The 72089-nt window shown below is 38.1% G+C and overlaps 1 protein-coding gene across 1 annotated transcript; it reads left to right on the forward strand.

Moving 5' to 3' along the window:
- Positions 1-27730: 27730 nt before the first annotated feature.
- Positions 27731-39836, forward strand: LOC134802748 (uncharacterized). The gene is made up of 5 exons (XM_063775436.1): positions 27731-27802; positions 29028-29093; positions 30064-30120; positions 31218-31373; positions 39668-39836. The coding sequence occupies exons 1-5, from the start codon at positions 27743-27745 to the stop codon at positions 39818-39820; spliced, it is 492 nt and encodes a 163-aa protein (XP_063631506.1). The 5' UTR covers positions 27731-27742; the 3' UTR covers positions 39821-39836.
- Positions 39837-72089: the final 32253 nt, after the last annotated feature.

Raw genomic sequence — 72089 nt, forward strand, 5'->3', positions numbered from 1 at the left:
TTCTCTTGAGAAAAATTAAAAACTAAATTTCACCCCATAACCCTCCACTCCGTGTAATTTTTTGGGGACATTATACAAATATCCTTTCAAGAACTTCTCGACAAGACCCTATCACGTCCTTCCCCGCAACGGTATTCTGACGAGCATCCCAAGATTTTACATGCCGATCTTCTACACATTGACCTTAAAGTCATAAAAGTTTGCATTTTAACTAATTACAGACTATTCATCCGGCCCGCCTCTGTATTATGGCGAAGACAAAGCGGATCGAAATGTTTTCGTGAGGAAAGTCATGCTGATCTTGCTCGTTATGCTAATGTTCACTACTGCGTTTATGTTGGTAGTAATATTGGTGTAAGTACATACATACTCTCCGTATTTCTTAGCAAACAAACAGAACGTGAAACATTACAGAGAACAAAAATACGTTGACATAGATATTTTACTGTTTTTTTACTTTTTTTTTAATTAGAAAAAGGTAAGCATTTGACCACAATCTCACCAGATGGTAAGTGCCGATGCAGCAGGTAAGGATGGAACATGCTTACCTAAGAGATGTCTATTCATTCTCGATTTAAAAATATCCAAGTTATAGAGGACTGGGAATAGATTTGCATGAAGTGATTTGACTTTTTATTATTGATTATTATAACAAATGTTTGCGTTTGTATATCGCCAAAGGAGAATGTTTGAGGACATTATGTTTCAGTTAAACGATTGTAGTTATAATTCAACAAGAAATTTTGTATCAAACACGTAAGTAATAAAAAGATCCCAAAAACTTTTCGTCAACGTATTTTTTACAGTTCAAATAGGAAGAGGAGGATCTTTTTTTTTTAGTGAAAACTTCTTTAGCGGCGCTGGGCACTTTTTGAGGTGAGGAAAAAATTATAAACTCGAGACAGCGTAAGGCGATCACGTGACCGTTACGTTTAGATGGCCACTCATTTAGATGGCATTTAAATCAATAAAGAAAAACTCAATGACATTACATGAAAAAGGTTCTAATCTTGTACGGGTAGAAATACGAGGATCTCACAGTTACATTCTAACTTTATATCACTCAAATATAATTCAATAAAGCTACGAGTACATCTTGATGAAATCGCTAATAAAAGTGAACTCTAGTACTGGTGAATAAAACTCAAAATATCATGACCAAATATATTTAGATGCGAGGTCTGCAAGGTAACTTTACAATTTCTATTCGAATTTTAAACAATTACCGCTACAAATTTGAATTTCGAATTTTAAACAAGCTCACTGACCAGCAATTTCGGAACTAAAGTTTTTCAATAGAAAGGAGGATGGGTCAATTATACATAGTGCTGCAGACATTTTGGACTAGTCATTGAGTTTTCACTTCTGTCGGCACTCCCGGCGTGCAACCCGTTGTTTTTGTATGTTCCTCGTAGTGGTATATGTACATGTATATATGTATATTTTATTGTTGGTCCCGTAGTCATCAAGCTAGTAGATTCAATAATGGTATCCTTTAAATTATATAAGGGGCACCTATGAGAGTGGGGCCCCACTGGTGCGTTGCGTTCATGGTGGGAAATAGATTCCTATATCTGATCTATTTTATTTATAAGATCTACTAAGCATCTCTTTATTTTCAGGGAGCCGGTGAGACTAATTTTCCGACGACTTGCTTTATTTATAATGATTCCTTGCTTGTAAGTTTTTATTATTCATTTCACTTGTCTAATCTTACTCACTTCTATTAAGTGTAACCGTAACTACATTTCAAAATTCATTCAATTATATAGTCTGTATCTTTAGGTATTTAAATATTTAAAAGTAAACAAACAATTTGTATATTTTCGGGTAGTTATAATTATAACATTTATTGGTTAACCAACCAAATACAAAACCGCCTGGATCAGTCACTGAACGACCTGACTTTAACCTACATTATTTGATCATGTAATGTTTTCATCTACCCTCAACTGGTTTAAGGAGCCATTTGAGGGTAGATTATGTTTACTTTTATTTAAATACCTAAAGATACAGAGTAGGGTGGTCCTTATTTCGTCGATGTTATATTTCTCTACGGGGCACCCGCTTAATGTAAAATCTACCCCTAAATCCCCAATGTAATTATTTTTCAGAATTTTTAAATACATTTTAGGGGTCGCTACCGCACTTTGAAAATTTGGGCCCTCCATACAATTTTTTTTTTCGATTTTTCGTTTTGGGGCGAAGAGTCAGGGTGTATTAATGTGCAACTTAACATAAAATAACGCCAAAGATTTTTTTTAAATTATATATTCTTATTTTAGACTTCTACTTAAAAGTCTTAGAACCCCTAAAATATGAATAAATAATTTAAAAAAAACAGCGGCGTTATTTTATGTTAAGTTGCACATTAATACACCCTGACTCTTCGCCCCACAACGAAAAATCGAAAAAAAATTAGCATTTTGTATAGAGTACTTAGAAGTCTTAGAACCCCTAAAATCTGAATAAATAATTTTAAAAAAATCAGCGGCGTTATTTTATGTTAAGTTGCACATTAATACACAATTTCAAAGTGGGGTAGCGACCCCTAAAATGTATTTAAAAGTTCTGAAAAAAAATTACATTGGTTTTTAGGGGTAGATTTTACATTAAGCGGCGTGCCCCGTAGATAAATACAACATCGACGAAATAAGGACCAATACAGAGTTAGGTCAAGACACGAAAGCTGATTTTCTATGAAAGTGACAGTTCAGTACAAATCTTGCTTCAGCTCTTATGACTAATTTATGTATAATGATCGTATTTACGGGCTATTAATTACATATTCAAATCAATTTTCACCACACCATCTCGTAAAGACTTTCTTTATTCTTCAAAATCCTATCCTATCCTATCCACAAGAGTGGCAAACAGAAATAAATGTCATCATATACTTTTTCGTTGTATACTTATATCATTTGTATCATATTAGCAAGAGGAATTAAACACCATTTTTGTCCCCGCTAACATCAAACATCAAACATCAAACATCAAACATCAACATTTATTAAGCAAATAGGCCACAAGGGCACTTTTACACGTCATCATTGAATTTACATAATTACAAGCAAAAATAATAACATCAACAATTTTATAAAATAAAACTAACAATTCAATCTAACGTATTACAATTACTAAGAGATGTATATGGTCTCTTAATGTCTAATTACATAAAAAATACAGATACAAAACACAAAAAAAAAATCTATAATATTTAGAGGTGTAAATGTCTCTAGGTGTCAGAACTATAAGATTATATAGTTTATCAAGTTATCCTTAAGAGATGTATAGGGTCTCCAAGAGTCAATATCCTGTATAATTAATACATTCATTAAGAGAAAAGAAACATACGAGAGCAGAATGAGGCGTCTCACTGTAATTAATTAATAAAAATAAAGTTACTAAGTATAATAGCTTGTGTTAGCTTAAACAGACCAGTCTCCACAAACAGCACCCGTTCACGAGTATGACGCGTATCTCAGCCATCGCCTCCCTCAACCTTCATTCGGGAAAGTGGCGACCCGATCAACGACGCCACCGTAAGCAAAGACTTTTAAGCGAGCATGACATGTTCAAGCTACCGGCCTATAATAATATTAAAATAGTAATAACATGTAGCTGTAAGACACGGCATTTTGTGCTCGTATGTTACATAAAAAGACAGTATAGCTTCACTTAACGTATACTATGTGTTATGTTTTTATTATTATTTTATTTAGCATCGTGTTAATGGTAATGAGTTGCATCATGCCGACCTCATCGTGTGCACGAAAAAGTCCAACAAACTACATGTGTTTAGTGATTGTTGTAAGTTAATTAATCTATAGTAATTTAAATTGTATTTTTTCTTATTGACTCGTAATGCATTATAAAATGAATATTTTGAAAATATGTGTCCCGCCGAGTTTATTGCCGGTTCCATATTGGGATAGCCTCCTCTAATTGAGGGGGATCTAAATCTTCTCGAAGCTGAGGTGTAGGGTTGGAGCCGGTGTAGCTTTATTTGACGTTCATAAGCGCATTGTAACATGCCTACTTGAATAATAAACTTCTTCTAAAAATCTTTATCTTTACTATAATTTGTAAAGTTGATATTACACGGTGTTTTTTTTAAAGTCCGTTAATTTCAAGGGTGCCTTCCTGAGCTTAAATTAAGTAACTTTCTCAAGGAAACCAGTATTCTAATTAACTCCATTTTGGAGACAATCAATGACTCATTTTTATCTGATCAAGCTCCTACGAGCGAGTACGCTTGCCTTAGGGTCTGGTTATTGATTACTTCCATTTAGTATCCTAGCTAAATTGGTTGTTCAATACTTAAGCAAGTCCAATTTAGCAAGAACCCTAAACAGCATAACAATCCTGTGTGGTGACTGTACAAGAAATTTCGACTTTTCTGGCAAGTGGGCATTATATTTATTTGACTCCCGTAATGGGGTTGGCAACTGTCAAAGGTTTTTTTATGAGATTTGGCTTGAAGGGCTGGCATCCAGGGTATTAAAAAAACAAAAAATTGACACAATTCTAGGGATTGACAGGGCAAGCTATGATGGCGCCATCTGCTAAAAACTTCCACCGGCCAACCCCATTCTGTAATTTTCTTATAGAACAATGAACTTTCAGGTGATATTGGAGTCTTTGGTAACCGGTGCAGTAACCGCAAGATACAGAACTGAGATTGTACTACTGGCGTTTATAGCCACGCTGGCTTGCGTGGCTCTCTGTGTGATATTAGCTTTTACAAAGGTTAGCAATATACCAACGCATAAGTAAACGTACCGCTAAGTGAACTATACTCTGTATCTTTAGGTATTTAAATAAAATTACACAAAATCTAAATGTATGTATGCGAGCAGCCTTAGCATGGCACAGATTAAGGTACCTGCGCTAAAAGAGGCCCATCGTTGTTTTAATGTTTTTATATTTCTTATATTCCATATGAACTTGCAGTTTTATCTATAGTAGAGAATACTTAAAAAAGGAAGAATAAAATGAAAGAGAAATGGAAATGAAATGGTATGAAATTTTGAAAGCAGATAAGCTTCTCTACAAACTGAGGCCAAAGACCACCCGGTCTTTGGCCTCAGTATGTAGAGAAGCTCATTCGGCATACAAGGCGTCAGATTTGCGAAATATCGGAAATTTAAATTATCTTTATATATATTTATTATCATCATATTTCAATGTAATTAAGAGGAGAGGGTGCGACTGCTTCCCCATATAAACGTAGTCCCCATTTTCCTTCGATTTTTGCCACCGAAAACCCCCATATAGCATACATCTGTACTGTGGGGTGGCAATTAATACTTTTTTCTTTCAGTTTGACTTCACAAAATGTATACTGATCGTAACCTGCGTCATGGTGGCTTTAGCCGTTCTGACCATAGCGGTCTTTATCGCTCGCTTCGTGTTTGGATTCTATTCGAAGCCTCTGATGATAGTACTCCTTGTCGCCATTACAATAGCCAATGTTGTGGTAAGATTCGTCTCTATCTCTTCTTCATCTTCCTCGCGTTTACCCTGCATTTTTGCCACGGGCGCCACGGCTCATGGAAGCTGGGTCCGCTTGACAACAGAACTAATCCCAAGAATGGGCGACCTTCCAACCCAAACGGTAAACTAGGCCTTATCAGGATTAGTCCGGTTTCCTCACGATGTTTTCCTTCACCGGAAAGCGAATGGTAAAAATCAAATGATATTTCGTACAGTATAAGTTCCGGAAAACTTATTGGTAGGTACGAGCCGGGGTTTGAACCCGCGACTTTCGGATTGACAGTCGGACGCTCTAGGCCACCAGCGCACACTTCAAGATTTGTTTGTATCTAGAGTACCTAATCTTAACACGTTAACAGTCCCCATACAAAATGTTTTAATCGGTTTGATGTCAGTCCACTTTGAATTAGCCTGTAAATCAATTTCAAGTGTGCATTCCTGAGCTTAAAACAAGTTGATTTCTTAAAGACACGGGCATTCTAAATTAATCCATTTCATAGTCAATAATTTTATTTTATCTGTGCAATAATCATGAAATTTTTACTACGTTTTGGAACCTTTCTGCAACTGTACCATAAGCCGCAAAAGTGCATGGCGACTTTATCAATGAATTCATTCATAATTTCTGCAGCAATGCAATTTCCCAGCTCATTGTACAACACAAACGTTTAAAAATGTTGCCAATAAAATAATGTTGCGTGCCCGCCCTGGTGGTTGCGTACTTACAGAATAGATGTAGTGCATAATTCTTTACCATCGTATTTTCACGGAAACGCATGAACGTGTTATGCTATTTCAGACAGTCTCAGTAAAAAAACTATTGAGGTTGACTGAACACAATTACGGAAGTTTCCGAGAAAATGCTACGGCAAAGGATTATACACTACATTTGTACCTACGGATCGCCAGCGTCATATCAAATCATTGTTTGTTACAGGTGCTTATAATCGAGCTACAGATGGTGCTGGGAGGTAGATCAGTGGAGTTGAGCGAGGCAGACTACGCGCTTGGCGCTTACTTGCTGTACACTTCTATAGTACAACTATTTGTGCTCCTTGTACAACTTCTTGGGATTATTGATTCCTAGTCCTATCATTTTGTTACGGTTTTTTTATGTTTAACCTCCTAAGTCACTGCGTACAATTTTTTGTACATATTCCAAAATCTGTTTTGAAGTTTTATTGTGTAACTATAAGGGTTCCAATTTCAAAAACAAAACAATTGCTTCTGGGTCTCAGGAGGTTAACACGGCCTTGAAGAACGCTCATGATGAATGGTGCATTCGAAATGCAAAAGTGGTGCGTGAGATACGTAATGTGTAATTTGCAGAAAGTTTCAAAAAAGTTGAATAACACCTCGAGTGGCAAAGCAATAATTGAAATATTCGGGGCGTGCTGCGCGCAGCCGCTAGGCGGTAAGTTTTCCATATTGAAGATGGCGCCGCATGCGCTGTTGTCAAAGAGCATCCTATTCGAGGTAGCTTGCCGCCCGAGGGGATAAGTTCTTGGGAATTTCAGGAAAAGTTCAGAGGTTATTAAGGATTTCGGAAGCGGAAAATTTCGGATTATCTAAATTTTTCATTGTAACAATTTTACCGAAAACTTTCCGATGGCACATCAGTAGAGATGCTCATATATCACAAAGGCAACCTTCAAGGTCTTATCAAAACCGTAACAAATTATTGTTTTATATTTTGATTGTTTTATTATTGCATTAGGTGAAGGAAAACAACGTGAGGAAACCGAACTGGCCCAATAACACGAGGGCCACGAAACGCACGCTCAGAGCGCTCGATACTAACACCACAGATGTGCATACTCGTAATCCTTTACCATCCTATTTTCACGGAAACGCACGAACGTGTTATGCTATTTCAGTCAATCTCTGTACAAAAAATACTGAGTTCGACTCAAGAAGCATGACAAATACGAACGTTTCCGAGAAATACGATGGCAGAATACTATGCACTACGAGATATGGCGGTCGGCAGGCGTGCACGCTAGTGACTTGGAGAATGCGTTCCTTTGCCGTGCATAAAGGCCTAGTTTCCTTTCTGGGCCGAAGGCAGTCGTTTTCGTTAAACTAGTGGTTTTGATTTCGTGATTCTTATCTCATTATATTTATCGCTGTTTTAACGGCATTCCACGAGAAATTCGCTTGTTAAGGGGCAACTGGTATGATTCTGGAAGTCTAGAATATCAATCCATTTGTAACCTATTTGCAAGTTAATACATTATTTATTAAGAGAAATGTTGACTTTGTTCCCGTTATTCATGCATGGTATCTACCTAATTTCCATAAAATATACTTTCGTAGTTTATACAAAGCTTTTGATATAAATCATATAGCACAGTTCATAGCTATTGATAATTTAATAAATTTATATTGTATTAAAACTTTAGTTTTATTTTGTAAATTCACTCTTTAAAACGAGGGTAGGAGTAGACCAAGGAGTATTATAATATTTATAATATAAAGGTCGCGGGTTCAAATCCTGGCTCGTACCAATGAGTTTTTCGGAACTTATGTACGAAATATCATTTGATATTTACCACTAGCTTTTCGGTGAAGGAAAACATCGTGAGGAAACCTGCATACATCTGCGAAGAAATTCAAAGGTGTATGTGAAGTCCCCAATCCGCATTGGGCTAGCGTGGGGACTATATAGCCCAAGCCCTCTCGCGCATGAGAGGAGGCCTGTGCCCAGCAGTGGGACGTATATAGGCTGAAAATGATGATGATGATGATAATATAAAGGACAAAGATAACCCTTTCGTGCAACTAATTGTAACCATTTTAGAAACGCCACACAGACGTAGATTTGACCGATTTAGGCGGCCAATATTATATTAGGGTTTATATGATTAAAACATTTATCTACATACAATATATATACAGTGGTACTACTAAACGAAATTAATAACTAGCTTAAATCTAAAACAGGCCCTTGAGGCATTGTACCAAGGATGCTGGCGGCATTTCCTCGCTGTATCGCAATGCTGATACGTTGTGCGAGGTAGCCGCCAGCTCTTCGGTCACCAGTTACGTCAACCAGACGCTTCGCGATTTCTGCGAACAACTTATGCGCGCTGGGACCCCATGGACCTAGAGTTTCAACACCAAATGGTACAAAATGGTACTCTCTACCGAGGCTCTTATATTTGTTACGTTTTAGAATTTCGGCGCTTTCCGCCGCTCCGCCCGCTTTTACAGTAGTCCGTTGGAGGTGGGACGGTGCCAGTGTGTCTACGCAGGTAGCATCCCACACCAACATCCGTCCCAAGCTCCAAGGAACTAAGGACACTCCATCGGGCCTCTTGCCATCATCTCTGATAATGCCAGTCGGCTCAAGAAGAGCAGGCACATTGATGGTGGCAAGAGACCGACGGACTATGTCATTAAGCGACGCATGTCTCGAAAAACGGCCTGCACTTTTTTGACAAGATAATCCGTGGTGTCCCAGTCGGTCCACGTCCGTGCCACAAGAGCATATGTGTGGCGTACACACCGAAACCCCGAGTCGCAAACCAGTCGCCAGTCTAAGGGAGGCCGGATCCAAGAAAGTACCAGTATTGGGCGAAGGATGGGCATGTAGCCAGTAACCGGCTTCCCGGGCTCCGACCGCCAAAAGCCTCGCGCGGTCTGGACCTGTACAGTTGTTTAGGAGAGTATTGTAAGTTAAATCACAGTAAACATTATCCCAACTCCTTTGTGAAGGTTTATATTAGTTCAAAATGGGATAAAACATTATAATACGTGATTTTATATTAAAGACAATTATATTTTATCAATAAAAAAAAAAAAAAAAAAAAAAAAAAAACAGGTAAATTTTGCTCTTGTATTTACTCTAAAATATATTTTCGAGTGAGAACTTTTCTCCCCGTAGCACTAGGTGTACCTACCTGTAAAAATAATATGTTTTTATAATCAATTTAAACGAAAAGGAATTTTCTTGGAAAGCGTCTAAGTCCGGAAGTTGCGGTTAGTTGCGGCTAATTTTGTAAACAACAAAAAGAGGAATAAGCATTCTATTCAAATATATACAATACACTACAGGGACGCACCCTGAAGTACAACAAAAAGACGTTTGAAAAACCAAATCTATGAAAAAAACAACATTTTGTGAAAGGTCATATTTAACTGGCTCAAAATATATGATAAACGTCAAAAATATAATATCAAATGATTTAAATATATAAATTCTTCCCTGAATAACTGGATTCCATCAATAAAACTTTAAAAAAATACCAGAAAAAAAATATATACACTTTGGAAAACATGTAACTTTTAGGAGCGTCGAGAACAGAAACGTGCGCTCTGAGCGATAGTCAAAGTTCGACTGCCTGTTGTGCGGCTCAGGTTTGACGATAAGGAGTGGGGAGGGTACCACAATATACCTGGGTCTATAGGCTACCCCCACGTGATATTTTTTTATCAATAGGTTGATTTTTGCAAAATCGACTTTTGGCCGCCTAAATCCGTCAAATCTACGTCTGTGCGCCATCTGCAATTCTGATGCAGGGAATTGTTGGAGGGTCTACCATCTTGTGGGCTACATCAGAAGCATAAACTTCAGATTTACGTCTCGCCCCAAAAATAGACTACTCCTAGGGTAGAGTCGCACCAAGAAAAGTCTGCAGCGGATTTAATAGATATCATAATAGGCCTGATGACAAATTTTGAAAACCCTTTTAATATCGTCGGTACACTTGTATTAGTTCCGAAAAACACTATATTTCAGTTATACTCATAAGATTTAACATAGATAATTGCATTTTATTATAGCTAGTTTAAACTTCGCGCGAAAACGCCTCGCATGCCATTTGTGACGTCATTATTTAGTTGGTGGTAGGGTGGTAGATATTGTTTACATACTTACAGTTACGAATTTCCCTTGAATCCGAATGATATTGTTAATTCAGCACCATATATTACGATTAGGGGTGATAAATACATTACAAAAATTTATCACAATAACTCATTTTACACAAAAACTCTCACACGGTTGCAGTTTAAGATGAATTATTTAGATACATGTACATTTTGAGTGAAAATCACCGAACGCCGGTTTTACTTTTTAATTTTTCATTTTTTCTAGTTACGACAGCCAACATGGCAATGATAGTTCCATTCAGCCAAATAATTAAAAATGTTTGTTGTTGAAATATCGTATTATTTAGCATTTTATTTAAGTAATAACAAATAGATATCTACTTTATATCGTGTAATAATATTTTTTGGACGTAATAAATGTTTAGTGGCGAAATAACATTTTTTTTGCACCTTTCGAACTCTTTGGTGCCCACGTATAGATTTCGGTCAATGAGGTTGTCTATGTTGCTCTAAGAAATATGTTATGGATTGATGACGTCACTGTTTGGAACGTTTCTGATTGGCGTTTCAGTAAAAATGGCCGATTGGAGAATTTTGCACTTTTATTTTATTGAATATATTAATAATCCTTCAGTTTATACTGAGATTGGGCCATTTTTTAGAATCATATTAACATATATGTTTCGTTGAAACCATTATTTCCATGATTCTTTGTTACTTGCAACAGGCCTATTTCATAGAAGTTTGGCGTTTAAAATGACACTTGCACTGCGTGGGCTATCAAAATCGCTGCAGACTATTCACGGTCTGACTCTAGTTTAGTCGGTTGTTGGCCAGTTTAGCACAATATATTCGACAAAATATGTGTCATTTTTTAATTTTTAGACTAAGAATATAAGGTGGCATGCGTTCTGGCTAAAGTTTGAATTTTTCCCGTACAAACGTGAACCACCATATAGGGAATATTACGCAAATTCTTCGTAGGGGACGCCACCGCCACTAGCACAATTAGAGAGCCTACCGCGAAATACACAAATCGAAATTTCGTTATATCTCTATCACTCTTGCACATTCGAGCGATAGAGAGGAAGATAAGGAATTTTCGCGGTAAGCCCTCTGTAAACTAACCATCCTGATGCATAAATGTCAAAATTTATCGTAACCGAGGCCCAAACATTGTCTTTTCTCTTCATGCGAACAAATAAATAAATAAATAATACAGCCTGACAACAGTTTATTTGACCCTCGCCATTTTGCGGATTTTCAATGGTACTAATTTCTTTTACTGGCAACAAGTACTCTTTGACAACGAACGTTGGATGTCATTGAATGTCACCGATGTAAACAAACGGAAAATATCTACGAATATATTCAAATATAAGCAGTTTTATTACAAAAATGCCAAAAAAATTTACCAAAGATGTGAAAAAATTGTAGTGAATGCAATCAAATACTTACAGCTTAAAAAAGACGAAGGATTACATAGCATTCCAATAAACAATGTTTTGAAGTTGGTTGTTGACATGACCGGTATTGACATTTTATAGTGCGGTTTTATTGAACTGGTTAGTTGTTTGGTTTAAACTTTAATATTTCATTTAAGGTTTATGTAGATCGACGATAAAAATCCTATAATCGAATTGGAGACTGAACGTTTTATAATCGAGGTTGGTGGTCCTGTAAGCGACACAACATCTGATGAAAATCAGACTTCGTCAGAGTCAGAAAACGAAGAATATATTAATATTGAATATTTAGAATCAGATTTTGACGAATAGGTAAATTGAAAGAACCGAATTCTCTGTAAGCAATGTTTTGACATTATACGAGTATCAACATGAAGCCAATGCCCACTACCCCGACTATACATGACGTACGCACATTATTGCCATACGTAAGCTGTTTGCAGCGACACTATCTCAGGGTTAAATAAACTGTTGTCAGGCTAATACAATGTTACAACAAAGTAAATGTAAGCAAATTATAATAAAGTGAGAAGTTAGGTAAATACTGGATAAAGGTGAGTATAAAAGTAAAGATTATTTTAATTTCATTTGTAGATTGTTTTATTTTCTATTTAACGATAAATAAATACATAACAATGCGGCATTGTAATAGGTACACAATTACACACAGCATACTAACATACTTACTATACTCTTTGCTCACAGTACAAAATTAAATCTGTCTATTTCTGTCACATTTTTTTGGCGAAGTAGTGGTATCAAAGGTAATAACCTACTCATGAGGTAATCAGTCCGAAGTTTTTACATGTCATGTCATTACATATAATATTTTTTAAACTCGAAGGGTAGGATGACACCTGTCATTTCAATAAAATTTTGCGAGATTTGGCGTTTTTAGGTTATAAAAACAATATACAGGGTGGAAAGGCACGACGATCCTTTCCGGAAATGGGAGATAGTTTAGCCTAAGCTCTATATTTTCTCCATAGAAACTATGTTAATATGGGCAACCGTTTCTAAATTATGACCTTTTAAACATCCACGCAAAAAACTACTTTGTTCTAACCCTAACAGGTGACAGGGTCAATGAACTTACTTGTAAACAATCAGTATTCGACAGGAAATTATGCTAATTTGTTGCCATCTAACCATTTTTAGGTCTGCTTACAGCACGGTAAGAATCATTGCAGGATTTTCGCTTTCTTAGTGGTTCCAGTTGTTCAATACTTGAATGAAATAGTTATGTTATTCCTTAATATTAATAATACTAACCACAACATTGTTTACAACGATAGTTCAAATGGTGACATTGACAACCACTCAAAAGTACGCAATCAACTTATAAATATCTCTGGTTTCCTTGACTGATAAAAAGGTTTTAGTTTCTTAACACGTTTCACAAAATTATTTTCGAATAAGTAATTGGAAACTATCTAAAATAATTAAAAATAACAAGTAGGTTGTGTTAGTTGCACCAAATGAACTTGCAAAAATTAAATACTAAGAATAAATCAAGAATAAATACTTCTTCAATACCAAACTAACAAACCTTCTTGCGTGGTAGGAAATAGACAAGACGTCTGATGTTTGAAATTAAATTTTCATTGAACTATACTTATTGAATGTCATATTCTTCAAATAAAAATGTTAGATGCTCGTGGCTATTTAAATTTGAGGGGCTGTGTAAAAGATATGGTGTACCAAACCAAACGGAATGTGAAACTGCGGACGAAATGAGACAAAGGCTAATTGGTGCTTTCTGCGGAGGATAAATGACGAAGAGCATACACTATATCGCATGTGCATCGACATACTCGGGTACGGGCTGCGGCGGCGTTGTAATACACGGAGGTACATTTGAACACCGTATGTGAAAAGAAGATAGTATTAAATATTGGAAAAAAGTAATTATCTAAGAAAGTAATAAAATTGTTTGTAATATTTTTGCATGCATTTGATTTATTTGACATTTATGCGTCATTCATACATCATTGCGATACTGTCAACGATCGGAAAAAAGTGTAAAGTCCCGAGCTTTCCCGACGGAGATCCTTAATCTAGCCGTCATGTGCACATGCTATAGGGTTATCACCACAGTTAAAAAGTAGTATTTTTGCAATTTTTATTTTTTACTCAATTAACGATTCTTACCATTACCAATAGTCTCTGTATCACTTAAACGACCTAATACTTCCGGGAAGGATCGTCGTGCCTTTCCACCCTGTATATACAGTGGTACTACTAAACGAAATCATTAACTAGCTTAAATCTAAAATAGGCCCCTGAGGCATTGTACCAAGGATGCTGGCGGCATCGGCATTTCCTCGCTGTATCGCAATGCTGATACGTTGTGCGAGGTAGCCGCCAGCTCTTCGGTCACCAGTTACGTCAACCAGACGCTTCGCGATTTCTGCGAACAACTTATGCGCGCTGGGACCCCATGGACCTAGAGTTTCGACTCCAAATGGTACAAAATGGTACTCTCTACCGAGGCTCTTATAGGTAATAAACTTGTCTATGAATATTGACATTTCTGCTAATTGCTTCATGACTGACTTTACTCTTTGGCTTTTTGTCCATAACATGACGCTCGTGTCATTTTCTAGATGATTTTTATTTTAAGATTTTGATTATTTTACTACGCTTTGTGATTTATTATTGTATACTTTATGTAAGTTCTGTTTGCTTTGTTTCTCCTATTTGTAATGGGTTGCTTGTTTAAGATCAATATCATCATCAATAATCATATCATCCGATAGACGTACACTGTCAGCAGGTGTAGGAGTTCCTCAAGGAGATAAATAAATAATTATTTATAGAAATTGGAGACAATCTTAAGGGCTCATTTACACGGTGTAATAAGTCGCATGCGTCGTTACATTGCGGTAGGTATCTGATCGGGCGGCAGAATTCGACCTCAATATTATCAAACTGCACAACGGGACTTAATCGCGTATTTAAGTTTTAAGATTTACCTCCGACGTTTCGAGGACGGCGTTGTCCCCGTGGTCTCGGAGCAGACTGGCTCAAGTTGACATCAACATCTTCTAGCCGCGCGAGTTTTTCGAACTACCCGCACTTGGTCTTGTTTATCAGTTTGAACGTTTTGCGCACTAGGGATGTCACTCTGTCGACACACAACACTAACGATATTCGATTTATCGACTGTCGATATTCGTTTCCGCTTACATTTACTAATGACTGGATTCCATGTGGATGAGATCTTAAAACCCTCGTCCCGATTAAAATTGCAATGTTTTTTGATTTCAATGGCTTCCCGCACTTTTCTACTGTAGAAATGGCGATCCGTGGAGAGGATTTTAGGGTTATGCAGCTCAATCCAGTGGTTTGGTCCTGACTCCAGCAAATGCTCAGCCACCGCAGACTTGTTGACCTGACGATTTTTGACAGCTGCGATATGTTCCTTAACTCTTTCTGCTATCTCTTTCTGCATTTGCTGGAGTCAGGACCAAACCACTGGATTGAGCTGCATAACCCTAAAATCCTCTCCACGGATCGCCATTTCTACAGTAGAAAAGTGCGGGAAGCCATTGAAATCAAAAAACATTGCAATTTTAATCGGGACGAGGGTTTTAAGATCTCATCCACATGGAATCCAGTCATTAGTAAATGTAAGCGGAAACGAATATCGACAGTCGATAAATCGAATATCGTTAGTGTTGTGTGTCGACAGAGTGACATCCCTAGTGCGCAAAACGTTCAAACTGATAAACAAGACCAAGTGCGGGTAGTTCGAAAAACTCGCGCGGCTAGAAGATGTTGATGTCAACTTGAGCCAGTCTGCTCCGAGACCACGGGGACAACGCCGTCCTCGAAACGTCGGAGGTAAATCTTAAAACTTAAATACGCGATTAAGTCCCGTTGTGCAGTTTGATAATGTTTAATAATCGTGAAAGTTTAAATCAGTGTTCGACCTCAATAGTTCTTAATGTAACTAAAATCGCATATATGAGTTCGCGTGCCGTCTAAATGAGCCTTAATACTCAAAATACCACTTTTCTAATAACGAGCGTAGCGAGTATTAGGGCCACATACACTTTCAATAACCCGGTGTTAACCAGTTAAACCAGGAGCTACTATAGTTACCAGTACAATTTGATACTGGGTTAACGGTGTAACCGGTCAACCCCGGTTTAGTGGGATGTTGCAAGTGTCGCCTAGAGGAGTAATATTAGCACGAGGAGTTAAACAACAACTTTGCTCCCTTGTAAAACAAATAACTATTATTGTCTTGTTCCCTAGATGAGTGACAAAAATCGTATACGTAATGATAATGCTAAGGATGTCGAAGAAGGTAGTTTATCTAGACAAACAAGTCCTCATACTTCCCTTGATATGCATGCTAATGAAGATGAAGAAAAAAATGTACGCGGAAGTGTATTACATAAAGAAAAACATAAGAAGGGAAGAGAAAAAATAAAGACAGGCACTGAATCTAGTAAGTGTTATACTTTTATGCTTGTGTGTAAGGAGTTCTTTTTTGGTACACGGGATAAAGACATTTCTTGAAGGAGTCTTTTTATAATATTTCTATATATTTATTGAATGTAAGATGAAACACAATAGAAAAAGAATCAAAATTATGTGACTCGTAACCTCGGAGTAAATATCTATGGAGCGGCCATTAACAGGCGTTCCCCTCTGCAAAAAGTCCGCGGCCGCCGGTCAAGGAGGTTATATAAAACTAGTTGCCACACGTCATACGCCATTCAGCAAACGTCAGTCTAAGCGGAATGATAGGAGCCGAAAATGCCGAATTGCAGCGTTTTCTCGTTCAAAATGAGATCGAAAACGTCTAGTCTACAAAAAGAACACGTTTCTTATCATATGTAGGTACTATTACATCTAAATATTATCAAATAGTGCATTAACTTTGCAAATAACTAAAAAACATTGTCAATCTGACAGTGATACCAGTGATATGGTATTAGATCTAAGTTAGGGTAATTCTAAAGAAGACTTCCTAAATATTATTTAGGTACGAGTAGAATTTCTAATAGGAAATATTATGCGAAACTCTGCGTAGGGGGCGCGACTACCACAATCCATCACAATCTGGGGGTCCGCCGCGGAACAAGAAATATTAAATTTCGTTATCTAACCTCTCTATCACTATTGCATATTTGAGCGATAAAGAGAAAAGAGAAAATTTACTAGCTAGCTTAGTGCTACACTCTGGCGGCAGAACATTGCAGTAATACGCCCTATTTGCGTTGCTTTTTGTTATATAATTTATGTAACACATTATTTTTATATAACACCTTAGTTTCATATCAACCTAATTTATATAATCAAATAAATAGATCCATAAGAATAAAGAAAAGGGGGACGGGGGATCAAAAAGTAGTCGAAAACATCTCGCGTGATTTGTGCACAACCCCTAAATAACGTAAAATTACCGATAGACTATTTTTTGAAAATTATTTTTTCCTTTAGTTTCTACATATAGCTGGTCAAGCAGATCTTGTCAGTAGAAAAAGGCGGCAAATTTGAAAAATGTAGGCGGGAAGGGATATCGTCCCATAGAAAATTTGAATTTCGCGCCTTTTTTACTGACAAGATTTGCTTGACCAGCTATATATTTTTATTTAACATGTCAAATATTTTATTAATTTAAGGTATTTACGGCTGTCACTTTCCATAAATAGGCACTTTTAATTTATTACTCTGGTATCACCGTACCAATATTAGTGATGGGACACCATAAAAACCAATATCGGTAAAATCGATATAAACATAATGAATAATATACAGATGGTCATGATGCCTAGCGAACACCAGCCATATCGTACAAAACTCAAGGAGCGATATTCCTAGGCAGATTATGATCTGCCTAGTGACCACCAGCCATATCGTGCTAACTTCAAGGTGTGATATTCCTAAGCAGATCATGAAACGCCGGCATGTCATGTTCTGACTAGTGATCACCCGCCATACCGTGCAAACCTCAACATTTAGGCATATCGAATAAGTAGGATGTTCTACATTTTAGCAAATGATAACCATTGAAATGGCTTGACAGCCTACTTATAGTACGTGTTTGGGTAGCGTATGATTTTAGTACCTACCTAGCACCTACGCATTCTGCTCCAAATGCCACATAGAATGCAGCACTAGCAGTGGCAAAAAATGCAAAAGGCAGATTATTAAATGGCGGAGTTTCATGATATGCCTAGGAATATCTCGTTATGGCCATGGTCTAATAAAACATGGTCTTCTATTCCCAGAGTGACACGGGCCTACGTCACAATAACATTGCCACTTTATTTCAACATAACATGTTACATGGGTACATTATAGCTATGGTTAATAAGTTAAAATATTTCTTTATAATTTTATAATTTTCATTTATACTTAATGTATTTTATCTTAAATTTTACAATAACACGTCATTTTTAATTATTCGTTAGCAATATCTTCCGATTCACGAAAGAAATTTCAGACGTTCGGGTAATTCTGTTTACATTACTGGCAACACAGGATAACGCTGTCACATTTGACAATTCGGATCTAGATAACTTCATGCCCTGACCGTCATCCTTGTCGAACGCGTGTTAATTGTTATTTCCTTCTCGCTCAGTGTCAGCAGTCGCAGTGTTTTCCAAACTTTTCACGTCGTAAGCTTGGTAATTAATGTGTAACTGTGAATTAGTTTTTTTAACGTTTGTCTTGTATAGATAAATAAAGTTTAATTTAATACATTATATTTGTTTTATTTTACTATGTTTCTACATGAATAACTTAAAATTAATGCCGTTAAAATAATTTTCACCGTTGGTTAAAATTCTCCCACATTTTAAAGTTTGAGAACCTGTAAACAGCATGATGACGTAGGCCCGTGTCAGTTAGGTCATACGCGAATCTCGGAATAGAGTACCAGGCGGAGTATATTATTATACCATGGTTATGCCCGATTTTACGATCTACCGCCGATATATATACTAATTATCCCCTACTCAATATCCCTTAAATGACATCCTATGGCCGCGTTCCATCTCTGTCATCAGATCTGCATGCTCGACAGTATATTGCATTGCTTTCAGAAGTAAACCAACATGTAAAATATTAACTAATGAACTGATAATAAAATATCATTATATATCAGCTTGCAAGATTCGCCCTAAACAAATTCACAAACTATTAGAACAACATCTAAAAACAATACAAAAATTGAAAGTTAGTAAAATGCTGGTATAAAGACTTGATATTGTAATATTATTATAATTATTAAAGGCGGAAATTAAAATTCATTGTCAATAAAATATCGACAATATTATCGGCGCGTCCCTCGCACTATCTAGGTTTACTTAGAACTGACGTCATCTCGTTCACGGACAGGGTTGTCTGTGTTTGTTCTTGTACTTGTGTGAATATAGTTTTTGCTAGTAGACCGGGAGATAGTGACACATTTTACTGGGTCATTTGTACCAGTATGGCGGTTCGTCAGGGGTCTAAGCATGTAATGAAGGAAAGAAAATGCTATGACCATAGCGCTGGTACCGGCGGCCCAATCGCGTGGGCGTTAGTCGAACGTGTCGGATACATGGTATAATAATATACTCCGCCTGGTACTCCATTCCGAGATTCGCGTATGACCTAACTGACACGCGCCTACGTCATCATGCTGTTTACAGGTTCTCAAACTTTGAAATGTGGGAGAATTTTAACCAACGGTGAAAATTATTTTAACGGCATTAATTTTAAGTTATTCATGTAGAAACATAGTAAAATAAAACAAATCTAATGTATTAAATTAACCTTTATTTATCTATATGTCGTAGTCAGATCGTATAATCCGCCGTATTACATTACGGCTAGCCGTTATCAAAAACAGGGGCGTTTTGAAATGCGGCGGTTCGACGATTAGCCGGATTGTCATTGCGATACGTTCTTCAATAAGGCGGCCAACGTTTAGCCGCATCGTACTACTATTTTAGATTGTAGAGTGACCAGTTCTTTCGGTCGCCTACGTAACCGGAGTTTGACAATGTTTGCAATTTAATTTATTTTTACCATGGTCCCACCGCACTACATGTGTTTATTTTCCAAAACAATTCCTTCGCAACTTAAATAGACGGAGCCCCGCAAGCGGGGCTCCTATTTCTGGGCGGTTTGCCCTTCGGGCATCTGAAGCTACCTAACGAACCTAACCTACTTACCTAATACCTACGCTTTTTTCCCCAAAGTGTAATGTTTTCACGGACGTCTCACTAAATCAATAGGTAGGTAGGTTAGGTTCGTTAGGTAGCTTCAGATGCCCGAAGGGCAAACCGCTCAGAAATAGGAGCCCCGCGAAGCGGGGCTCCGTCTAGTTAAGTTGCGAAAGAAATGTTTTTAGAAAAGAAACAGTCCGACGAACTCCAGATTTGATGGACACCCCAGCGTTTGTCAGGCAGCGCCACGGGTGTTAAAAATGGGAACTAAAAACTGTCAAAGCGGCGGCTAATGACTCGCTGTATTACATTACGGCTAGCCGTGTTGAAGAACGTATGGCGCCGAATACATTCCGGCGGATTCTCATTCAGCCGCATTCAATCCGGCTAATCGTTAAACCGCCGCATTTCAAAACGCCCCTGTTTTTGAAAACGGCTAGCCGTAATGTAATACGGCGGATTATACGATCCGACTGCGACATATACAAGACAAACGTTTCAAAAACTAATTCACAGTTACACATTAATTACCAAGCTTACGACGTGAAAAGTTTGGAAAACACTGCGACTGCTGACACTGAGCGAGAAGGAAATAACAATTAACACGCGTTCGACAAGGATGACGGTCAGGGCATGAAGTTATCTAGATCCAAATTGTCAAATGTCCACAGAGCTATCCTGTGTTGCCAGTAGTATAAACAGAATTACCCGAAAGTCTGAAATTTCTTTCGTGAATCGGAAGATATTGCTAACGAGTAATTAAAAAAGACGTGTTATTGTAAAATTTAAGCTAAAATACATATAAATGAAAATTATAAAATTATAAAGAAATATTTTAACTTATTAACCATAGGTATAATGTACCCATGTAACATGTTATGTTGAAATAAAGTGGCAATGTTATTGTGACGTAATCGCGTGTCACTCTGGGAATGGAAGACCATGTTTTATTAGACCATGGTCGGATAAAATACGAGTGTCGAACGATTTGTTCCACAAATATCCTCGTATTTTCCGATAGTCCATAAAAAAGAAGTAGGCGGTAGCGTAATGCCATACTTCTCCGGTGTGACTTACAGCCCGCCATACTGAGGCGAACACGTTAATTAAAAAAAAACAATTCAACCATTTGTGCCAAGCTAATTTTTGCACAGGTGATCATCGTCGAGCAGCCATTCATGGACATTACCATGCCATACTCTTCGGACGGTTCCAAATGCCCGCCATACCGCCGCAAGGAAGTTAATTTTTTTTTTTGCTAAACGATTTGTACCAGTATTGCATTTAAATTTTTGGAGAGTATTTGATAAAATGTGACCGTTATTATAATTGCCATACTTATAGTAGGGGGAAAAAGTGCTGCCATACTTGAAAAACTTATTTAATCGACACGTTTCAAAAATACGACTATACAATACGTAAAATAATTTTTTACAGCATGGCATCATCATATTCTGTTTGATTGGATACAATTATACCTAAAAAAAAATATTCCGGATTATAACTACGGGGCGGACGACTGTGAGACTTAAGCCAAGACTTAAAAAAAAAAGAAATTTGACGATTTGTACCAGTATGGCATTTGGATTTTTGGAAATTAGATGATGCAATGTGACCATTATTGTATTTGCCATACTTCTAATAGGGGGAAAAAGGGGCACCATACTTGAAAAAGTTGATATTTCGACGGGTTTTCAAAGTACAAGACATAAAATCATTTGTTACAGTATGGCATCTTTGTATCCGGATCGTTTGGGTAAAATTCTACCTAAAAAAAAAATATCCCATACTGTTACCATGGGGCGGAAGATTGTCACACTCAAGCAAGATATGAATTTTAAAAAAATGGAACGAATTGTTACAGTATGGCATTTTAAATTTACGAACGTTGAAAAAAAAAACGTTTGGGAAAATTACACCGTACTTATGGTGAAGTGCCAAGGTGGTGCCACCCTCGAAAAATTTATTTTCTACAGGGTTTTTTTTGTGTTGAAAAATTAGCCTATACCGTAACCAGGGGGCTGGAGCTTCCACACTCGCTCTATGTCGACAACCAATACAATATTGAAACCATTTTTCGAAGTAGCCCATGATGCTGAAGTTCGCAACGTTGGAATGCAAGAAAAATATAGATTTTTATTCACGATTTAGTTCTTTTTTTAATTATCCACATTTTTCGAGTCGATATTTTTTTCTGAGTGCAAAAATCGATCGAGATTTGATGTAATTTAATGGTGAATGGAGGTTTACAGCAAGATGAGCCGAGATCTCTATGATTCGAGAAATCGTTCGAGCGGTGGTAGCCGTACAATATTATTCAACATAATATATAGTTATAAGACAAGATTGCCGCCACCTACGTCTTTGAAATTTTGGATTTATATTCGGTAAAACTTAAACTTTCAGGAAAAATTTGTGCCATACTGGTACAAATCGTCATAAATACGAATAAAATCTTACAATAAAAAAAAAATATTGTGCACATTTGCCACCTCCTACAGGTATGGCATTATGAGATTTCTATTTATGATCACACAGAAAGTGTTGAAAAAAAAATTCAAGATGGTACAAATCGTTTAGCAATAAAAAAAAATTAACTCCCTTGCGGCGGTATGGCGGGCATTTGGAACCATCCGAAAAGTATGGCATGGTGATGTCCATGAATGGCTGCTCGACGATGATCACCTGTGCAAAAATTAGCTTGGCACAAATGGTTGAATTGTTTTTTTTTAATTAACGTGTTCGCCTCAGTATGGCGGGCTATAAGTCACACCGGAGAAGTATGGCATTACGCTACCGCCTACTTCTTTTTTATGGACTATCGGAAAATACGAGGATATTTGTGGAACAAATCGTTCGACACTCGTATTTTATCCGACACGTTCGACTAACGCCCACGCGATTGGGCCGCCGGTACCAGCGCTATGGTCATAGCATTTTCTTTCCTTCATTACATGCTTAAACCCCTGACGAACCGCCATACTGGTACAAATGACCCAGTAAAATGTGTCACTATCTCCCGGTCTATAGTGTTTGATAATTTTGTCGTGTGCGTGTGTAGCGACGCATGCTAAAAATGCATTAGTGTTAACATTATTTGTGTGCGTTACCTCGTCCCCCGCGCCAAAAACGACAGAATTTTTCAGATAGAAATTAGTGCGCGTCTCTACTCCATAGATATTTACTCCGAGCTCGTAACAGACATACCCACCTAAACTTATAGAACAAAATACTAGTACCAAAGAGTCTTTAATAGTGAAAGAGATGTGAAGTCTGAAAAAAATCGTACCCGTTAGATTCATATGTTTAGTAGGCACTAGATTGCTAAACTCGACTTCAGACAACCGGCGGCGACTTCAGGCGGATTTGCCCTAAGGCCAAGTAGGCCCGGGCGGCAAGCTTTTTGGGGTCGGCAAATTGTGACTAAAAATTCGCTGAAGATAACAAGAAATAACTCAAAATGTAGTCAGTATGATGGGTGCTGAGAAAGGGGCGGCTACAGGGCCCTGGGCCGGCGGCAAAGACTGCAAATCCGCCACTGAAGCTAACACAAATGTACTGAGCAGTACAGCACCATTTACATTAGCTGTCATCCTGTGATAAAGACAAGAAAACCGGTCTAGGTAATTTTTATTCGTAATTGTCAACACAGAAAAGTAAGCAGCAGCATCCAGGCACATTTAAGATTATTAAATTTGTTACAGTAAGAAACCGAGAATACGTCGTTTTTGCGTTCGGAAGTGAGCCCGCAGGTGAGTAACCACAGAATCCACCCCCGGGATCCAAATCATCCGCATAATTTTTTAGTACCATTTTATTTAATTTCTACTATTTTATGTCGCACCATATGCCGTTGAACCGACTTTGTGTTGTGTGTCTGTTGTGTTTACGTCAATCGATTCGTCTTTACCATTTCACATGGCTAGGCCTCATATTCATCAAACTTCCAAAAAGGGAGGTCAAAATGCTCAAACTAAAGTAGGATCTTAGAATACTTTTTTTTTTTCAGAGATCTATAGTGAAGGTAAAGACGATAGAAATGATTTCGTCCGGAAAGTCTTCATCATTTTGTTTGTGATGCTGCTCCTCACTTCTGGATTTAATTTACTAGTAATGACGAAGTAAGTATACAGTTATGATGTTATGAGTCCAGGGACTTCCTAGGGGTCCTTAATGACCCAGAATTTAAAAAAATTCGCGGATTAGCATAGTAATATTTTGGTTTTAATTAATATGGATTTCCGCAAAGTAACGTCTCCTGAATCTATTCACTATTTGTCCCAGAAATATAATCTTTAAACTTAACTTAAACCTTGGCTATTCAGTAGTTATCCGGTGACAATCAGTTTTATTGTATTTTAGCCGAGTTGCCCGGTAATTTTATTGCTTAAAGCAATGTTTGAGAGATACCATGGATCTGACTAATGTGGTGTAATATGGTTTCAAGTAATATAATTACCAAGTAACGCGGCTAAAAGACATTAAAACTGACTATCACCGGATAACTACGTATCACCGAATAGCCAAGGTTTGCCCTATCTACTTCTTCATTAGCATTATGTATTGGACCTTAGCATTTCGAACAATGGGACGCTTACCTTACAGTAGTTTGTATTTCCAAAAACAGATTTTGATAGTTTCGTCATTTCCGTTTGTACGTCCGTATGCATATACGTCCGTGTCCATATGTCACAGCCATTTTTTTTCGCAAAGCATAAAGTATGTGTAGGTACGTATGTGAAATCAGAACGTAGATGTACCTACATATTTTGCGAGCGTGAACTTCTACTAGAAGGTAGTTGAATAAGTATTGAGATTTAAACTAATTTATACATATAGTGAAACCTTGAAAAGTCGAACCTCGATAACACTACATCCTTGATAACATAAAATAACTTGCGGTTTCCTTCCCTCGAAAACCTAAAAGCGAAGTTGAGCACAAACGGCGTAGGATCTCTACGGCAGATACGACTTAAGACCTAAGACATAAATAAGACTTAAACTTTATTTAATAAAGTAGTCCCATCGGAAATTCGGCATATTACGACACAAACTTTTTAAAATTTGGGTATTTTGGAACTTAGACGATATGTATACAAGGTATTATTTTTAAAAAGAAAATCATTTGACATTTACGCATTTCGGGACTAAGTTGTTTTGGAATTTAGGACAAATAAAGACAATGACATTGTGATAGGTATTTAGGTATAATGTTAATGAAAAGCAACCAGATCAGTCTGATTCATCACAAATGTAAACAAGAAATCCACCTTACTGAGACGTACAATTTCCTTTACAAAAATTTGTTGGTAGTACCACATTGGCCGAAAGACCATGACACGTTTTTTTTTTTGTTTAGGCACGTTTTTAAAATCCGCGTGGAATAAAGCTTTATACCTACTTACGCATTAAGTTTAATTTTAAATTCTAATTCAATATTTGTTTTCAGCGAGGGCTTAAGAGACTTCTTCAGAGAATATTTCTTATTTATAAGTATTCCTTGCATGTAAGTATTTTTTTTTAATTAATTTTGTTGTGCAAAAAGCGCTGCCGGCTCTATATGTTTTGCTGTCACTGAATTGTCAAACGTCAACTTTTAACAATGAGAGTTATCGGCGATAACTTTACGGCTACCACCAGTTTTGACATTGACAGATTAGCTCGCGTCTACGTAAATTACTTTCTATACATCTCGCTTGCACTAATATGCGAGTACGAGCGAGATGCATAGAAAGTAAGTTACTTAAACGTGAGTTAATATGTCAATATTAAAACTGGTGGTAGTGCTTCTTATCGCAAAATGTATGGATAGATTCACCTTTGTGAAAACGGGCGTTACGGAAAACTCGTAGACGCGCTTTCACTAAAGGGTCATTCCATAATAAACGCTACCAAGGGTTCAAAAATGAAAAATAGTTTAAGAAGTCAACACTAACCTATTTCCATAGAAAACATACCAAACCTTCATGTCAGAAAAAAAAACCGGAAAAAAATCAATTTTTACATGTTTTTCATGTACTTGATCGCAACGTTTAAATGATAGGCGTAAAACTAATTTTATACAGCGATATTGGCAAGACTAATTAAAAAGAAAGTAACTGTAAACTGTTACAAATTTCCCGCAGTTATTTCAGGTAAAATATCGTAATTTTATAATTTGTCTTTAAAAATATTAAAAAGCATGGATTAATCGGTTTTTAGAAGAGTATTCTAGACTGTGGTCTCAAAGTAACACCCGAAACGAAAAAGAGATAAAAGTATGTGTAACTTTTCCCGTAATTAAATATAGCCAAACATGTTTTGCCAAAGAAAGGCTATGATGTGAACCTATGCAAATGTGTAATAGTTGTTGTTTTAGCGTCTGCTTTAGTCGTATGTTTTAAAGTTTGAAGTTGTGTAACACCCGAAACGTGTTGATCGTCCGCCTGTCATTCCCCGGCTTTTCTCCGTGATGGTTAGTGCTAGAAAGCTGCAATTTGGCATGGATACATAAATCAATCATGGCGACAAAGTAGTAACACAAAAACTACAAAAAGATTTTTTTTTTAGGTTTGCTCCTGTACAAAATATTTTTAATTTTTTTGCGACTTTAATCCTGTGATGTGGGGTGTCGTTGGATAGATCTTTCAAAATGAATAGGTGTCACCATCAACCATTTTTTCATTAAGTGAATATTTTCGGTAATATTCGCATCGAAAGAAAAATAATTATGATATCTTCGAGAAACAGTTTTTATTGTTAAGATTAATGTATTTTATAATAATTCAGCATTTATTACTTATGTTTTTAATACAATTTATTAAAAAGACAATAATTTCAATAAAATGAGCCATAATTTCGTATAAATCTGTCTTAATTTCGTACTCGTAACACCCGAAACGAACCATGAGTAACACCCGAAACAGGTAATTTATTTTATTAAAATTAATTGAAAAGTGATACTAAGTGTTACTTCAGTGTTTCAGTAGACTATACTAACTATTATTACTTGACATAAATAAAACTGGAGGTTACTTGACAAAATTCGCTAAATTATGCATTTTGGTACTGATGGTCAGAAGGTATAGGCCAATTCCTGTAACGCCCGAAACAGCTACTTTTTAGTGATTCTCTCGTTATTGCTCTTATACTTTAATTATGTGTGTACAGGAAAAGAAAATATTATCAAAGTAGTAGATGAATCAATAGTTATAACCTCCTAGTTCCTGTTACAATATCGAATAAAACCTTATTTTAAGAGTTCAAGTGTAACACCCGAAACTGTGGAATGACCCTAAACCGGTTTTTGCGGTGTCGTATTATAGTATAGTGCAGCGGTCGGCAACCAGCGGCCCGCGGGCCGCATGCGGCCCGCCAACCTTTCGCTTGCGGCCCGCGAGCCTCCCTGGCTATTTTGTATGTAATACTGACGAACGACAATGTCTGCTAAAGTCACAAATATTACCAAAATGCGGCCCGCGTCATCTTCGTTAACTACTATGTGGCCCTTGGATGCTAGAAGGTTGCCGACCGCTGGACTATAGTGTATTACCATAGTCTAATAAAACATGGTCTTCTCTTCCCAGGGTGACACAAGTCTACGTCACAATAACATTGCCACGTTATATAGCGCTATTGCATATTATTATATAGCGCTGTCGCATGATGACGTAGGCTTGTGTCAGTCACGTGGTCGGAAGAGAGTACCCGGCGAAGTATATTATTATACCATGACCAATATAATTTTTTTTTTCTGTTTTTAACAGCATTGCCTTGGCGGTAATTGGTTGTTGTATGCCAACCTTGGCATGTTGCCGGCGAAGCCCTACCAACTACATATGTTTAACAATAGTTGTAAGTTTCATTTTAATCACAAACCAGTTTGTCAAAAATTTTATTTTTGATATAAGCTTTTATCGCTGCCTGTACTTTTCTTTCAACAGGCAACTAATATTCATTGACCCAATTTTAACAAACCCAAATACAAACTCTGTATTATTAGGTATTCGAAAAAGAGTAACCAAAATCTACCCTCCAATTAATTGCTTCTTAAGCCAGTTGAGGGTAGATGAAAACATTACATGATCAAATAATGTAGGTTAAAGTCAGGTCATACAGTGACAGATCCAGGAGGTTTTGTATTTGGTTGGTTAATCAATAAATGTTATAATAACAACCCGAAAATGTACAAATTATTTGTGTACTTTTATTTAAGTACCTAAAGATACAGAGTATAGGTTGCGTTCTATAATCACAGATTTTCTATGCCCACCTTCTGTGTTCATCATCACCATCATCAGATCAGCTCGATGGTACCATAATGTTGCAAAATCACCCAACTTACATATGTATGTAAAGTTTCAGCTTAATCTTTAAACGAGCAATTCTTGTATATTTATATATTACGGGATCTCGGAAACAGCTCTAACGATTTCAATGAAAATTGCTATACCTATGGGGGCGTTAGGGGGCGAAACATCGATCTAACTAGGTCTTATCTCTGGGAAAATGCGCATTTCCTACTTTATTAAACATTGCAAGTAACCCAAATTAAAGTTTGTTTTAAAATACAGGACGTTTTTGTCTCGACTTACCGGCCAATTTGAATGATATTTGAATCATCTTAGTTATTTAGCCATCGCCAGTCCATGTATTGGCGCGAGCGAGAGAGAAAAAAATCTAAATAACTAATTTAATTATTTTGAATACGATCGATTGAGCTATTAACCCTTTTCCAGGCCGCACCGATCTACCTACAAGGTTTTCCCGAAAAATGCAAATAAATATTCCAATTAATCCAGCTTTGATGAGCCATTTGAAGCCATGTCAAATTTCCCGAAAGTGCAATCTAATTTGAATCTTAAATCATAATGTTAAAGTTGAAATTCTAGTGGCGCGTATGTGGTCGATAAATCGTACTATGCCTGGAAAAGAGTTAATGAGATTTTTCATAGTAAAAGGACGTAAAAGCCGCGCAGATACGCCCTTTAGCTTGTATAGCTTTTCTACATGGTATGAAGTTACGGAACTCTCCATTATGCGTGGCCCGACACGCACTTGGCCGATTTTTATCTTGCAGGTGATATTGTATTCTCTATTTTGCGCCTGCTACACCGCCCGGTACCGCACGCATATCATAGTCATAGTAAGTAACTTCAAAGACTAAAACCCCTTGTTCATAAAACTTTACAAGCCTCAGTTATTAGGTATCAGCAAGAGAGTTGAGGTCAATTATTATTTCATCACACTTGCTCGAAAAATATCTTATTTCATGCAGGTATTGCAGGTGTATTGAAGGACAAAGGCCTATATTTTTTCCGCGACAGTTATGGTTTGTGAAAAAAAAGGGAGTAATGGCTTTTTTTTTTAATTAGGTATGTCACTAATTCATACGAACCATGTAGTACCTATAAATACCTAAAATGCTTTGTTTAATGTAGAGGTACAAAGGAGTTTTACTTTTAAAATAGGTACAGACGTTTATTATTTAATATTTTTGTATATGCTTCTAAATATTTAATTTGATTAATTTAATTGCCGTTTAAAATAATTTTACACATTTTTCATTGTGGCTGAATGTCAATGGGTCTGTGCCTTCGATGCCTACACTGCCAAAAAAAAATCAATATGGCGGACAAATGTTTGAAATGTCACCGTGATTTTTTCTTCGCAAGTGTGATGAAAAATATTGTGTGTAACTCCGGGGGTAAGAATATTGTTAACGTCCCGAACGTATAAAATAAAATAAAAAATAATAGACTCTCGTACAATATTTCACTAGCCCCCCACGTTGCACAATGTACTATTACACACATAGCTACTAGACTTACTAGAGTTGAAGTCACGCACACAACAATAAAATCATGTAATGACAACGAAATTATGAAAGTTAGATTTCTTTTTTTCTTTTCGTATCGACAGTAAGTTGAACTCTAACTGCAAGATGGACCAAAAAGTTTCTTCAAGGTCATTTTTTAGCTTAATATCCTACACTTAAGTTACATTCACTCATTCATTCATTCAATACTGTTTTTGCGATGAATACTATGTGCAATACTCATATACTTATCAATATAAGAATAAGAATAATATTAATGTACTTATTTATAATTCAGGCGCTGATCGTAACGCTCGTGGTAGTAGCGGTCTGCCTGGCACTGGCGTGTACTAATGTAAGCAGTTAATACAACTTTTAAGGGGCCCACTGATTAACAGTCCCCCGGACGGTATCGGCCTGTCAGTTGTTCGGAACTGTTAAAATTTTGTTCTAACTGACAGGCCGGTACCGTCCGGCGGACTGTTAATCAGTGGGCCCCTTTATACTCTAGCAAGTCTAGTCTAGTACCTACTAAAATAAATAGGAAAACACATACTATGCAAACATAAATTTAAGAGCCTCTTAAGGTAATTTTGAGAACACTATTGTATTTGCATTCAAAAGTGTCTGCCGAATTTTGCGGGGAGATGAAGAATTTGCGGAAGAAAGATGAAGAAGAATTTGCGAGGAGATGAACACATGCAAGAGATTACTCACACATGCAATAAAGTTCGGTGTCGACACACGAAGAGACACGCGCACATTTAAATAAAAAAAAATCATTCTCATTTTGACGCACACGAACATATCAGGCATGAAGATGTCTTTATACGATTTTATATACCATTACTGTATGCTCTAAGGATCCACCGGAATAATAAAGTCGCACCAAACAAAGTCTGCAGCGGATTTGATAGCCCACGCAGTGTAAGTGTTATGTATACGTCATAATTTCATAGAAGTTTGACGTTTAAAATGACACTTTCACTGCGTGGGCTATCAAAATCGCTGCAGACTTTTTACGGTCTGACTATAGGGAATATTAGGCAAAGCTCTGCGTAGGTGGCACCTTTGTGGCACATACAGTAAACAAACCACATTGACACTTCTCACGTCACGTCAATCACATGGCCTACCGCGAAACAAGAAAATCGAAATTTCGTTATCTAATCTCTCTATATCTAATCTCTCTATCACTCTTGCATATTCGAGCGATAAAGAGGCAGATAACTAAATTTCGATTTTCGCGTTTACCAGTAGGCCCTTGTTAACAAACCGCCTTGATGCATCAATGTCATAGTTTATTGTCTGTGAAAACTTGTCAAAAAACAGTATAAGGCACAGTATGTATAAGTTAGTCTATGAATTTACTGAGTCGGTAGTGCTGCACTCTGGCGGCAGAACATTGCAGTAATATCCCCTATTAATCTCAAATTTGAACATTTTTTTCAGTTCGACTTCACAAAATGGATACTATATGTAATAGTTATCTCCGTTACATTGTCCATCCTCATCTTAATCGTCGTCGTTATGATGTTGGTCTTCAATATATATTCGAAACCTCTCATGTTGGGACTTACATTTGTTTTGACTTTAGTCAATGTCGTGGTAAGAAGATATTTTGCTAATAAATAATAACAATTATGTTTTTAATAATGGTATATTTTGACGTGAAACGTAGGTAAACGTCTTTAAAAACCCGTAGTAGAGGTGCCGGATCAAAAACCGATGTAACGAAAAAGTGTTATGACGCGGCGGCTTATATCTTCGAAACTATAATACCTATAAACATAGTTTTGATATAGATATATAGAAGAAAGTAGCCATTACTCGGAACAGCACGTGCCGCTGACATAGATGGCGCTGATTCTGCGCCATCTATGCACACGACGTATTCGGAGCAAAAATGACCCCTATTTTCAGTGTTCATTTAGTAATGACTCATCAGCCCATTAACCGATTTCGGTAAAAAATATGTCATTTGATAGATCTTATTTTATTTTAATGAAATATGAGTAAAATAAAGCACGCGGAATTATAATAAGCTGTTAAAAAATAAAAATGTGACAGTTTTTACAGAATTTTTATCACTGCTCTTGTTTGAGGCCACCGTGTGCGAAAAAAAGGGCACAAAACTGACGCAAAATACCTGAAATAGTAAGATAAAGCAAAAACGGTTCTTTACATATCACTTTTACCCTAGTAAAACATGCTAATCTCCTCAAATAATGCATTAGAATCTACGGCGGCGCGAGTTACTTTGATAGAACACATAGAACGTATGACGGCTGCTTGACAATCTCGAGTTCCTATTGCTAATTACTATCTTAGTTGGGTACTTTCTGATGTACCTATGGGTAAAAAACATATTTTAGAAAAGGTCACTTCTGTGGACAATACTATAAAAGGTAACGACTCTGGTACATAATATATATCCCGTTTTTCTCATTTGAGTCTCAAGTATACTGAAAAAAAATATTCCGCCTGTAAAGGTGCAGCGTAAAAAATTGCTTTAGATTCCCTTAAATTTGCGATGGCTACAGGAAAGACACGAACGAGTTTGCTATAAAACGTGTATTTCCCGTACAAAATATCTATTCTCGTAATTTTGGTGTATTTTCAAAAAAATTGTACCTAATGGTTACATTCATTACTCCAAAACGAATTGATCATATAATTAAATAGGTGTGACGATGAAATCATTATTAAAAAATTACCCATCAAATGCTGTATTCAAGTTCATTTAGATACAGTGAATCATTACGACCCCAAATATTTTTTACAGATAAAATTTAAGATATTACTCAAAGTTATTATAATACACCAAGCATTCGCGAGATGCGCGACTTCTAAAGCACGGACACCGTGCTAAAGCACTGACATTGTGGACGCTTCGGGCCTTCGGCCCTACGCGGAGCTCGGCCTTCGGCCTTCGCATTTAGATACTTATACAATTGTTCTGTGATTAAGGACTTAAATCCTGGACGCTTCGGGCCTTCGGCCCTACGCGGAGCTCGGCCTTCGCATTTAGACACGTATCCCATTGTTATGTGTTTAAGCACTAACATCCTGGACGCCTTCGGCCTTCGCATTTAGACACTTGTACTATTGTTCTGTGCTAAAGCACTAACATCCTGGACGCTTCGGGCCTTCGGCCCTTCGCGGAGCTCAGCCTTGGGCCTTCGCAATTAGACACATGTACTATTGCTCTGTGCTAAAGCACTGACAATCTGGACGCTTCGGGCCTTCGGCCCTACGCGGAACTCGGCCTTCGGCCTTCGCATTTAGACACTTGTACTATTGCTCTGTGCTAAAGCACTCACATCCTGGACGTTTCGGGCCTTCGGCCCTACGCGGAGCTCAGCCTTCGGCCTTCGCATTTAGATACTTATACTATTGTTCTGTGATTAAGCACTTAAATCCTGGACGCTTCGGGCATTCGGCCCTACGCGGAGCTCGGCCTTCGGCCTTCGCATTTAGACACTTGTACTATTGTTCTGTGCTAAAGCACTGACATCCTGGACGCTTCGGGCCTTCTGCCCTACGCGGAGCTCGACCTTCGGCCTTCGCTTTTAGATACTTATACTATTGTTCTGTGATTAAGCACTTAAATCCTGGACGCTTCGGGCCTTCGGCCCTACGCGGAGCTCGGCCTTCGGCCTTCGCATTTAGATACTTATACTATTGTTATGTGTTTAAGCACTAACATCCTGGACGCTTCGGGCCTTAGGCCCTACGCGGAGCTCGGCCTTCGGCCTTCGCATTTAGATACTTATACTATTATTATGTGTTTAAGCACTGACATCCTGGACGCTTCGGGCCTTCGGCCCTACGCGGAGCTAGGCCTTCGGCCTTCGCAATTAGACACTTGTACTATTGCTCTGTGCTAAAGCACTAACATTCAGGACGCTTCGGGCCTTCGGCTCTACGCGGAGCTCGGCCTTCGGCCTTCGCATTTAGATACTTATACTATTGTTCTGTGATTAAGCACTTAAATCCTGGACGCTTCGGGCCTTCGGCCCTACGCGGAGCTCGGCCTTCGCATTTAGACACTTATACTATTATTATGTGTTTAAGCACTAACATCCTGGACGCTTCGGGCCTTCGGCCTTCGCATTTAGACACTTGTAATATTGCTCTGTGCTAAAGCACTGACATCCTGGACGCTACGGGCCTACGGCCCTACGCGGAGCTCGGCCTTAGGCCTTCGCATTTAGACACTTGTACTATTGTTCTGTGTTAAAGCACTAACATCCTGGACGCTTCGGGCATTCGGCCCTACGCGGAGCTCGGCCTTCGGCCTTCGCAATTAGACACTTGTACTATTGCTCTGTGCTAAAGCACTGACATTCAGGACGCTTCGGGCCTTCGGCCCTACGCGGAGCTCGGCCTTCGGCCTTCGCATTTAGATACTTATACTATTGTTCTGTGATTAAGCACTTAAATCCTAGACGCTTCCGGCCTTCAGCCCTACGCGGAGCTCGGCCTTCGGCCTTCGCATTTAGAAACTTATACTATTATTATGTGTTTAAGCACTAACATCCTGGACGCTTCGGGCCTTCGGCCCTACGCGGAGCTCGGCCTTCGGCCTTCGCATTTAGATACTTATACTATTGTTCTGTGATTAAGCACTTAAATCCTGGACGCTTCGGGCCTTCGGCCCTACGCGGAGCTAGGCCTTCGGCCTTCGCAATTAGACACTTGTACTATTGCTCTGTGCTAAAGCACTAACATTCAGGACGCTTCGGGCCTTCGGCTCTACGCGGAGCTGGGCCTTCGGCCTTCGCATTTAGATATTTATACTATTATTCATTGTTATGTGTTTAAGCACTAACATCCAGGACGCTTCGGGCCTTCGGCCCTACGCGGAGCTCGGCCTTCGGCCTTCGCATTTAGACACTTGTAATATTGGTCTGTGCTAAAGCACTGACATCCTGGACGCTACGGGCCTACGGCCCTACGCGGAGCTCGGCCTTCGGCCCTCGCATTTAGATAAAGATAAAAAAGATAATAAATTTTATTTGCAAGAACACGGTTACAATAAAAGGTCTTAAAAATATAAAAGTTCCACGTATTCAACCTGCAAGCAGGTGTGCAAATTAACATGCAATGTGTTGCTAAGCATCACTTATTTTTACCTACTTAAAATCTAGAATTCTATACTTATTTACAAATATCATTATTATCCTATTTATTAAAATTATTATTTATGTCAAATACTCCTTAACACTGTAAAAACATTTTTCTTGGAGCCATTGGGTCAACCTAATTTTAAATGCCTCTCTACTTTCTAATTTAATTTCATCAGGTAATTTATTAAACAAGGTTATACACATATTGTAACAGTTCTTTTTATAAATATATGAGTGGCAAGGAGGTTGGTGCAGCAAATTTTTGTATTGTGCCCTTGTGTGTCTTGTACTCGTCTCACTACGAGATGTAAAGAAGTTTGGGTTATCTTTGACAAGTAAGCATGCATCTTTAATGTATTGGCACGGGAGTAGTAGTATGTTAAGTTTTTTAAACAATGGTTTACAGCTTTCTAAAAACCAAGTGTTTTCTATAGCCCGGATACATTTCTTTTGAACAATAAAAACTCGTTCCACGTCTACAGAGTTTCCCCACAGCACTAGTCCATAGCATAACACTGAAGACACGTATCCATGATACGCTATGAGCGCAGCTTGTGTTGAGACCGTTCGTCTCAGTCGCTTCAGAGCAAATATAAATTTATTTAACTTTTTACAAACTTGATCTATGTGGAGTTTCCAATTTAAATATTTATCAATATTAAATCCTAAAAATGTGCACATGTCAACTAAGGGGCTATTCATAAATTACGTCATTTCAAATTAGGGGGGGGGGGGGTCTGGACATCGGATGACGGTAGCATGAAGTAGGAGGAAATGGGGTCATTTAAGCATGATTTTTGGATGATTATAGGGGGGGGGGGGGGGGGGGGTCAAAAATCGTCAAAAATCGATGACGTAATTTATGGACAGCCCCTAAGTATACTTTGGCGTTATCATAATTTATATCTAAAGGTAGTGTGTTATCATTATAATTACAAAATGTCATCGCTTTCGTCTTGTTTATATTAATTTGCAACTTATTTCTCTTGAACCAAGTAATAGCGTCTGATAAGGTTTTATTAACATTGGCCTCAAAAGTGTTCTTGTCGTCTCCTGTTATTACCAGGGTAGTGTCATCGGCAAATATAATACAGTCTTGGCTAATACAATTCGGAAAATCGTTAATTGCAATCAAAAACAGTAAGGGGCCAAGGATACTACCTTGAGGGACTCCAGTATCTTTAACCAAAAATGTAGACCTAAACCTTTCCTTGCATTGGCTCTTATTATTTCTACAAATGATTTTCTCGATTTCCGTACACTGCATTCTGTTTTCTAGATAGCTTTTGATCCATTTGTTAGCATTCCCTCTTATACCGTATAGCTCTAATTTATTCAAGAGAATTGAATGATCAATGTAATCGAAAGCTTTGCTTAAATCAATAAAAATTGCCATTATAGGAAGCTTCTGGTTTAAGCTCTCTGAAACACTTTTCACTAGATTGAAGCAGGCAAGTGTAGTGGATTTTCCCTTGCGAAATCCAAATTGTTTGGGTGTTAGAATATCGTGCTTGTTTAAAAATTCATTCAGTCTCACGTGAAGCGCTTTCTCTAATACTTTAGATAAGACCGGAATTAAAGTTATCGGTCTGTAATTATTCGGGTCTGATTTATCACCCTTTTTAAATAGAGGTTTTACAATCGACAATTTCAACTCCTCAGGAAAGATTCCTTCAGTAAAAGATAGGTTTATGATGTGACAGAGTGGGCGGCATATATAAGAAGCACACGACTTTAAGACCATAGTTACAATTTCATCGTGTCCATAAGCTTTACTATTATTCAGTGATATAATGATTTTATAGACTTCACTCTCGTCAACCGGTCTCAAGAAAATTGTATGTGAATTGTTTACAGAGGTATGATATAAAGATTTATTTAATGTCATGTCAGATGAATTATTCCGTTCATTACTTGTTAAGGCTATCAAATATTTATTTAAACAGTTACAAATGTCATCAGGGTCAGAAATTATTTGATTGTCATAATTCAAAATGTCAATTTCGTTTTTGGAATAATCTTTGTATACTGTCGTTGCAATAGTATTCCAAGTAGCTCTACATTTATTTTTATTCTCTTTAATATATTTGTTATTATTAATTTTTTGGGCCCTAAAGATACAAGACTTGAATAAAGAGTTGTATTTTTTAAATTTAAGTTTATTACTCTGTCGGTTTACGGTACTTGCTCTATATTTAAGATATAACTCACGTTTTGTTCTGCTGGATTTTCTTAAGCCTTTCGTGAGCCATTTTATTTTCTTTGAGCGATTTGTAATTTTTATTCTAATAACAGGAAAGCATAGTTTGTAAAGTAAACAGAATATATTATAAAAATTGTTAAATGCTTCTGACATCACATTTGAGTTAAAAACGTCATTGAAAGAAAGAGCTGACATATATTGGACAAACTTCTGTATATTTTCCTTATTGTAATCCCTTTTGAATTCAAACCAAGTCGAAAATAACTTTGGCTTATTCAATTTTATCTCTAGTAGCTGAGCCGACTCATGGTCCGAAAGTCCTAAATATACCAGTTCAGCATCAGCGCTCTTTGTATTACTCGCAATTAAATCTATACAGGAGTTTAACCTGGTCGGACTTTTTGTATGAATGTTAAAATCGAAGTTCTGTAAAATACTTAATAATTCTTTTGTATGTGAATTATCTTTTAATATGTTTAAATTCCAATCGCCACAGATTATAATCTTTTTTCGTTTAAACTTTTCTGTGACAAAGTGTAATAATACTTCTAATTTATGCAAAAATAGTTCTATTTTGGACTTATTTTGTTCAGGTATTCTATAGATACAGAAGATTACTGTATTTAGACCAGTTATTTCTGTCCCACAACATTCAAAATACAGTTTTGTGGCTAATCCGGCCGGAATATTAATTGGTTTAAACTCAAGCATTTTGTGCACGAGGATACATGTGCCACCTCTACTAGTTTCTCTATGGAATGAAGCCGCGAGCTTGTAATTGTTCAATCTAATATTGGTCTCAACTCCTTGCTTTACGAATGTCTCACTTAAACATATAATGTCAACCTCCTTTCCTTTGTCATATAATTCGATTAATGAAAGTTCAATTATATCTAATTTATTGCACAGTCCTGCTATGTTTTGGTGAAGAAGTCTTATTTTACTATCAGATATTTTTAAGTCATATTTTTTATATACATTATTGTCGAAAAAAACATAGATTTTTTATTCGTTGTATCAATTTTGTGGAAATAATAAGGGATAGTCCCTTTTTTTGGTCCAGCATTTTCGGAATAGAGGCTTTTGTTGTCAGTAACGGAACAATTGGAAAAAGCATCATTTTTATTGTCAATAAAACTATAGTAATCATACTTATAATCTATTTGGTCCACCATACGAGATATTTTGAGGGCCATATTGCGAAGAAAACTTTTTTTATGTTTTTTCCAACTGCTATTAATATCTAGAAACTTATGATTAATGTTTAGACACTTGTACTATTGTTCTGTGTTAAAGCACTAACATCCTGGGCGTTTCGGGCCTTCGGCCTTCGCAATTAGATACTTGTACTATTGACCTGTGCTAAAGCACTGACATTCAGGACGCTTCGGGCCTTTGGCCCTACGCGGAGCTCGGCTTTCGGCCTTCGCATTTAGACACTTATACTATTGTTATGTGTTTAAGCACTAACATCCTGGACGCTTCGGGCCTTAGGCCCTACGCGGAGCTCGGCCTTCGGCCTTCGCATTTAGACACTTGTACTATTGTTCTGTGCTAAAGCACTGACATCCTGGACGCTTCGGGCCTTCTGCCCTACGCGGAGCTCGGCCTTCGGCCTTCGCATTTAGACACTTGTACTATTGTTCTGTGTTTAAGCACTGACATCCTGGACGCTTCGGGCCTTGGGCCCTACGTGGAGCTTAGCCTTCGGCCTTCGCATTAGCTGTCCACACCACGTTTCACGTCAACCATAGCGGCTGTGTCCCTGATACAGCCTACCTCCATTTTTTTTTTATTTTTTTTTGTTTGCATTTTTAACCTTTTTTCAGGCCGCACCAATCTACAAGGTTTTCCTGATAAATCCAAATATATTCCAATTAATCCAGCTTTGATAATTAATTTGAAGACAAGTAAAATTTCGCGTAAGTGCAATCTATATTGAATTGCAATGCTAAAGTTGAAATTCTAGTGGCGCGTTTGTGGTCGATAAATCGTACTATGCCTGCAAAAGGGTTAAACGCCTGGGATTCTGAAGTCCATAAACGATTATTTTAAACTCCATTTATTACACAACTATTTAAATATTTTTACACAAGTCAAACCATAATAATATCTAAAAAGATTAGATATAGAATTTTGGTTCTCATTTCGGACTATATCGTGCCCGCGGGATTTAAGGGGTTTATCCCTTTAACGGGCAGGACTGAAAAAAATCCTCAATTCAAACCTCAGCGACATTATATAGTCCAAAAAATCTGTACAAGAAAAGATGGTGTTACAGGATGTTTTTTTAGACTGTTGCTCTATAAAGGGTTAAACAAAAATGTCCACAGAGCAGAGATTTATTGTGCATGTATGTTAGGAATATTATTATCTATTATTATCTCCCTATTAGACTATTAGAGTCCGTGCGGAAAGAGAAGAGTCGTGGAATGTATGGGGCCCAATACATTCCACAACTCTTCTCTTTCCAAATAGACTATAAGTTTAAATAATAATTAATATAATTTTGACTTTAATTTTTCGTTTATTTAGTTTAGACACAACGTTTTATTAATTTGTTTCAGATGTTTATAATTGAGCTACAAATGGTTTTAGGAGGTAAATCTGTCGAGTTGGATGAGGAAGACTACGCTTTGGGAGCATTCTTTCTCTACACATCCATCATACAGCTCTTCATTAACATTCTTATAATGGCAGCCATGGCTGACAGTGAATGAGGTACCTACAGGAAAAGACGAACCGCTATGGAAACTCCAGTAGAATTACCCCAAAAGATGAGGCCATAGTTGGAAATGAATGGCACGTAACCATGGTTGAAATATTTTTTTTGGCGGATGCACGGTATTTAATTCCTTGACTTGTATTTAATTGTATATATATAGCCCTAGTTCTATTTGGATGCTTTGAAAATGAGCAGCAAAGCATAAGAATGAATTGACAAGATAAAGGGGTAGTCAGAACATAACATAAAAATTTTGAACATTGTATAAGGTAAACATCCTAGTGCTCGACATGCTAATTAATGCGACTTATAATATACGCTGTACTTTTTACTTTTGTTGTTTTTTATGTTATTGTTTAATAAAATAATTTAATCGTAAACGCTCATAGTTTTTTTTACTTAAAAGCGAAATTAAATCAATGCTTCGTACTTAACCAGGCTGACATTACAAAAATGACAATAGAATACATATTAACTCGCATTTATAGACGGATCTATCGCGAATTTATTTGATTACCTTTATTTACCGACGTTTCAACACAGGTTTCACTGGTCGTGGTCGCGGCTAACTGATTTCCCAGCAAAATGTCAAAACAGAAATTTTTGACAATAGAATGTCAGTCTTATTCATCGAAAATAGAACTCATGTTTGAAGTGCCGTATGTGGGAAATACCTGCCCTTAGCCTGGTAAAGGGTTAAACTAAAAGGAGTAATGAATAGTGTAGGTAAAAACTCTGTGGTTTTGGTTTTATCCGTGTAGGTACGTATTATGTTTGAACGACGATGACCCCTGTGGCCTATTTTATAAAGCTACAAGTTACTATTTACAAGCGGAAGTCTTTCTAACCCTATGTGTTAGAACGAGACTTCCGCTTGTAAATTGTAACTTGTAGCTTTATAAAATCAACCACTGGTTGTCCTCATTGCTATGGACTACAATAACCGTTTAGTAAATATCAAAAAAATATTCTACAAGTAGATCTTAGGTGCTAAATAATAATTTTAATTTAATATTCATCATATCAAACTTTTTTTAATTCCTTCTTTTCAGAGATAGGTTGACTGATATTTATTGGTCACTCTTAATAATAAGGCTTTTATTGCCTTGTTTCTTTCTGATATGTTAGGAGTGGCCAATTATTATGCAGGGGCCTATAACTATAACAGTCACTAGTCCTTCCAAATCGTTTAATTTGGCTAAGATTTTTTTGTTTTAACATCTTGAATCTTGGATCTTAAGATCTAAATCGTTGTTTTAAATCTTGAATGGAGTAAACGACACAGCACCCAATAAATCCCTCCAATTAACCGACAAAGGCGCTAGAGAGAAACAAAAGATATGAGAAATGACTTCAGATTCAGATACATCTGCAGGGCTACTGTTACCATTGCTTACCAAATACAAGAAGATTAGAGAGACGTTAGTAGGATCAGCCGGCCTAGCCAAGGTTACAATCGCTATCGCTTCGACAACGAAACGCTCTGTGTCTCTCTATCACTCTTCCATATTAGTGCGACAGTAACAGCTGCATTTCGATCGCTACGGAGCGTAAGCGATTGGCATGTTAGCTACGCGGCCAGTTAATGATTATCTTCTGATTTGTATCAGTAATACATTATTTAGATTAACTTTTTTTGTTAAATACAAAATGTTTAAAATTATTTACGACAGGCATAATCGCTTACAATAAGAATACTCCTGTCAAATACACGAACTGGACACGCACTCTAACGCCTTGACAATAGAGGCGTATTCAGATATTTATGAGCGCCTTAGCCGCTCCGATATATCTGATAGTGACAGTACAGTCTGTGCCCCATTTGATGAGATAAAAACCATTGTTTTAAGAAGAAGAAGTCCAGCAGATCACTTTACATAAAGCAACCACCGAACAACGTCATACTACGTCACACTTCTGAAATTGGAGAAATCATCACAAGTTTGATGGGAGGAATTTTCTTAAAAGAAGATTTTTAAGTTCGAGTCGGCCTCCTGAAGAAGCGAGAGCACTATAAGTGAAAGGAATAACAATTCAGAATTAAGCGCTCTTTGTTAGCAGAGCGGCCCGATTAAGAAAACCAACATGGTTGCTAAAACCGGCCATAAAAGGCTGTCAAATGGTTCTTTTAGCACTATGTCGCAATTAAAAACGAGGTCCAAATTACAATATTCCCAAAAACATCTCTCAATACACACCGTTTCCATTTCGAAGTAGTCCCAAAATCACTTTAATTGTGTGCATTTGATAGTGGCTAAATATTTCAATTTCATAGTTATTATTATATTAATCACAAAACATCCTAGTCCCAAAATATCCAATATTTTCTTCCCAAAAATACACTTTCAAAGATAGATCAGACTAGGCATTAGTCTTCCAGGTTTTAAAAATAATCGACGACTGACAATTCTCTATTTCCTGACATTTATGCAGATTTTATAAAAATAGCGGAATATTTTCCGTTGCCCATTTTTCCCGAGGTCATCACCGGCAAATCGTATTTCAGTTGCGGCTCCAAATAATCTAATAAATTCATTTTAATTCATATGCAAGAGTTGAAATTTACAACTATAATATTTTAAACTTTCGCGTTTTAAACACATATTAACTCACATTTATAGACGGGTCTAACGCGAATTTTATTCAATTACCTTGATTTACCGACGTTTCGACACAGGTTTCACTGGTCGTGGTCGCGGCTGACTGAACGTCGGTAAATCAAGGTAATTGAATAAAATTCGCGTTAGACCCGTCTATAAATGTGAGTTAATTTACAACTAGTTTATTTGTTGTTAATAACTGTCAATTTGATTCGCAATGTTTTACAATTAGTATTATCCTCGAGTTGCCTTGCAAACCTCGTACTGCTCAAGATTCCACTTCGAATCTCACTCGCTATTCGCTGCTCGTGGTTCAATTTCGGAATTTATTGCTCTTTAAGAGTTAAACAACAACTTTGCTCCCTTGTAAAACAAAACAATTTTAGTTCCATTCACGCACTTACATAAATGGGTGGACGACATCCGGAAAATTGCGTGTCACTTCTGGATGAGATTAGCTCAGGACCGGGACAAGTGGCGTACTAGAAGAGAGGCCTATGCTCAGCAGTGGGCGATAAAGGGCTGATATGATGATGATGATGATGACTTGCATAAAGCAACGCGTTCGTCACCAAAAAACGGTCGTTAAGTATAAAATGTCACCCGTCTATTTCCCCATCTTCCTTTTTCAATGAAAGAAACAATCGCTTCCGCCTAAGCACACATAGTTCCCTTAATGGAGATTAAAAAAACGTTTTCAAGCATCGAAAGTGTAGAGCGTTAAGTAAATGGCATCCGGACTAGGGTTACCAGATGTCAGGAATTTTGGCCCTTTGTCAGGAATGCGGCCGGAATACGAAACTGTCGGGAATTTTAGTGAATTAACAAACTTTTTTATTATGTACCTGAAAAGGTACATTATTCAAATTTACTTACATAAATCCAAAACAAATCAAATGTAACAAGCATACAAGCATACGCTTACGGCTAGATACCCCCCCTCCCGTCATTGATATGAGCGTCAGGAAAAAAATTCGCTAATCAGGAATTCTGTTAGGAAATTCCAAATTTGTATCTGGTAACCCCGGATTCCGGACAAGCAATAAGGGCAAATAGATTGCTATTCGTTCCTTTTCCATTTGCGATTGTCGGGTATTTCGCATAATCACCGCGCGAGGGTATGGTGGGGCCATAAATTCCGGTGACTGATGGAGCAGCGGGGATCCGTTACGGAGGTAAACGGTCTCCGTAACGGTGATAACATTGTTTACAGAATGTTGAAAGGCGTTAGTTGTTACTTCTTAGAGAATAGTCTGTTTTCTTTGATAAGATCAGTGTGGGTTGGGTTTCTCGGCTTGAATAAATTGACTTACCGTAAAACCGGTAATGTCTCTCTGTCACACTAAGGAAAAGTGATAGAGAGAGATTACCGTTTCGTTCGCTACGGCGCAAACGATTGGCATCTTGGACCATAGTTGGGAGTTTTGAGACTATAGTTAGGTGGTTGGTGGTGGTATTTCCTTAGTGAAAATATTTTTTGTAGGTATTTGTATTTATGGACTGTACAGTCGCCATCAGATATATCGGAGCGGCCAAGGTGTTCACAATATCTGAACACGCGCTCTAACGCCCTGACAATAGAGGCGTGTTCCGATATTTGTGAGCACCTTGGCCGCTCCGATATATCTGATGGCGACTGTGTAAATTTCATTCGATATCGTGACGTGACGTACGCGTTTGCGCTAAGTGTCATTTATGGGATTGTGAGTTTCCAAAACGTCCCGCTTGGGGCGCTGTTCAAAACCCCTTATAAAATGAGACTTAACGCAAACGCGTACGTCAGTCACGCTATCGAATGAAATGTACACTAGGCATTCTGGATTTCGTAAGTAATATCTTTGTAATATTCCTTTTTATAATACAATTTCATTGCAACGCTAAATTTATAATGACATGCTTAATAGTACCAAAGAGGATTTGAAGAAGAGAGTTACTGTCATGGTAAATTATGTAGCTACAGTTCATTTACTGCCATCTTTCGACAGAAGATTAAACCTGTTTGAACGCCATTTGATTTTGATCCTTATTCTTTAACTGATATGTGTTAACTTTTTAAATATTAATATTCACGCCATCTACTCGAGCATAGGCTGAAGGTTGTGGCGCCATCGCTCGAAAACATGGAACCATACCTTTGGCCTATAGTCGAGTAGATGGCGTGAATATTAATATTTAATAAGTTAACACATATCACTGAAAGAATAAGGATCAAAGTCAAATGGCGTTCTAACAGTTTTATGTTCTGTCGAAAGATGGCAGTAAATTTACAGTGGCTACATAATTTACTTTGACAATCCGTCTCTATAGACTTTATTCTCTTTGATAGTACCAAAGAGAAGTTGAAATAGAGGCGGATTGTCAAAGTAAATTATGTAGCTACAGTCAATTTACTGCCATCTTTCGACAGAAGATTAAAACTGTTAGAACGCCATTTGATTTTGATCCTTATTCTTTCACTGATATGTGTTAATTTGTTAAATATTGAAATTAACGCCATCTACTCGACAGTAGGCCAAAGGTATGGTGCAATCTCTTCGATCGATGGCGCCATAACCACAGATTAATAAATAGTTACTACGTAACAGATACTTCATTCCCAAACAAAAGCGAAAATACCTACGCTATAATAGCCCACAAAACCTTAATAATAATACCTGCTGCTCAGGACAAGAAGAAATGTACCATAAGTACGCGCACAAAGAGTCGAGACTGTGTTGCCCGCCGTGCGAGTCACGTGCCAACGCGTCCTCGTAAGAATGCTTACTTTTTCTAACCCTTCAATATAATTCTTAAACGTTTCAGGTGGGACCTTTAGCCCGCCATAAAAAGATGAATCTTTATTATAGGCTTTTTCCTTTGTTTTTTGACTTTTACACCCATATACTGCACAATAATTACGTGGTTTCGGCATTTCGAAGCGTAAGCGCGGGAAACGTGCGGTGCGAGCGTTCAGGCGGGCGTTCGGCGGCCCTCTGTCGTTTGTATCGTCGACGATACGCCGAGCGGTAGGCATATAGCGCGTGGCCTTGAGCGTGTGACGGAGGCCTGCCATAACCTTGTGACTGTAACTGTCTATACACTCTATTCTCTTTGCTAGTACATACATGGCGGATTAGCTGCCTTCGGAAATAGAAATTCAACGAATGCATAATTTTCCTCGCGTTATCCCGGCATTCTGCCACGGCTCATGGGAGCCTGGGGTCCGCTTGGCAACTAATCCCGAGAATTGGCGTAGCAACTAGTTTTTACGGAAGCAACTGCCATCTGACCTCCTACGAAATCCAACGAATGCAGTAGCATAAAACATGCAATTTCATAACACTTCTTTTAATATCGCATCATAAATATACATGTATATTTTACTGCTTGTAAACCAGGACTCGTCTCACATCATGCATTATGGATAGCTTATTTTGTTGCGTGGGTGTAATGTATAGACAATCTATTTAGACTCCACATTCATACAACTGGTTTACTTGTCTGGTGAATTCATAATGTTTCACGATGAATCTGGTTACTGCTCGCTTGTGATTGTATGTTTAATTCTAAATTACTGAGACGTAAATATTTTGCACTACAACAGCTTATTTTAAACCGTAATATCAGTATTCAATAATTAAATTTTTGTCAGTATTACCCACGATAACTTATATTCAACAACTGCCTATGTTTACAACTAGAAGTCTATTATTGTTAATATTTTCAATTCAAATAAGTAAGTTAATGTTAATTGTCAATTGTTACAGTCGAGTTTACCGACATCTTTACAAGCCAACGATCAAAAACATACGTCTCTAAGACTCCTACAACAAGGTCGTGTAAATATATATTTTTGGAACGATAGTTTAATCTCGTGCAAAAACATTAATCTATAAGGTAAAGGAGTGGAACCCCTGTCAAAGACCGGTTATGACCGCATAATCGAATAGAACGCATAATCAAGCGAGAACCCAGATAAAAATACCTACTGCAGATTTCATGATTTTTACACTAGTAAAATGGGAGCGCCAACAAATGGTGCATGGTGCCCACGGCCCATCTACTTGACAAGCGGTCTGTGTTGTAAGGTAAGAAGTAACACGGCCTGACATATCGCTGACTGAATCGGTTTCGTGGCAGGTTATTACAGGGCCTGTTTTATAAATAATTCCTTTATGGAATCCACTTTGTAACGTAGTGGAAATTCGCCAAACCGACATGGGAAATTTGCTCGCTTCTAAGATTTTTCCCATTATTAATTCAGTAGATTTTCTTTATTTGCGAATCACGTGCGTCTATTAATGTCACTTTATTCATATTTAGAACGTGTAAAGGTTACTTGCCGGAAAAGATGGCACCATACCTTTGGCCTATCTTCGACTAGATGGCGATACTTTTTGACATTTGACAAATTTAACGCATATCAGTGAAAAAATAAGGATCAACGTCAAATAGCGTTCTAAAAATGTAATCATTTGTGTCTAAAGATGGCAGTAAATGTACTGACTACATAATTTACTTTAACAATATCCCTCTAGTCTAAATTCTTTTTAACCGACTTCAATTTCATAGAAGAAGGAGGTTCTGTATTCGGTTGTGGCTATTTTTTTTTATTATTATAGATAAACTCGATAAAAAATATGTTCGGTAGTAAAAGAAAAACCTTTGGTTTCAACATTATAATCATTCGGTTCCTCATGGTAATGGTTCTCAAGGGTTGGCAACGCATAAGTGGCTCCTCCGATATTGCTTATGTTCATGGGCGAGGATTATTAAAAAAAAAAAACAGATTACCGAGCAAAAAGGAAAAGTTCTAATATACTAGACTAGACTGTTCATTTTAGTTTTTGTTCCATTCCAACACTTAACCAAACTATCCGTCAATCTTTCCATTTTATTAACATAAATAGTATTTGTTTATAAATAACATATTATTTTAAACTAGTTTCAACTAAAGCACTTGCTGCTTTTACTTGATACTCTAGAGTCTAGAAGTCTAGAATTCTAGATCATGGGTCAAATGTCGGCAAAGCGCTTTGTGGCGAGCCGCAAATACTCGACGTCTGGGCTTTGTTATCGTAACGCTAGCCTGTGACCTAAACCTAGCGTTTATCTGTAGTGTCAACATACTTAGCCGTTTGATTTAGCACTTAAGACGAAAGTGGACGACCGCTTCCATGTATAAACGTATTCACCATTTTCATCTCTGGATAATTAAGGGGCCCACTGATTAACAGTCCGCCGGACGGTATCGGCCTGTCAGTTGTTCGGAACTGTCAAAATTTTGTTCTAACTGACAGGCCGCTACCGTCCGGCGGACTGTTAATCAGTGAGCCACTTTAACATTGATTGATTTTCGACGACCGGTCTGCCCTAGTGGGTAGTGACCCTGCCTGTAAAGCCGATGGTCCCGGATCGAATCCAAGTAAGGGCATTTATTTGTGTGATGAGTACAGATATTTGTTCCTGAGTCATGGGTGTTTTCTATATATTTAAGTATTTATATAATATACAGTATGTATCAGAACGAAACGCCAAGAAAGAGACCCATTAATGTTTAAGTCATACTGAGCAACTTTTACTATGGGACCAACCCCGTAATCGCGAAAAAAAAATTTACTCTCCCATAGGAAATTTCAACATCAGACCAGCAAAATGTATGAACATCCAATTTTTTTTCCGCGTTTTCGGAGTTGGTCCCATAAGTTGCTCAGTTATGACTTAAACATTAATGGGTCTCTTTCTTAGCCTTTCGTCACACCTCGGACACTGGCGATCAAACGTATGAAACAAACGCGTTCTTACGCACACAGTCTAAGCTCGTGTAGGTGAACGCGTACCATGCTTGTGTGAGTGAGATAAGACGTGCTAGGGTTTCCGCAATTTTGTTGTCAAGTTCGCGATGACCTCAATGACTCAAAACTCATTGCGCGAATTAGAAAGAAATAAGAATCGTATTATGTTGTAAGGTGGGTATCTAAGCTCGATTTATACAATAGTTTCCTATTTTGAATCAGTATAAACGAAGTAACAAAATTTTTGTAAGGAAATTCAGGCCACCAAAATATTACGTAAGTTGAAAACATGATTTTTTGTTCATATAGATATTGTGTTGTTTTCAGTGTGTTCAGGCTCCAATTTCACCACGGTGACAGGTGCGACAATTGTAAAACATCACTGTTGCTGACGTCACAGGCATCCATGGGCTGCGGTTACCGCTTACCATCGGGCGGGCCGTATTCCTGTTTGCCACCATCATTGTTTTATTAAAAAAAAATTATAATATCGGAAAAAAAACAGATATTTCTCTTGCTAAGTTTATGACAATTGTCACAAGAAACACTACAATTGTCACGAAATTCCGACATATAACTCATTACCTGTCAAGAATTACCTACAATTCTTCTAAATCTTGACAATTGTCAGAAACCTCGCAAAAGAAATATCTGTTTTTTTCCGATATAATAAAGATTTTTTAAATAATACAATGATGGTGGCAAACAGGAATATGGCCCGCCCGATGGTAAGTGGTAACCGTAGCCCATAGATGCCTGTGACGTCAGCAACAGTGATTTTACAATTGTCGCACCTGTCACCGTGGTGAAATTGGGGCCTGATAGGTTTTGTAAATATTTGTTTAATATTTGAATATTTTACGTGGCCTCCGCTCTGCGCACCGCGTCGTCGCGTCCTTGCCAGCCGGTAACTGAGAGGTAACCGAGAGCGGGTGGGCGGCACTTTCAACGGGAGGCAGGGAGTGTCCATACTGTACGTTAGTACTATTTATTATACTGTGCTTTCGTTCTGATACATAATGTATATTATATCGTTGTCTGGGTATACCTACCCATAACACTTTAACGGCTGATGGTACATTACTTATGTATCTACCTACTATATTTTCCCAGGCCAATCGTAAATTAATTTGTAGTACCTACCTTAGATGCTCACATTTCGCATTTGGTTTCCTTACACGTTTAAAATGTGAAAGTTTTAGGTGTTAAGTATATATCAGAGAATATCTTTGAGCTTTTCATCTATCCTAAAGCTTTATGGACTTCGCTCTTTAATTTCAGCTGACTTGTTTTGTGAGAAGGCAGTAATAGTACCTAAGGTACATTTATACCTTCAATCTTTAAAGGAAAATCGTAAAAATGACTCCGTATTGCGAAACTTGTTAAGAGGTAACGAAGTTTCACTGAAACACGAGTGTAATACGTCGTATTGGCGTTTCAGCGAATTTCATTTTCCACCTTTATCGCCATAGCCCGGGTTTCCAGGGGCACAATTGTTAGTGATTAATTAAATATCGGCTCAAGTGTTATCGATATAGATAACAAGCAATATCTAAACCAATTAATAATACTAGATATTAATATTGTTTAAATCAGATCCGCCCCAGCTTCGCACGGGTTGGCACGGGTTACAAACCTTAACAAATAGGGAATATTAGGCAACGCTCTGCGTAGGTGGCACTTTTGTGGCACATACAGTAAACATAACACTTTAAACTCTCGCGTTTTGTACACATATTTAATTACACAAAAAAAAAAACAAGGTAAAAACAATGAAATTATATCGCGGTAGACCCGTTTGTGTAATTAAATATACAGTAAACAAACCACATTGACACATCACACGTCACGTCAATCACATGGCCTACCGCGAAACAAGAAAATCGAAATTTCGTTATCTAATCTCTCTATCACTATTGCATATTCGAGCGATAAAGAGGCAGATAACTAAATTTCGATTTTCGCGTTTACCGGTAGGCCCTTGTTACCAAACCGCCTTGATGCATCAATGTCATAGTTTATTGTCTGTGAAAACTTGTCAAAAAACAGTTTAAGGCACAGAATGTATAAGTTAGTCTATGAATTTACTGAGTCGGTAGTGCTGCACTCTGGCGGCAGAACATTGCAGTAATATCCCCTATTATATCTACATTTAAACCTTCCTTAAGAATCACTCTATTGATAGGTGATGACCGCATGAAAAACACAGTCAGCAGCAGAAGTTGCTAAGCGGGCCAGGTGCTCAAAATGATCTTGACGCGACTTTATTGTTAAGAGAATAAGAACGTGTCAAGGTAATTTTGAACACCTCGCCCGCTTAGCAACTTTTGCTGCTGACTGTACCTACCTATACCTATTTTAAATCTCATGAATAATAATCTCACATTACTACGATGAGATGTAGTTTTCGAGCGCTATTCATCTGAACATGACATTTCTATTCCCTCAATGACCTTGTACTGAATAATGTAGTTTTAAAACTTTAAAATCCAAGTTTTTACATCTTACAAGAGCTAAGAAAGCACTCAGCTCAGAGTTCCCAAGTAAGGTTAGTTAGGTCGCAACTTAATAAAACTAAAAGCGGACTCGAATGAAATAAAGTCGGTTCTCTATTAGAGCCGTGGTGGCTGCAAGGGATGTAATGTTTCCGAGAATATTCTCGAAAAAACTGTTAAAATATTTTTGGCATATTTTTGACATAAAGGGACGCACAATTTAGAAAAAAATTGTAAATAGATTAAATAGTGTTCACGTATTGCCTAGCAATATATCAGACTAGTGGCTCTGTGAGCTGTAGACCTGGCGAGCATAATAATAATTGTGTGTTTTTAGTTTTAAGATATATTTTGTAATAATATGTATGCTAGTTTTAAGGTATTTATCTATGGGCCAATAGTTGCCTGAAAATAAATATTTTCATTTCATTTTTTTTCATAACATAAAACTGCTTAACTTCAGCTTAACTTTATCATCGAAACTGAAATACTAGATAAACGGAGACCTACGCTAACGCTCGGTCAATAAAAGTAGATAGTTATCGAATAAGTTAAACTTTACTTAGCTTATATTTTTTGGAAGTTACGGGTTAATTCATTAAAGCTTGGCTCAATCAACTGATTAAATAACAGAACAAGAGCCTTGGGGATCGCTCACGCTGGTTGGTGCATGTGAAATGAAATGAAAGTCGTGCGTGAGATAAGCGCCAATCCCCAAGACGATAGATAGTCAAGGTCAAGGTGCAAAAATATAACAAATTGTCAAATTAGGACCAACCTCCAAGAATTTTTATTTATTTATGTATTTATTTAAACTTTATTGCACAAATTTACAAAAAAAGTACAATTAGCGGACTTAACTCCTTAAAGCGTTCTCTACCAGTCAACCATTTGGCTAAACAGAAACATTTTTGTGCAGGATTGTAAAGAGTGGATATGAGAATAGACACAAGTCGAGACTACTATGATAAGATTGATTAGGTATATACTGACACAAATATACATTTATATATACACAATTCTTTTTCCGTTTTTATCGCAATCAATATTTCTCGCTTTTCCCTTGGCGCAACACTAGTCGCTAGTAATAAAAGTCGTAAGGACAAAGGACGGGGTTGAAAGAGGAACAATTCATACCGCTTCTGAGGAATTACGTGGGGCTCGTAACGTCGGATTTACTGAATTAAATTTAATGTCCCATTCACTAGGGTTGTAAACGTAGTACCACAGACATGTTTAGAAACAGATTTTCTATTTCAATTTTCCTTCTGCGTTTTCTGTAAGTAATTATGTCAAATAGGAAAATATATACATTGAAAATGAACATGAGAAAATTAAAAATATTTATTGCATTAATAAATGTTACATAATAAGGTAAAACGTAGGGACTTCCTATTAAGTATATTATACTAGCATTCTAATTATAGTTTACAAGTATATACCACCTTGGTTGGAAATCAGGACGCCTATTGACTCATGTAACTCCTGGGGTGCCCGTTATAGATACAACTTAACTTTAACTATTTTATTTCAACATGACGACTTCAAAATGTATAGAATCTGTATTAGGCTACCGCTAAATTATCACTCTTGGATCATTGGAGTGACAGTGGTGATTAAGTACCTAAACACTAATTTCGATTATCTAGGTTCGCAACTTCGCGTATGCTTGCGTAGTCTATTTATTGTAAATATCTTTAGCAATAACGTTACTTTGCGCATTATTTAACTCGATTCCGTCCCTCTGACCGTTGCAACCTCAGACGTGGACGAAAATAAGACTTATTTTTACCCTTTTTCTCATTCTTACCTAGCTTAAGTTTGTTCAATTATTTATTTTGTGCAGCCTGTAATATATTGCCTACATGTTTTTCTAGCTTTTATTTATTTCACTTACAATATTGGTTAGTCTATTTAGTTGCTATCAAAGAGTTCAATTACTCTTCAAATTCAGAAAAGTCGGTCTGCTGTGCAGTCGCCATTATGGGAGCGACCATGGTATTCACAAATATCTGAACAAGGCCTCTGTTATCAAAATTAAATCCATGTTAAGATATTTGTATGCACCTTGGCTGTTCCGATATATCTGATGGCTATACTGTAATTGCCGTATTTATTTAACTTTAGTGTTACTGTATAATGTTATACTGTACTCCTTCTACACATGAATCACGATTTTTTAGGGTTCCGTACCCAAAGGGTAAAAATGGGACCCTATTACTAACTAAACTAATTAGTAACTAAGACTCCGCTGTCCGTCGGTCCGTCTGTCTGTCTGTCACCAGGCTGTAACTCATGAACCGTGATAACTAGGCAGTTGAAATTTTCACAGATGATAATACATGTTGCTGCTATAACAACAAATACTAAAAAAATAATATAACTAGCAAAAAGCAGAGCTTTGTAAGGGCTCGCGGATTTTTTCTACCTAAACGTACCGGACCGCGACTTTGATCCAATCCGAGGCTTATTTCATGTTCGATCGAATGGGTACGTAATAAGTCCGTTAAGAACGCAGCTATGAGTGAGAGCAAGAAAGAAATATACTAACCGGACCCCGGTTGCTGTCGGGTACGCCTATCTGTTACAGCTTTTACTTTGTCCATTAAAAACGTCTCCAGACGACAAAATCAAATTGCCAATATCATCCACACGTAATATACAATTTCATAAGCGCTTATTACATCCTACACGGTCGCCCAGTACTTTTTGTAAGGAAGCCAACTGGCTTTCCTACATAATGTTGGGTCAGCGAGCCAATGTCCTTGAATTTATTTTTGCGCCCACACCACAAAATTGAGCAAAAAACTATCCCGTCTGGACACCTACTGGCGGTAATCACGCTGCTCCGTACATAAACACACACACCCAGTTCCACTAGGTACAGCCAGGGTTCAGCATCAGCTCTATCTTAGGTACTGCTATTATAAGTGCTGTTTAAGACGAAACAGGAGCTGAGTTTTAAATATTTTAGGTAAATATACCCGTCTCGCTAACGTAAGCTGCACCTAAAAGTAGTGCGATAAGGACAAGGCGAAAAATCCTGCGTAAAAATCTCAAAAATCGAGGTTTCGTACTCCTCTGTTTCCTCCTCCAAAACTTAACCAATCGTAACCAAATTTGGAAATCTAAATGATTATGAAATTATCTGTCTCGGACCGTTTTGCTTTTTTGGCTAATTGATATCAGTTTTGAATGCCACGCCTCTCATTGCGGCATAGTCAATTAGGCCATTTTGGCCATTTTTGAAAGGCTCTAGCGCCTTAAAAAACAAAAATATCAAAAAAAGCAAAACGGTCCGACACAGATATTGACAATATTAATCTGTGTTGAAAAAATCATTGCTCTAGCTTCAAAAACCACGGAGGAAAACGAGGAGTACGTTTGTATGGAGAAATGACCACTCCCGTTGGCTCTTAAGACGTGTCAGATGACCAAAACAGCGTGTGCTTATGTTGCACCAAACCTGAGTTCCAATAAGTACAGCCAGGGTTCAGCATCAGCTTTATCTTGGATACTACTCTCCTAAGTGCTCATGAAGACGAGTTGGATGACCAAAACAGCGTGTGCCTATGTTGTATAAAACGCGAGCTCCACTAGGTACTGTCAGGGTTCAGCATCAGCTATCTTGGGTACTGGTCTACCCAGTGATCACATGACAAGTAGGATATCCAAAACAGCACGTGTCTATATATGTTGCACCAAATCCGAGCTAAACTAGGTACTGCCAGGTTTCAGCATCAGCTATATCTTGGGTATTACTACTCTCCTAAGTGCTCATCAAGTTGAGTCGGATGACCAAAACATAATGTGCCTTTGTTGTACCAAACCTGAGTTCCACTAGGTACTGTCAGGGTTCTGGGTCATTTTGTTGAACTGCACGCCGACGTTGCAATTGGCGTGCAGTCGGTATGTAGTTCCCATACAAGTTGCAGTCGTGTATCGGCCCTAAGTCACTGAAGTTTGTATTAATATTCTTATCTTTATTTATAATTAAAAATCTAAAGGAAAAAATGAGTACACGTTTGGTTTGTTTTTGTGTTTTATTATCAACAAAAATATTTTTATGAATGTTTATTTATACCTGTACAAAAGTACTTGAGCTCGTTTTAAGCTAACTCTGCACCGTGTTTGATAGCCTAGAGTGTGGAAGTATTATTATTATTTTAAACGTCATAATTTCATAGAAATTTTAAAAACAAGCATCTTTGTAACCTTACGTAAGTACTATGAAAACCCCCTCCCACCCCTTGTAAGTGAAGTTTTTGAAGTTTTAAATAAGACATGTTCGACCCCCCCCCCCCCTCCTCCCCAAAATCGTCTTACGTAATAATAAATTAATGGCGCCAAAACTGTTTATCGAGCTGAAAATCAAACCAAGCGAAGCGAGGTGGGTCTGAATCCAAAATTTTAACCCACTTTTGTATTCATCGTCGTTAATTGCGTAAGCGCCATGGATATTATTGAAACTGAAAACACCACATAGGTATCGTTGTCTGAGTACCCACAACACAAGCCTTCTTGAGCTTACTGTGGGGCTTAGTCAATTTTTTACCTATTTATTTATTTACTACTAACGCCATCTGTTGGGAAATAAATAATCAACATTACACGAATGTTAATTCATTATATGGCCAGCAGATGGCGCTAGTAGTCATACAAAATGTTATTACTTTATTTTATTTTTTTAGGTTTATAAAATGATATTTTTATGTTTGATAACACATCTAGACATGAATTTAAATTACTATGTTAAATTTCAAACCTAACAAAGCAGTAGTTTTTCCGTAAAGTGTACCACAAGAATGCATAGTTCGTCGAATAGTGATAGGGCTCGCTTCGCTCGCCCTAATAAATATTTAAGTGGGGTTCCCATACAACAAACGTGATTTTATTGCCATTTTTTGCGTAACGGTACGGAACCCTTCATGCGCGAGTCCGACTCGCACTTGGCCGGTTTTTTCTTAGACAATAACTCTCATTATGATTCCCTTTGCATCTTACAAGCATAAAGAAATAACCTATAAGCATATTTAGTTCGTTAAAGTACCTACCTACTTACAACTTAGTACTCGTGTTACGGGAGAAGGAAGAGGGAAGGTTTATTACTCATACAAATCAGCTTACGGGTTCCTCTGGGCTCTTCTAATACCCTTGTAGGCATCTTATATGATTTTAAGCTAATATATATCGGGTGGAACAGAACGAAGGACTTTTACGTAAACGGGGAATTGTTTAGGCTACGTACGTACTTATTTTTTACTTATTAATCACGTTAATATTTCTAACCGTTTTTGGGATACAGTTTGTTAAACATTAGTGCAAAAATCGATATGTTTCAACCCTAGCAAGTAGATTCTATTGGATGACATGACATGTGTCAATTTAAAATGTAACTTTGTAGGGTTGTCACTGATATAAAAATATTTCATTTTAATGATTTTGTTTTACTTTTTAAATAAATATCCACCTTTTCGATTATAATAACTCGATTGTAGATAATAACGCGCGTTTTGGTAAGAAAACTAATATATGGAGTTACCACTCTTTATTTCCTTATATTACTCTATGATTAGTAGTGATCCAAAAGACTCGAGCCCTTGGAGCTCTTTTTTTAGGGCTCGCCTCATCTCTTGACGCCTAAAAGGCTATCAGCCTATTTAGCTCTTTAGCCCCCGAGCCTACTTCTATTTAAGAGCCTAGACTCTTGGGGCTAATAACCTTATTAAGCCCCTAAAAAAAAGCCTATTTAGTCTTTAATAAAAATCGTTATGTTATTTTTGGGGGCCCTCGGCACACAAATAGACCTATTACTTTATTTATTTGCATGTAGCTGTGATTGATCTTTGCCCAGACATTCAAATATTGATGCCATTTCATTTAATAATAGATTTCTATTTATTTTGAATCTTATGTATAGGTAATATGACTCAAATATCTGGTTTTTAACTTAGCCTGGACATATTGCAAATAACTGAAGGTCAGGCCATTTGCAGATTATAAAAATAGTCTTAAAATTTACCTACTCACCAAATTTCAATAGAATCGGTTAAAAAATTCGACATTCACTTACGAGAACATCCCGACATACGAAAGAATTTATGGCGAAGCTGAAACGGAGATCTTCGCTTTCACTCGGTCAATTACGTTGTCATTTTTAGTGTTCTGTACCAAAATTGACATAATGACCACTTCTTTGTTACCTTTGTAACTTCTGTTGTGGTGGGTACAATAATAATATGTTACTCTTCGAAGGCCACAAAAATATGTGACACACTCTTATGGCTCTACAAGTAAGATTGTGTCAGATATTTTTGCGGCCTTCATTGTGCAACATATAATTGCAGGTGACTGTACCACATAAACCTTTACATGTTTTGGACTGTCCGTCCGTCGTTCTGTCCGCTGCCGCTGGCAGCATAGCTTAGTGACTACCATTAGAAAGGCTGTTGTAATTTACGTTGAGTAGGTATGAAAGTTGTCTAATTAGGTACTTTGTGGATACTTATCAGATATAGAGTTCGGCAGACATCAGAGCATAAATAATTACACGTATCCTCCGGGCCCGATCAATCTCGTTCATTCGATTAGAGAACAAGGCCGGAATATATCTCTTTCGAGGCGAATTAGCGGCGGATAGACCGGGGAATTTACGAGTATGCTTCAACCCGGCAATAGCGACTCACAGATCTACTATTACTACTCTCTCCCGGCCGATTTCGACCACGGCGACTGTTTCAACTCTGCTGCTGAAGACGTTCGTGGGCCCGCGTGTGGCTTGCGTAGCCGATCTTATTAACAAAGATCCGTGCACACAACGGGCAGGTAAGGACACCATTGATGTAATTATACCTAATAGCCGCTGGTGGTCGGGCTTTCAGCTCATCCCGTCTGATATCTAGTTCCATAAGTCAACGGGATTCAAAGTCACCAGTTTGTTTAATGACAAAAGATCTCCATACAGGGCGGTCAGCCGCCTGCTTCTCCCACAGAAATGGGTCAATGTTGCAGTTCTTCATGTGGCGCTTAAGCACTCACAGATCTATACCAATGTGCCAATGAGAATTTTCAAAAATTGCAAAGTTTCTATGCAACTTCTATGCAATGTTCTCGGTGTTTTTTTTTCTGCACGTTTAGTGCCGAACCTTCTTACAGTTAGTGTCGATTTCTAGAGTTAGATCAAGAAAAGTCTGCAACGATTTTGATAGGACACGCAATGCAAGTGTTATTTTAAACGTCAAACTTCCATGAAATGATATCGTATAAAATAACACTTGCACTGCGTGTGCTATCAAAATCGTTGCAGACCTGTGTATTCGAGTAATTTCGAAATCGGGTAGTCACGAAAATCATTTAAAAATTACTCCAATTCCCTTGTAATAGGAGTCCCTAAATCGGAATTACCTGCCACGATTATTAGTATTTATTCCTTTTGAAATTACTCAAACACACATTTACATCAAAATCTAAATCGATCAGAAATTGATTAGCAAGGTTTATCTCAGTCTTACAAACCAAATTTGCATAAGGGAAAACGAGCGAGTATAATTTCGACTTCAACGTTGTAGGAATAAAAACCGTACAGAATCTCACAGAGGGCCAATCAGGAAATGCAACCATTATATTTAAAAACAAATCTCTTTTGATCATCTCTTTAAATTAGGGGTCTGCTCCGCATAACCAAAGGGCGCATATTCAAGTCGTTATTACGTTAACTTACGACATTGTCATGCAACGGACAATTGTTTTTTTTTTATAGCCTATATTATGTCGCACTGCTGGACAAAGGCTTCGCCTGTCTTTCGCCACTCGTCACGGCTTTGTGCATACCCCCGCCAGTCGCCACAGAATGTACAAAAATTATGTAGTCGTTTTGAAAAATCAAGACACCTAAATGAAATACCAACCTTCAGTTACAATTCCAGCTTATAACTTAGGTAAACCGTATGCACAATAATTAGACTGTAATTTGACTTCTGATCCTTGTTGTGATGTTCATGGGATTTGAGGAATCCGATGTTGCTAGGCTAAAAATTGTTGCCGTAGTCCAGCCCCTTGAGTTGCCCCCTTAAAATTCACCTTTTGCACATTATGTTAGCCATGTCACAACCCTCTCGATGTCCACGTGGAACCGCTCCTCAGATTTCAGCTTCCACTCCTGTTAGCCTACGTGTTTGAATTATTCCTGAATCTTTTATAATATCTAATGGTCGTCATCCACGTCGCACATTTTATGAATTCTTAATCCATTGTGGCTCGCAATCCGGGTGTAACGAGTTTTTTAGGGTTTATTTGGGGGCAGAGTTACGAAGGCTTGAATTGATATGCTAAAAGCTAAAGTTAGCATTAATTACATCTATGTACGGTCAATAAAGAAATGTTACAGCATATAAATAATTACACGACTAAATACATAAACTCTTTTTGTTTTGTTCAACGAAGGATCAATAAATTGAAACTAATTGTATAAGTAAATATCAATTTACGTTTTATCACGTGACAAGATGGTACACAAGGTTTTATTTTAATAACCTATACAGTGTTTGAATTCGCCTGTTAGTTAATTTAGTACCATTTAAAATATATGTGACGTTCCACGGCAAAAGGTACCTTATGGCGGCTGGCGCTTACGTCGCATAGCGCCGCAAATTATATTGGAGCGCCGTAAATAATAGCGTAAGCGCCAACCGCCATAAAGTACCTTTACCCGTGAGACGTCACATATATTATCAAATGTGTACTATTACTATTTATGCATGTAGAGAGTTCAGAAAACATTTTTATGACTCCGTGAACAAGCCGGACAGTTTAGTTTCAAATAGATTGCAAGTATTGCAACTAGCCGGGCGCCCTATTGTAAAACTTTTCGTCCATGGTAAAATTTCGGGTGGATATAACCAAAGTTTTTTGTATGGCTAAGTCTGCAACCAGACGCGAAATTGCCGAGACATATATTTTAAACTCGGGAACTATTTTGCCCGAATAACAACTGTTAGGGTTGGCCCTGACGCTCAACCCAAACGTTTGGGCCAACCCAAACTAGCGTCTTTTGAGCGTCGGCATCTAGTCAACTCTATGGCTGCTGCTCGACGCATCGTTAGCGCAACTGCGCAGCGACGCCATTTTCCATAGCGCAGACTAACAGGCCTATTCGGATTTCGAGATAATCACAAGATCTTGAGACGATTTAGAGATCAACTAGATCTACATTAGATATCGACTAGATGTGACTTGGATATCTAAGTCATAACTTGTCGAAATCGTTCAATAGGACCTCCAGAATCGCGGAAACGTCAAATTTGACATATCTATCTTACAAATATCTTTAAATTATCCGTATCGTAACTTGTTGAAGCCTAGTAGAAATCTAATTCATTTTCCGAATCGAGCCGTAAACGCCGACGCACAAAAGACGCTAGTGTAGGGTGACTCTTAGGAAAACCTACGAGTTCAGGATCAGTCTCTTAATTTTTTACTTTCCCAGTTATTTATTTAGGTCTCTAGTAGGGTATTTTACAGTCAAATTAGTGAGTCCTTTGGTAGTTCGTAAAAATAACAGTTGCTCCTACATTGCCACCTCCATTCACCTGTCGCTCGCCTCGGCATTAGACGGACGGACAGCGGCATAATCCGCGCGCACTGTTTACAAATGAGTCCTCAAGCCTGGCCCGAGATTTGGCAGCTATGGAAGTGGTCTAAAGGCCCCTGTACATAATGGGCCAGCGTGGGCCAGTCTGGGGCACGCATTTATGCGTTAGAGGGAGCAAGTGATATTGCTATCTCATTCTACCGCATGGCTGCGTCCCTTGGACTGGCCGGCGCTGGCCCATTGTGTACAGGCTTAATCAAAGTTAACATTTGCCCACATTCATTGCAATGATCTTATATTGCTCTTCCTCAAAAGAAGAGGAAAATTGTATATGTACCATCGCCCACACTGTTAACTGTACATCGGTGGACCTTATGCTTTTTGTAATAAGGTCCACGTTGTACAGTTAGGAGTGTTGCTGTTTGTACTTAGTACGCAATGAATGGGTTGTATAATGATAATATCTCACCGATCAGTTATTAGGATTCGTGATCAGTACGAGTAGTATTGAGTTATTTAATCTTGACAAGATAGACATGTTTCACAAACAGGTAATTGCGCCATGAAATCCAGATGGGAAGCCTAACCTAATAAAATTGGAGGTACCTAATTTTAATTTTATAAGTATATAGGTAAAATGTAGGCATTTTAAATTTCCATAAAACAAAACCTAAATAAAGGGACTTGGAGGAAGGTTGTTCCCCGAAAAACAAATAAGGTCAATGTGGCTAATTCCTTCATAGGTACTATTCCGTTCACTAGCGTTTTTCTCGAACAACAACCAAAATCGATAATTTCATCGACAAAGCAGCGATTGCTTTTAGTTTCAGCAATCAAAAGCAAATGGTTTTTTTTCCTACGGTTGAAAATCAAAGAAATATACGCTAGTGGACGGAATAGTCCCTATGACGGAATTAGCCACATTGACCTTACTTAAATATTTAAGTATTTGTTTTTCGGGGAATGTATAATGATCATCTTTGTTCCAATGTTAATTATGTAATTTGGTGACGTCACATTTTTTTTAAAGACGATTTGTCTCTTATTTGAAGCCATTTCCATCCAAGCCGAGTCCTTGTCGAGTTTTTCATAAAGACCGTTTTATTATTATGTAGGGTGGCTTTGTTTGACATGATTTAATTTGGAATAAGCGAGAAGAATTTTTGCAGAATATCCTTTGACGCATTTTTCCACGTTTCTGGCAATGGCGGGAACGGGCATGTTCACAATTTGTGATAAAGTAGGTAACTGTATTTTCGGTTTAAAGATATTTATTTCTCATAAGAAATTACATTTCACTTACACGAGAAATATGTGTATAACTAACTTAATATTATTTAAATTTATAAACAGTGAGCTCGGACATGGGTACATACCAGTTTGGGTAGCATTAATACTAATTAGCATGCAGCAGGCACATCACTTATTAACATAATATAAAAAATCACTTAGTGTTAATAAGTGATTTTTTAATCCAACGAAACAATATAGAGTAAAACAAAGCAATACATCTCTGTTTAGCCCTATAGTTGACTGGTAGAGAATGCCTTTAGGTATTAAGTCCGCCATTTATTCATTTTTAGGGTTCCGTAACTCAAAAGGAAAAAACGTGTAAATTAGTGGCCCAAAGATGCATATGTTTTTTTTTATAATTTTAAAATACATAGGTTCGAAGTTAATTAAGAAAATAGCCATAAAATGACCATTCCCCCCATTTTATCTCCGAAACTACGGGGTCTAAAATTTTGAAAAAAATACACAAAATAGTTCTTAACCTGTAGATAACAGGAAAACCTATAAGAAATGTGTAGTCAAGCGTGAGTCGGACTTATGTACGGAACCCTAGAAACGCGAGTCCGACTCGCACTTGGCCGGTTTTTTTTTGTATTTTGTGCAATAAAGTTTAAATAAATAGAGTCGGATCACACTAACTTCCATAGTTTGTCACGTCAAAGTCTATGCCTATTCAGCTTGGTCTGGTCAAGTATATCAGTATCAAAATCGTTTACCCGTTTGAGATATACCTACCGTAGAATCTGCAGACACACTTCGGTTCGGGTTCGGACGACATGTTTCCTCTTGCCTCGAAGGTTAAACACGTGAACAGTCATTATCATTAGTTGTGTAGGGTTAATGACAACCGCCCGCGACTTTTATTGTTTGGCATTGTTCCGCTAACTACCCCCTCTAGTGATGCAAGTGAAAAGATATAGCGTAAGTACTAAACAAACTGGAGTAAGGTAAACGTACTGGTGCTCGACGCGGTCCCAGTACATGTCATCTTGAAACTTGAATGATTATCAATAGAGGTGACAGCAAGGTGTCATCTATTGGGCATTAGCATGTCGAGCACTAGTACGTTTACCTTATCATTAATTGTGGTAGGCATAGGATTCTAGGAGTACATTTTTGCATTGGTATGCCCCTGCCAAATTATATTGTCTGCGTTTATAAATTGATAACACTCTTGTTAATGTTTTGATCATAATATACTAACAACTAAGTAAACCTCTCCAAAAAGTTGCGTTTGTGCGGGACTCACGAAAATACTCCTTCCTGTTGGGTCAATGGGGAAAAAAGAGCGAGCTATGTTAAGTATGACTCACGCTACGACCGGGCTGGGGCCGGACCGGAGCTTCCAACGCTTCGTTTTCTATGGAAAGCACCACGTGATCACCGATCAGCCGTCATAGAAAATGACGTTCGAACACCTTGACCCGGGCTCGGGCCGGTCTAGCGTGAGTCATCCTTTACGCGAGCGAGTTTTACCTTTCGCATTGTACTCGTACCGGTAATAACAACGGTGGGCCTTCTATTTTAACTGTCTGCTTTGCCGTTAGCCAATTATTGGAACAACAAACTAAAACAAACTAGCTGGTATCTCCTGATTTGGACAGCACATTGATCGGTATTCGTCCCTGCTGTGGTACAAACTCGTTATAAGAGTGGTGACGCCTGCGCTGCGCTATCAATTCACGTCAGTCTGATATGCAAGATTGAAGGCTGGTTGGAAGCTTGTTCGGGACTTTGGGACCCTTTGATCATTCATATCATGAGACCTAGGTAGACTCTAATTTAACAATTTGTTATTTTTTAACTGGTTTTGATAGGATCTTGACTATCGTCTTGATGATTAGCGCGCATCTCACGCACGACTTTCGCTTCGTCAGCGAGCGATGTCCAAAGTCGTATCAGATCAAAACCATAGCAAGTTGTTAAATCTGAATCAGACAGACATGACAGACAGACAGATAGACAGACAGACAGAGAGACAGATAGACAGAGTTATTTTTTTATTTATAATACATATTTTATTAGTAGTAGGTATTAGGGATTATGTCCGTCAGGTTTACACAAATTTACAAACAGGTCACGAAAATGTTGATTGAAATTTAGACAGGGCATCGTTTGTAAGGACCGCCATTATAATAATGTTATTGTTTCGAGGGAGATTCGGCCGAATCTCGGAAACATTGCACCTACTTCTTAGGCGAAACACGGAAAGCACGGCGCCATTAGAGGACGAAAATAATCAATTGACAATCAAATTTTCTTTTATTATTTTGTTTTTGAATTAAAGAAAATACATTTCTGCTTAGTACAAAACTTTTTATATATTTTTTTATTTAGATTTATTAGTTCCTAAGTTTTTTAAACCTTTTAGACAAAATTTAAACAGCAGGAGAATAGAGCCAGTAGAAACTTTGTATTTAAAGCTCTAAGAGTCACTTGCACCATTCACTAACCCGGGATTAACCGGTTAAACCTGGAGTTACCATGGCTACCAGTACAATTTGACGCTGGGTTGACGGTTTAACCGGTTAACCCTGGGTTAGTGAGATGGTGCAAGTGGCGCTAGGTAATTTATTTGTTTTACAATTTCTAGCAACGAAAACTAGTACCAGACATATACATGTAAAATCATTAACTATTATATTGTTCACAGAAAAGACGCCCATCTTCCAGAATGTATTTAAGTACCTAGTCCAAATCCACCCCATCGGTTGGGATTTGGCCAACATTAACACCGAACACAAACATCATCTCCCCAGCGGCCTAATGCAAGAATTAGGAACAATAACATGGGCCAAGTAACAAAACAAAAACAATTGCCCGGACTCAGGTGGGGCCTCAGTGCCAGCGGCAAAACTTTCGAAAAAGCTAGGGATATAGGTAAAAGATTAGGTAGAGAGATCCGACGGACACAGCAATAGCTAAACGTACAGTTAAATATCAAGAAAGATATTAGAATACCCGGCTTGTTCCATATTTAGGACGTCGGTATGTTTTATATAACTATGTCGTCAAAAAACTGAAGACTAATGACAGACACCATACAACTAAACTTCGTCACAAAACCGACAGTTAGATGTGACTTAAACATAATATATCTGAATTTAAGCTTACAAACTACAAAAAAACACCACAGATCTCTTGTAAATTGAGCGTAAAAGGTTTGTGCATACCGGTAAATTGTGTACGGTATTAAAGAAAAAATTTTTTTTCGCTAAAACTCGCGTCACACCTCAACCATTGGCGCCGGTTTCATTTGGAACTAATAAACAATAGTTAAAGCCTCAGCAGGGATTAACTTTAAATTGCGTGCCGCGAAAACAACGCATTTATACTGATTTGAACAAAAAGGGAACAAACACTTTAAACTGAATGCAGAAATCAATTTAGCTGTAATGAACACTGTAAAAAGCTGCGGAAAGTATCGAAAAGGTGTAAAAGTACCGTAAAATGGGGTGAGTTGGGTGAAATTTGACTTTCAAACCTCGATAAAATTTTATTTTTACATGTGAAAACTGAATGGTGTATATGTCGCAGTCTAATCGTATAATCCGCCGTATTACATTACGGCTAGCCGTTTTCAAAAACAGGGGCGTTTTGAAATGCGGCGGTTTAACGATTAGCCGGATTGAATGCGGCTGAATGAGAATCCGCCGGAATGTATTCGGCGCCATACGTTCTTCAACACGGCTAGCCGTAATGTTATACAGCGAGTCATTAGCCGCCGCTTTGACAGTTTATTGTTCCCATTTTTAACACCCGTGGCGCTGCCTGACAAACGCTGGGGTGTCCATCAAATCTGGAGTTCGTCGGACTGTTTCTTTTCAAAAAACATTTCCTTCGCAACTTAACTAGACGGAGCCCCGCTTCGCGGGGCTCCTATTTCTGTGCGGTTTGCCCTTCGGGCATCTGAGGCTACCTAACGTACCTAACCTACCTACCTACCTATTGATTAGTGAGACGTCCGTGAAAACATTACACTTTGGGGAAAAAAGCGTAGGTAGGTAAGTAGGTTAGGTTCGTTAGGTAGCTTCAGATGCCCGAAGGGCAAACCGCCCAGAAATAGGAGCCCCGCTTGCGGGGCTCCGTCTATTTAAGTTGTGAAGGAACTGTTTTGGAAAAGAAACACATGTAGTGCGGTGGGACCATGGTAAAAATAAATTAAATTGCAAACATTGTCAAACTCCGGTTACGTAGGCGACCGAAAGAACTGGTCACTCTACAATCTAAAATAGTAGTACGATACGGCTAAACGTAGGCCGCCTTATTGAAGAACGTATCGCAATGACAATCCGGCTAATCGTCGAGCCGCCGCATTTCAAAACGCCCCTGTTTTTGAAAACGGCTAGCCGTAATGTAATACGGCGGATTATACGATCTGACTACGACATATATAATAAGTGGTTCGGACGTTTGTATTTTATTTTGGGTAGTTCCATTTCATAACTTTGACGATAAAGAGGAAAACCCACCTCACCCCGTAGTGCCTCGTATTTGGGGTGAGAGGGTTTTTCATACAAAGGTGATTTTGGAAGATTGTTGGATCGATTTTTGACATTGGAAATGTCTTTTCGTTCGCTCCAGTATACGGTCCGATTTCACGAAAAAGTGCGATCCCCTTATATCTCGGAAAGTTGTGAAGACATGATATTAAAAAATAAGCTCAAAAGACGCATAATCACAAGAGCTGTAAGGTGCAAAAATAATTATTCGAGAAAGTCAAAAACAAAAAAAGTTATGGTCGAAATAGTGAAAATAAAATTCAATTTTTTCCGAATTTTTGATTTTGGTGCTCGATAATTTGGAAACGAAGAATGATATCAAAAATTTGAGAAAAACGGCTCTGGACAATTTAGTCAGCTACAATTTGAGCTTAAAACAAAGACGATCGGGTTAAGGGTTTGCCCTGTAGTCTAACCTTAAAATAGTCAAAAAGTCAGAACGACATTTTTCACAGGACATTTATGACTTCATGTTTCGCAGAGTTCGTTATCGGTGTTTGTTGTGAATTATCGGGATTATGACGGCAGAATAACACTTGCACTGCGTGGGCTTTCAAAATCGCTGCATATTTTTCTTGGTCTAACTCTATCTATCCTGTTTGAGACGGGCGTAGATAACGCACCATTCGACAATCTATGCATTCTTGTGGTGGTAGAAATAGAGATAGAAATAGAGATAGAGGCAGAGGGAGAGGGAGAGGGAGAGGGAGAGGGAGAGGGAGAGGGAGAGGGAGAGGGAGAGGGAGAGGGAGAGGGAGAGGGAGAGGGAGAGGGGGAGGGGGAGGGAGAGGGAGAGGGAGAGGGAGAGGGAGAGGGAGAGGGAGAGGGAGAGGGAGAGGGAGAGGGAGAGGGAGAGGGAGAGGGAGAGGGAGAGGGAGAGGGAGAGGGAGAGGGAGAGGGAGAGGGAGAGGGAGAGGGAGAGGGAGAGGGAGAGGGAGAGGGAGAGGGAGAGGGAGAGGGAGAGGGAGAGGGAGAGGGAGAGGGAGAGGGAGAGGGAGAGGGAGAGGGAGAGGGAGAGGGAGAGGGAGAGGGAGAGGGAGAGGGAGAGGGAGAGGGAGAGGGAGAGGGAGAGGGAGAGGGAGAGGGAGAGGGAGAGGGAGAGGGAGAGGGAGAGGGAGAGGGAGAGGGAGAGGGAGAGGGAGAGGGAGAGGGAGAGGGAGAGGGAGAGGGAGAGGGAGAGGGAGAGGGAGAGGGAGAGGGAGAGGGAGAGGGAGAGGGAGAGGGAGAGGGAGAGGGAGAGGGAGAGGGAGAGGGAGAGGGAGAGGGAGAGGGAGAGGGAGAGGGAGAGGGAGAGGGAGAGGGAGAGGGAGAGGGAGAGGGAGAGGGAGAGGGAGAGGGAGAGGGAGAGGGAGAGGGAGAGGGAGAGGGAGAGGGAGAGGGAGAGGGAGAGGGAGAGGGAGAGGGAGAGGGAGAGGGAGAGGGAGAGGGAGAGGGAGAGGGAGAGGGAGAGGGAGAGGGAGAGGGAGAGGGAGAGGGAGAGGGAGAGGGAGAGGGAGAGGGAGAGGGAGAGGGTTAGTACCCAAGATAGAGCTGATGCTGAACCCTGGCTGTACCTAGCGGAACTCAGGTTTGGTGCAACATAGGCACACGCTGTTTTGGACACCCGATTCGTCATGATGAGCACATGGTAGAGCATTACCCAAGATAGCTGATGCTGAACCCTGGTAGTACCTATTGGAACTCAGGTTTGGTGCAACATAGACAAACGCTGTTATGGTCATCTCTCGTCGCGTCAAACTGCTGTCAAGAAAATTTCATATCTTGCAGCAAATGGGCCGCTGCCGATCACCACTTCTCGAGTTGACTACGGATTTGCCGTGTAATAATTTTCTTGTACTTTGAACATTAATATATCCTGCTTATTAATCGAAAAATGAAATATGTACCTATACTTATGCGCCACGGCGACAATTATTCAAACTTGGATACGCGTGTGGAAATTTTGCAATTTGTTTGTTCACATGCGTTATGTCCAGGATACTTGTGTTAGTCTAAGAATAAAATAATTATCATTCAACGTTGTAGTTTTATTTTGTAACTTTTTCCTTATCCAGACTTTCTCGTCGCTCAGCGACAATATTTTTTCGAATTCCGTAGATTCATTTCCAATGTGCTCGATAGTCGTGTGAGGCACGAAATCTGTGAATTTTTTTATTATGAATATTACTATAGCTCCATTTTAAATTGGAATACATTATTTTTGTAGCAGTAGCCTTAAAAACCCACCTCACCCCCCTCTCAATCCTTCTCTCCCCATTCATAACCCATAGCTCCCCGCGAAACCTACTCACCTCGTTTTACGGTACTCGGAATTTACTGAAAAATTTCGTTACCTCGTACAAAAGTGTGAGAAGATTCCGAAGTTTTCCCATATGCAGGTCAAAACTGACGATTGTTGATGAATTAAATGAAATCAAACAACTGACGATTTTTGGTGAATTACTTGAAATTAAATACATTGTTTGAAAGGAAATGAAATTGTTTGATTAACTCATAAACATTGCATTATGATTTCATTTCATTTCGTTTATTTCTTAATAATAAATGAAACATTAAAAACTACGATTATGCTTGGCAGAAAACGCACAGTCTTAAGTTGAAGGTGTCCTCCTTATTAGAAGCTTAAATGCTTTAAATATTGTAGAACACGAGTAAAAAAGGATTTCAGGACATTCAACCCTTTTAAGGAAGTGAGAGTATTGAAAGTTTTCAACGACTTCTGTACTGAAGTACAGAAGATTACTCTTTAGATCCTAAATGAAGACATTGAAGACAGATGTACTTTAAATTTAGCACGAGTAAGTTTAATTACAAAGTTTTAGAGAACGCAGTGCTTGTCACAAACACTGACGGTACAATGTGGAGACAACTTTCATAATAAGTTGGAACTCGAAGCACGGCCAACTCTAGGGATGCCGAATGAAGATGAAGTAGTGCATAGTGGATGGTGGTGACAATAAGAGCTCATTTAAGACGGCGCGCGAACTCGCATGCGAGTTCCATTACATTGCGGGTTTTGATCTATCGGTTGAATTGGACGTAACCAACAGGCCGCAATGTAACTAAAATCGCATGCGAGTTCGCGCGCCGTCTAAATCAGCCCTAAGTTTTGCACTGTGCTGCGTACTAAAATCAGCCGAAAAGCAGTATTTCCGGACCGATACGACCTACAAACCTTGAAAAAGAGCGTACTCTCAACTTAAAGGCTGGCAACGCAAACGCCCGAGGGGTGGTGTCGGTAACTAGGACATTTCACTTTTAATAGGGAATATTACGCGAAACTCTGCGTAGGGGGCGCTACTACCACAATCCATCACAATCTGGGGGTCTACCACGAAACAAGAAAATCGAAATTTCGTTATCTAACTTCTCTAACACTCTTGCATATTCGAGCGATAAAGAGGCAGATAACTAAATTTCGATTTTCGCGTTTCTCGGTAGGTCCTTGTTAACAAACCGCCTTGATGCATCAATGTCATATTTTATTGTCTGTGAAAACTTGTAAAAACAGTTTAAGGCACAGTATGTAATAAGTTACTTTATGGATTACTAGCTAGCTTAGTGCTGCACTCTGGCGGCAGAACATTGCAGTAACACCCCCTATTGTACTGAAATACCCGTCATTACAATTTGAGAGTTAAGAAAACACTTGTTTCACATAGTTTTTCCAAAAAATATAATTTACGAATCTTAATTTGGAACCTAACCAAATAAATGCCAGTGAAGCAAGAATAAATATTAAAGACAAAGTTCCTGGGCGTCTCAGGTGACAGCCCTGTCGCGGACATACTTCAAGAAAAAACTTTCGTGAATGGACGTAAGTTTACTGAATAAAATATAAACAGTGCTTGAATCTCGGAGTCTGAGAGGTCCGCTATTTATGAACGGGGCGTCTGGAGTCTAGTAGAACGGTAGAGGGTTCCTTCGATCTTATAAGATTGATAAAGGATGACTCACGTTAGACCGGGCCGTGTCCGGGCCGGAGCTTCCGGCGCATCGTTTTCTATGGAAAGCATCACGTGATCGCCTGTCATGTCATAGAAAAGTAAGCGCCGGAAGCTTCGGCCCGGTCTAACGTGAGTCATCCTTAATAGTTATTTACGATACACGTGCGGAAAGTAGGAAATTCGCACCGAGTGGTGATAAATTAAAACACGACCGAAGTGAGTGTTTTAATTGTTTTAAATCGACACGCGTTGCGAATTACCTATTCGCACGTGTTTCGTACAACGTTTACAATACAAATGGCCCTTTAATTTTTCGAGATAGGCACGGAAAGTGCTTATTCCTGCACTAGTACGGGAAAGTAGCACCATATGTACCTACTTCTGTAAATTATATTTAACTACTTTCATAATCCCCACCTACTAATATCCATATTTAATACCTATTATTAATGCGAAAGTAATTATGTCTGACAGTATCCTCTTCACGCGGCTAAGCGCCACACCGATCAGATAAAATTTGGTATGGCAATAGTTTAAAGCCCATGGAAGGAAGTATTTGAACAAATTAAATTATTTCCGAAAAAAAATTTTTTTTTATCAAGTATAAACACTACTATATAAATTATAAACTGAAATAAAAGTCATATACTAAGAAAAAGTGACCAAGGCTTCTAGTGCCCCAGGCTGGAATCGAACCAGCGTCCTCTGCTATCGCGGCAGGTGCCTAAGCCACTCGGCCACCGGGCCACAGCGGCATAGGTCAAATTTTTCCAAGTATATGCACTTCTTACTGAAGCTTATGGCGCCCCCTGGCCATCCCTAAGGTACAACAGTATGGTTGGTCTTGGTCACTTTTTCTTAGTATGTATATATATGACATTTATTTCAGCCCATGGAAGGACATCTACAGAGAAGTTTTTACGTACTGAAGCTAGTAATAAATGTATTTAAGCTTTGGTATGCTTAGGAGCAGATCTGCTCTATTATATATTCAACATAAAAATTAAGTTGTCATGGTTGCTAGAGTCTGTGCGGAAAGAAAAGAGTCGTGGAATGTATTGGGCCCCATACATTCCACGATTTTTCTCTTTTCGTACAGACTATATATAAATGGCAAATTTTTGACAGGAGCATACGAAAGGTTAAGCATACATACCTAGGTACCTATAAACCCTCGCCCTGTAGAGGGGGCCCGGTCAATCATATTAGGCATTTTATCGATAAGTTCAAAGTTATCCTTCCTACGTATGCCGCCCAAAGGGAAATGCAAGGACATCTAACATCCGATCAGATTCGGATCTACTTGACATACTTACGTATATAGTTACTGAGGCGCTCATCAATTGTACAAATGTGCGAAAGTTGCGAAAAGTTTCCGAAGAGTTTTAGGACATGTTCACAGGAGTTACTTAATTGCGTATCCTACTTTATCAACATCAAAAATCAATCAGTAAAAGACCAAGAACAAAACAAGAATAAAAACATAACGAACTTTTGCTACAAATCAAACTGAACTTCATTCTAGTTCTAAGCAAGCCACATAAATATGTTCACGTTTGTAAATAAAAAAGTACCTACCTATCTAAGATAAATATTTTCTAGTATCAAAACTATAATTCCTACTACACAAAGTGTGACCAGCGCACACTGAGAGAAAAATCATCACCAGGAATTAAAAAACAGTTCTGTACTGGGGAAAAAAATGAAGTTTAGTAATAATTATGGACGTTTCACTATTTCTGTAAAGTTTATTTATTTCTACAAACAGCTCAGTAATCCTAAATCTAATTTCAACAAACAGGGGCCTATTGCATAACAAACTACAACTAATATTACAAGCGGAACTCCTTATTTAATAAGTGAAATTAGAAAAGGAGTTCCGCTTGTAATATTAGTTGTAGTTTCTTATGCAATAGGCCCCTAATAATAGAATAAATAATAAAATAGACCTAATAATAGGTCAAATAATAGAAATTGCAAGAACTAATAGAAATTGCAAAAGTCAATTTGTTCCTATTAGTTGATTCTCCTTGTCCCCGGATTAAGTTTATTTTTGTAAATCTA

Source organism: Cydia splendana, chromosome 2, assembly GCF_910591565.1.
Source record: "Cydia splendana chromosome 2, ilCydSple1.2, whole genome shotgun sequence".
NCBI lineage: Eukaryota > Metazoa > Arthropoda > Insecta > Lepidoptera > Tortricidae > Cydia > Cydia splendana.

Excerpts from the sequence above, each read along its gene's own strand:
- LOC134802748 (XM_063775436.1), top strand. The coding sequence starts at position 27,743 with ATGCCAACCTTGGCATGTTGCCGGCGAAGCCCTACCAACTACATATGT. Across the intron at positions 27,803-29,027 it reads ACATATGTTTAACAATAGTT|GTGATATTGTATTCTCTATT; the intron begins GTAAGTTTCATT and ends TTTATCTTGCAG. Across the intron at positions 29,094-30,063 it reads GCACGCATATCATAGTCATA|GCGCTGATCGTAACGCTCGT; the intron begins GTAAGTAACTTC and ends TTTATAATTCAG.